The sequence below is a fragment of the Hordeum vulgare genome, chromosome 2H (genome assembly GCF_904849725.1).
Source record: "Hordeum vulgare subsp. vulgare chromosome 2H, MorexV3_pseudomolecules_assembly, whole genome shotgun sequence".
Lineage (NCBI taxonomy): Eukaryota > Viridiplantae > Streptophyta > Magnoliopsida > Poales > Poaceae > Hordeum > Hordeum vulgare.
The window spans coordinates 150,092,746-150,164,444 of NC_058519.1; the positions used below are offsets into that span (position 1 = coordinate 150,092,746).

Sequence of the window (71,699 nt, forward strand, 5' to 3'; positions counted from 1 at the left end):
CCTGTAGTAGTCGGGTTGATACCTCGTAACGCACTCCTGATGATAACTCTATAGTGTAGCTAATCGGTCATGGATTACAGAGGGTGATTCCTCCTTCACCACTCCCGATAATGACTCTGTCATGCAACACCTCAAGTGTGAGCCCTTGGAGGGTGATTCCTCCAAGGTCACCTTGACGGTTACATGGAGTGGGATCCAATGAGGGTTATTCATCAGATTCCCGTTGATGTTATGGACACACGGTTACTTTGACTTTACCCCAGAACCATGTTGAAGTCGGGTCTGCCCAAGGGGTACCCGCCAGAAATGAGAAGTCGGGTTGACCGTGAGAGTATCCATGAGTGAATTGGAGTCGGGTTGACCTGGAGGGTTCCCGCGAGATAATTATGCGACATGGTCGGGCAATCTTAGCCCTTGTTGTAAGTCCAGGAGACGGGACCATAGATCGTGGATCATTGATCGTCTTTGCGCGCTCCCAAGACACTAACGGTTTGGATATGTGATCCGAGTAGGCCTCTCGCATTTTTGCACTGACCACCATGCAGGAATAAGTATGGGCACTCTGCGTCGTACATTTCTTCTGAAAGCTTTTTAGCCCCACAGTTGAGCGGCACGCGCTCGGGTGGTCCGCATAAGCACATGCTTTGTACAAAGAGGTAGCCACGACTAATTCTGCTCGTCCTTGCAACTGAAAGATTGCAAAGGACGATTGGCCCATGACCCATTCGCATTTAGGATGTAGACCGACGTGTTGGTCTTTGTGTTGAGCCTAGGTAGGACTACGATGTGTCGATCAGCCGAGGTCGGGCATGATCTGGAAAGTGTGTCCAGCCAGAGTTAATCTGGGGTGTAGGATAAGTTGGTGCACCCCTGCATTGAAGTATTTATATTCGAAGAGTCGTGTCCATGGTAACAGACGCTCGGAGAGTATCCCAATCTACTACAACTAGAACTGGATACTTGTGACACTAAACAGAAATGATGGCTTCAAGATCGCTTTCTCGCAGGGAGTCGAGGAAGGATCTATGGGCACTGCTACTACATACTTATCACATATGTTATACTAATATGTACTCTTCTAATGCTGCAAGACGCTAGTCTGTGATAGGCTAGGCCTTCCCTTCTATTCTGGCATTTCCGAAGTATAGTCCATAGATAGAGCCCCTTCCCCTTGAAAGTGATGCATATTTAGCATAGATGTGATGTAAGTCTTGCGAGTACTTTGGATGAGTACTCATAGTTGCTTTGCTCCTTTTTTCTCCTTGATATGATTGCTGTGATCAGATGACGGAGTCGAGGAGCTAGCTGATCCCGTCGATGACTACTACTACCCCGATAGAGCCTACAACTACGTGGAGGCCGCCGACGACCAGGAGTAGACAGGAGGCTCCCAGGCAGGAGGCCTGCACCTTTTTGATCTAGGTGTCATTGTTTTGCTCAGCCTTCTTAAGGCAAACTTATTTAATTATGTCTGTAATCAGATATTGCTGCTTCCGTAGACTTATGTAATCGAGCCTTCGCGTTGTTTGTAATATAAAACTTTATGTTTGAATTTGTGTCTAGAGTTGTGTTGTGATATCTTCTCGGGAGTCTCCGATCTTGCCCATGCGCATTTGCGTGTATGATTAGTGCACAATTAAGATGGGGGTGTCACACGACATTTAGATATGTACAACAACGACGTCGGACCAAGATGGTGAGCATGAAAGAAAGGGGAAATACACGCAGAGTGGAAGAAAGGGGGGGTCATGAGGGGGATTTCTATGGGTCAATGGTGCCGAAGTCCTACATAACTAGTGTTTGGACACCCGCAAAGCCCTCTCGAGTTTGAATCCAGTTTGATGGAAAAAGGATGAGTGGACTAGCCCGCAGATGGATACATTATCACGTTGAATGGCAAAACACATCCGGACAGCTCGGTCCATACGGATGGGGGCGGTTTAAGGGCCAACGTTGAAGATGCCCTTATTCTTTTTTTAGGGAGGAGGTGCCCTTATTTGTGGGTGTAGATATACATCGCTTCACACAAGTTGGAGCAACAACTCACTCACATAATGAAAGAAGTCCGTCTTTTCTCTTATTTTTTTCCTTTCTTTGTTTTTGTTTTTTGTTTTATTCTTGTTTTGAAAAATATTGTAAATATAATTATATATTTAAAAACATAAATAATAAAGGTTAATTTATAAAAAGTTTAATATATTATAAAAACAATGTTTACATGTATATGGAAATTATATTATGAAAATGTTCACATGTTTCAAAAAATGTAGTTGAAATTCTAAAAATGTCAATCATATATTCAAACAAAATGTTAAACATATTTCAAATAAATGTTTCAAAGGTTTATAAAAAATATTGGTAGCATACAAAAATATATTGGTGACATTTTAAAAATGTTTCACGTCTAAAACATGTAAGTGGCATTATAAAAAATGTTAATCATGTGTTTGCGAAATGTTACACGTATATCAAATAGATGTTTTTGACGTATATGAAAAATGTATAATGCTTATGAAAGGAGTAAACATCAAACAAATGTTTGAAAGAAATGTTTAAACATTGTATTTGAAATGCAAAATTTGTATTGCGAACCAACCTGTGGTTGGATGATTAGAGTGACACTGGTATCTTTAGCCCACGATGTTTCAAGTCTTGGTACTCACATTACTCCTGGATTTATTTCAGGATTTCCGACAATGCACATTTAGTGGGAGGAGACGTTCCGTCGACGACGAGGCATCTATGATGACTTCGTAAATCTTAAGGTGATATCTGGCTCAGTATCTCGAATGTGCTCATAAGAACATAGTTAATACTTAATAGTATAGCCAACTGCTGGCTATATGATGTTGCCATGTCACGTATAATCACCATTTATAGCCACACATATAATTATGTTAGTTATAAGGTTGGCTATAAGACTACTACTTTGTCCTTCTCCTTGTCTATTTTTTTGTATTTATTGAATTTGCCTAGGAGTACGCATATAGCTAAGCTCTCGCATGAGGCCACTTTCAACGCATTGGTGCTAAGATGAGGTGCTAAGCACATTAAATAGTTTAGCGACTATAGTCTGCAATCATAGTTGCTTAGCTTATTGTAGCTAAACCTACTTATTTAATGCTTTTGCAACTAAAGTTATACATGCATCGGTGCATTTCTTTCATTTAATTGTTTTACCTAGGTTTACGCGTTTAGCATTGTTTCTTTCCGATGTCATCACACTAATCTCTCTCCTATTAATTAGTTTGCCACATCAGATTTTTTGTCTATATGACAGCCTTAGCACATGTACAAGGTGGAGTTTTGAGAGTAGTCTAAGAGCCCACTCTTCTTATATTTTTCATCTCTCTCTTCTTCACATAGACAAAACATCATGTAAGCAGACTATAAACCCACTGTTGTACTTGTTATAAGGGTAGAATTTATATGTATACGTTTATAGGGATGAATGTATACACGTAAATATGAACGTTTGCGACTGTACTATGTAAAAAAAATTATACCTGCATAAAGAAGTTAACCATGTATAAAAAATGTTAACAGTGTACACAAAAATATAGACATAAAATAATCATTTTTACAATGATGATTGTGTATTTTCAAGATGTTTAACATGCATAAAAATATATTTTAAATGTAAATGTAAAATCTACACAGAAAGTCGAGGAAAAAGATACGAACAACACATAGAAAACCAAAAAAGGTCAATCGTAAGGTTCCGAAGAAAAACTGATGAAACCCATAAAGAAAACCACATAAAAAAGAAAGAATCCAATGGAAACCGGTGAAAAAGAAAGATGAATAAAGAAAACCAAAAAAATGAATGAAAACAAAATAAATAAACAAAGAAAACCAATGAAAAGAAAGGAAAATATAAAAAATAGTGAAAACCGAGAATAAACAAACAAAAAAGAAAAAAAGAAAAAAAAACAAAGAAAACAAAAGTTATATGAATAAAGAAAAACCAAAGACAAAAAAAAGATGAAACAAAAAATAAAATAAAATAAAAAGCACGAGCGAGCATACAACAAGACAAGAATGCCCACCTAAACCCGAACGAACGAAGAGAAAAACTAATTAAGGGGTATACTTGCAGAAGCCAGGTAAGGGTCATTTTGATGGGTTGAGAGTGTATCAAGTGATGCATCTAATCGCTGCCACGTGTTGCATGTTGGGTCACGCATGATTTTATTTGTTTTATTTTCTGTATGCATTTTAAGGTTTTAGATGGATTTCTTGTTTTCGCCTGTTTTTTTTAGGTTCTGAAGTTTTTAAATGCATGATTTTTGCTTCTGGTGGTAGCACATATTTGTTTCTTAAAAAGGAACATGTTTGCTTTCACGAAAAGCACAACTATGCATCTCAAAAAAGAAAAAGACATGATTTTTATTACATGGGAAACATAAATTTTTTCTTTATGAAGACACAAATATGCTTTCGCAAGAAGCACAACTATGCTTCTGGGAAATGGTAAAAATACGTATTTTCTCATAAGAAGCATAAATTTTCATCTCGTGTAAGTACAACTATACCTCTCGGAAATGGTAAAAACACGTATTTTCTCATAACTATGTGTTTTTCTTTCTGTTTTTATATTAAAAAAATCATAAAACCTATTAACATGAGATCTAGTTTTGAAAGTCTCGACACAAAAACTATAAGAATGAAAATGGTTCAAGATTTAGACAGATGATAAAAAATTAATACATTTTAAATAAACGAACTCACAGGTTGCTACAAGTGATGCACATGCAACCCTTATCTAATGATTTCAACGAACTAATGATTTGGACGAACAAAACAGAAATCCCTGTTCGGTGCATTCTGCGGACATTTGCACAAAGGAGATCGAGGAGTCATTTCATTTGGGTCGACCTATTTAAGCGTTCAACCTCCTCGATTGTGGCAACCTTCTAGAGGTTCACATCTGTCTTTTTTTCTGGTTTTGAAAAACTTCTAGAAGTTTCCTGCACAGTTTTTTCTTTTTCTTTTTTTGTTTCCTTTTTTTCTTAATCCTTTTTCTCACATTTTGCCGTTTTTTCTGTTTTTTTCTTCTTTTGATTCTATTTCGTTTCTTTCTTTTCTTTTCTGTCCTTTCATTTTAACTTTAATTTTCTTTCTTCCATTTCTTTTCAATTTTTATATAAATCATTGTGTTTTATTGTTTTGCTGTCCAGGATTTTCAAAAGATGTTCAGAATTTCATAAAACGTTGCCATTATAAAGAATTGTTCACAAATTTTAAGAATAGTTAATGTTTCAATAATTGTTCACAAAATTTCCATTTCTCATGTGTTCAAATTTTTTTCACCTTTCAAAAATAGTTCACAATTTCCAAAAATTTTGATCGTTTTTCAAATTTTGATCGGTATGTTTTCCATTAAAACGTGCACAACTTTTAAAAAACTATTTGAAATTTCTAAAAATGTTCCCGCTTTCAAAACTAGTTCATAATTTTTGAAAATGTTCATGTTTCCCGTTTTGCAGGACAAAATTTGGTTGTGATTATAAATTTGTTTATGTTTTAAAAAAATTGTTCGGATGGTTATTCAAAAATTATTTGGAACATCAGAAAATTTCAAGTTTCAGAAAACGTCCCAACTTCAAAAATTGTTCACAAATTTCAAAATTGTTCTTGTTTTATAATTTTCTTCGGTTGGTTCAAAAAATGTTCGCCTTTTCAAATAGTGTACATTAGTTTAAAAAATGTTCCTGTTTTAAAATTTTGTTCATAAATTAAGAAAATGTCACACTTTCTTAATTTTCAGAGTTTCAAAAAATGTTCACAGATGCAAATTTCCGTTTTTTCAAAAAAGATTCACTAATCAAAAAAAAATTGCCGTTTTAGAATTTGGTCGCACATTAAAAAAATGCCTGCATATTTTTGAAACTTTTTCATGTTTGAAAAAAATTGTTCAAAATATAATAAATGTTCCTGTTTTCAAAATTGTTCACAAATTCATACAATCTACCCGTTTTTAAATTTTGTTTACAAATCCAATAACTGGCCATAATTTTTCCAAAACTTATTCGGTTTTTAATAATTTGTTCAGAATTTTAAAAAAGGTATTAGAATTTTCACGAAATATTTGAGAAAAAAAGTAAAATACTCGAAATTGCCGAAATACTTAGTTATAAATACTTCACGCTGCATATTCATCACATGCACATGCACTAAGCAGCTCGACTGGCAAGGTACCTATGTCCACTAGAGGCACATCGCGTGTTCGAATCCGTATTTTTTGTTGTTGTTTAGGTCTCGAACCAAACCCCAAGCAAACTGTAAAAAAAAAACTATCAAAACAAGTTGATCCAATAACAATGTCAGGTGAGTCAGTCATCCGTCATGCTATAAGCAAGATATAGCTGTGACACTTATTTATCGATGAAAGCAAATGAAAAATAGATTCAAAGCTATGCCATGCCCAGTTCCGACCGTCACCTCAAAGAAAGAAAATGAAGCAGTACGAGCAGATGGGACCCTAATGATCCTCGTCTTGTGTTCTCTCCTGCTTCACCCCCAGCCAACAAATTCGTTGTTCTGGCCTTTTGCGAAAGTTGAGCAAGATTTGACCTCACATTCAAAAGATCGACGGTCTGGAGCAGGTCGAGAGGGGCCAACACATCAAGTGCCCATAGGGGAAAACCCCTCTTCCTCTCCCCCGTTTGCTCCAAGACATACAAGCATCGATGCTCGTCATCGAAGCTAGACTCCCTCACTGCACCCCAGCTGCTCGATGCAATGCTAAGGAGAGAAGTGTTACACCGACAAATGGGGCCATGTGCGACATAACCATACAAGGTAATCGTGTGAAAATTTTGTGCCACATCAGCAGGCCCCATCTATCATAATCTTACTTAATAGAGTCATATCAGTTGATAAGTGGTTTTTGCAAAACGATTACACAACACGTGTTGTCTAAACTATATTAAGTTACAAATTCAGGTTTTAATGTTGATATACGTGATTACGTATACGAGTTATTAAAGTAAATACAAAGTTATTTATTTATTTTATATTATTTTAATACGAAGTGTTTTTAAATTATTTCGCTTATATTGCAGGATCTTTGAGGGGCTGTCGAGGCCAACAAGACGACTGAGGTGTACGCAGTGGTGTAATATCCTACTCAGTACTCACCATATTTATCATTATGTTGTTTCAGATGTAGCTAAGTTTGTTCACTTGATGTTTTAGTTGCAAATTTATGGAATAAATTCCTATCGTCTTCCCAGGCAGTTCCACCCGAAGGGAACACTTCTCTACGGCCATAAGGTTCTCATTCAAATGCCATAAAAGGCTACACAGAGAACTACCGGCAGAGTTTTCTCCTATAGGATCCCTAGCATAAGAACTCGTTCCATAAATTCAAAAATAAAATACCAAGTGAAAACACGAAACTACATCATTTCCACAACATAATTTACATATGGTTTTCCCTTTCGGGAACCCCCGAAGGGTTTACACAAGGATAAAGAAATTACCTTCTAACTACCTTCGCGAGCTTACAAATGCTCTAAATATTGTAGCTCTTTATTACACGATGAGGAAGTACTACTACTACTACTACTACTACTTGAGCAAAGAGCTTGCTAGCTGAGTTGCAACTCTGTGCTCTATCTGTGGCTGGCTCTTCTCCGTCTGGTGTCTCTCTTCGCAGCAAGGCTCCTCCTTTTATAGGCAAGAGAGCACCTCTTGGATGGCTTCCGGGAGAAGGCTCCTCTATTATTTCCTCCTTCTTTCTCCTTGTCCATCATGCACCTAGTTTTTAGGCCTTCTAGGCTTTATAGGCTTTGTAGCCATTATAGCCCTTCTTTCTAGGGTATTGAGTGCATGTTGGAGAGGTTTGCACACCGTGTCTTGGCTGCCAATGGAGGTGGCATTGTCTTCTTTTTTGATTTTCTTCTTCGTCATGATTTTGTCTTGGACATTTGAAGTTGAGTTTTACTCAGGTGGCTGCCCATGCCCGGCGATATCCATACGATCCTCATCTAAGAGATGGAAATCATACTTCGTATCACATTCTTTCTTTATATCTTCAAATATTATTTTCATTTCAACCCTTATTTCTTCTAATATCTCTTCCTTTAATTCTTTCTTCATTATTTTTGACAATTCTTCAAATCTTTTGTCCATTTCTTGATCTATATATTCACTATCCAATGGGTCTAGGCCCTTCAGAAGGCATTCTTTATATGTATAATTTTTTGGAGAACCTTCTTCCTTTATATTCTTTCCTGATGATTCTCCCTTGGTTATTTTAAATATTGGCATATTAGATGCATTGTTATCTGCATTCTTTCTCTTCTGGATATAATCTTTAGCCTTGGGGTCAATATAATAGTTTTCCCCTATCATTTTTCTTGCCCAAAACAAGGCCTCATCAATACCTTCATATTTTTTGAATGTTAAGTCTTGTCCCATTCGTTTTGCATCTAGTTTCTCTATCATGATATCTTCCCATGTCAAATATATTCCGGGTTTATTTCCGCCAAATAAAACATATAATATTTCTCCTTTTTGCATTTCAGCCCTTTCTAGTTTTGCCGCCTTCATATTCATTTGGTTAAAATATTCTGCCAAGCTATTTAGAATTGATAGCACATATCTTTTTCATCTCTCTTATTGGTATATTGGAACCAGAAATTGTCCAGTATGCACCTCTGAATTTCATCAAGCTTGATATGGGCCTTTGGCTTGAAATTGAAGGTATTTGGCTGAAATATCTTCAGCCTGTTCTCCTCTCCAAAGAAGAAGCATTCGTCCCTGGTGGGGAATAATCCTTTCTTCATTTCTGCAAATTTGATGCACGAGAAAATATGTCAGGTAAAGTATTATCTTTTCCCTTAATATGCTCAAAAATAACTTTATAACCATTCCCAGCTATGGTGTCTTCAAATAAGACCCATCTTCTGGTTGAACTTTTCTTACTATTATTTTTATTATAATATCGACATATGGCTTCACAATCAGTTCGCACTGTAAATTCTTTGAATCCTAGATATAACCTAAAAGCATTTATTGCATTTACAACTGCAAGGATTTCTCTATCAATATTATTTACCGTTTTTAACTTATAACTTCCTGAAGCATATCTACATATTTTTTCATCTGCTTTCGGCGAATATTTATTAGGTTTTTGTTTTAATATAGCACCCCATCCTACTTTAGATGCATCTGTTTCAATAATAAAATAATTATCTTCTAGAGGCAATTCTAGGGGCTTTAAATTCTTGACTTTTTCTTTGATGGCCTTTACTAATTTTATATCTTTAGAATTAAAATATCTCTGACCATTCTTTCTTAATTTAGCATATAAAGGTCCGGCTAGCTTTGCTAGGTTATCTATGTAATTTCTTGCATAGTTTACAATTCCTAAGAATTGTTGTAGAACTTTTTTATCACTCATATTATCAGGAAACTCTAAAATTTTCTTTGCAATGTGTTCTTGCAAATATATTTTTCCTTCTCCTATTTCATGACCAAGGAAATTTATTCTTTCTTTACAAATTTCCATCTTCTTTTTTGATAATATGAGCCCATTTTGTTCTACCTTGCGAAAGAACACTTCGAGATGGGCTATATGCTCTTTATATGTTTTTGAGAATACTAACAAATCATCTACGTATACTAATATAAAGGCTTGGTTCTCATTAAATATATTTTGCATTTTCCTTTGAAATAGTGCAGGTGCATTCTTTAGACCCAATGGCATTACTAGCCATTCATAATGGCCTTGCGGACAAGTAAAGGCAGTCCATGGAATGGATTCTTCGGCCATTTTCACTTGCCAAAACCCTGCTTTTAAGTCAAATTTAGAGAAAAATTTGCTTCCTTGTATTCTATTGATCCATTCCTGTTTATTAGGTATGTTGTATGCATCATCTACCGTATTATCATTAAGCCTTTTAAAGTTAATTACCATTCTGGATTTACCTCTCACCTCTTCAGCATGATTTCTCACTATAAAAGCAGCAGACCTATGAGGACTTCTACTTTCTCTAATTGCTTTTAATTTTAATAATTCTTCAATATGCATTTTGAACTCTTCAATATCTTTAGGAGTAGCTTCTATTGGCCCTGACTTAATGATATAGTCTGGATTTATAATATTTATTTTGCAAACTATAGAGTTCCTTTCCCAATGTTTCATCGGTATTTCCCCTATAATTTGTATGTTTTCTAATCTTTGCACTATCTTATCTATATCTTTTTTGGATTTTATGTCTCTATACCAATTTGGTGAAAATGATTGTAATGCTATGCATTCTGTACTTGTATTTTCTATATGATATTCTTCTATGGTCTCACTAAGTTCTTCATCTTTACAGAATTCAAGGGCTACCTCTGGACTTGTACTATATTCTCCATCCAAATTAGATATCTCTACATTTTGCAAAGCTTTTCTTTGCTTTCTTACTTCAGATATGTATGGGAGATTATCTTGATAAGGGATAAATGTAACCCCTTCTTCATGTATAATTGTAGTTTGTAAAGACTGTTGTAAAAACCTTAACCCTATTATCATGTCATCATTTATTACTGATAAATCTCTTATTGTAATTTCATCTATTATATATTTCGTGCCATTTATGTATGCTTCAATATTATATGCTAACTGGTTGTGGATTTTCTTTATTCCTGACATATCGGTAGATACTTCAGCTTTATTATTATCTATAGTTTCAACTATTTCTGGACATCTCATGAAATATTTATCATGTATGATGTTCTTTGTGCAACTCGTATCTAGTAGCGCTAACACTTTATAAAAAATGTTTGGCTTTAGAACTATTCTAACTGGGATTCTTATCCCTAACACTTCTTTGAATGGTAATCGAACAATATATTTGTTTCCAAAACTAGTTATTGCATCTTTTAATTGTATTAATTTATCTCCTTTTTTATCCCTTATTGTTATCATTTGTTCTTTCATCTATGTGATTTTTGCAACCTTATTATCTTGCTCTTTATTATCTTCTAATTCATCCTTTAGCTTTTCTAATTCTGCTTCTAGCTTATTTATTCTATTTTCTAAGTTTCTAACCCTGCTGGATAATATTCTTTCTTCTGGCTCCCATTCTATTTCCTGTCTCCATTTTTGATTACTGACTTTTAGACAGGAGGTACATGCTTGCTTTAAGCATAAACTACATGTGAATCTATTATCTTGGCTAGGATAATATATACAGAAAGCACATTTTATGTTATAATCCCCTTTCCTTTAATCCAGTCATGTTCACAATCTACTTGATTCATCATTTCGATCTTTAAACCGGCTAATTCATCAATTAGGTCTATTTCATCATCGCTTGATTCATATTCTGGAGTCTCATTTTCTACTTCATCTGTCTCTATGATTGAATATATTGACTCGCCGTCTTTTATTTCATCATCACATACCAAAATATTCTCATTAACACTATCTACTATTAATACTCTCTCTTGCTCCTCATATTTGCTAGAGTACCTTTTCTGGTCTTTATTAGGGCAAGTTCTACTTAAGTGATCGGGAGAGTTACATATGAAACACCTGCATGTTTTATCATATGATTTCTTAGGATTATATCTTCTTACATTTCTTTTATGCAAGAATGGGGCTCTATTATCGGACCTTCTCAAGAAATATCTTTTCTTTGTTCTAAAATTTCTATTATCTCTCCTTTGTGGTTTATAATATTTGTTTTTCCGATGCCTTTCTTCTCCATACGTAAGCGGTATTTGGACAATGTTATTGCAGAAATTGTAATCTGACTTCTTCATAGACCTTTGGGCTTGTATGCCTGTACATACCTTTCTTAATTGTTTAAAAACAAATGTTATGGCTTGAGATATATTTACCACGTTTCCACCTGTTTCTTTTTTATATTCTTCAAATATTATAGATCCTAGAGGGTCTGGCAACTTATTAAAATATCTTTCTACAACACCTACATTAAACCCTTGCTTCGCAGTGGTAGCATTATATAAATAATGTTGAGAGAATTCTTTTATTCCTTTCCAGCTAGTTAATGTTAGTTTTTCTATTTCTCTCAACCTTTCGTTTTGTAGTGAGGTATATCCTAATTCCGGGTCTTCTGCGATGATCATATTTGAAATAACATTTGCAAAGTTATTAGGGTTACTTCCGACCCTTTTTAATTCTTCATACTGATTAGGATATGTCTCTACCCATTGTTCCCATAGAACTTTTACAGATTCTCCTAAAAATGTTTCAAGATATGTTAACATATCTTCTACCTTAGTTCCTATATTATACTGGTTTTGTATATATTTTTGAACTATTAAACCTTTCCATATGCTGATTATATTCGGCCAATCTATAGGGTCATGAGCTGCTAGGTTTAAAATAGCGCCATCATTCTTATAATTTTGAAATTGCACTGGCTTTTCAAAATCTCTTCTTTTAGCACCCATATATCTATATTGTCCAGGGATATATGTAGGTTGATAATCATCCTTTTCTGGAGGCCATTGTCCAGCTGATCTGGTAGGTCTCTCTCTCTCTCCTTCTCTTTTTACCGAAGACTCGCCATATCCCTTTCTTCTTTTATTACTACTTTCTACTTCCATAGCTTCCATTGCATTGTCTAAATTTTGTAGTCCCACATCATCTAGTGAGTTATAAAAATCACTATCTGCTCCCAATCATTATAATTTTCATCTTCTAACCACATATCTTTTACTAATTCCTCTTCCTCTTCATAACTTTCTAGTAATAACTTATTATTTATATCCCATTGCTCTTCTTCACTAACAACTTCTTCTTCCTGAGCAATATTCTTATCTCTATTAGTGATAGCATCATTATTACTACCAGCATGTTCTCCCCTTTCAATTGATGATGTATTTGGCATAATTGAACCACTAGTTACCAACTATTTCTCATTTTTTAGTTTTTTTAACCTTGCAATTTCTCTAATTATAAACAATTCTCTTTCTCTTATCTTAGGCCAATCTTTTGTCATAGAATTTTTATATTCCCAATCTATATGCTTTAGCTTATTTTCCCAGTGAATTATTTCATCATCTAAATTAGCTTTTTCCATGCATTCGGTCACACCTTTATTCTTATCGTCAATAGATTCTGTATCTGACATAAAGGATTCTGCGTCTTCTATTGATGCCGATTTATAGTTCATAAATCTAATGCTACTACTTCCTTCACAATTTTGATAACTTATATAGTTTTCAGGTTGCTTTAATTCTTTTTTCTCTATTAATTCACCAATCTTCCACTCTTCTCCCGCTCTTTCTTCAGAACCAATTTTAAGTGGATTCATAAATTTAATACCCTTTGATTGCATACTATCAATTACATCGCTCACATTAACTCTATATCTAGAGTTACTTCTGTTAGTAAGCCTTCCTAAAAATTCTATGCTTACTAACAAATTTGTTCCTTTAAAATCTTCATATCCCTTAGTTTGGAAACCAAAACTCATTTTTTCAATAAATTCTTTTACAGGCATCATTAGGTCTGGAGCTATATAGGTTATTAACCTATTTTTATTCATGTCTCCTTCTAAAAATCCTAATGCTGCTTTATCTACTGATTCCCACCTTCGGTCTAATAGAGTTATAAGCACCTTTGCTCCTAATTTCTTTCTTGTCATACCTTTAACTCCTATAATATACATACCTTGATGAATATATTTGTAACCACAATATTTTAGTTCATTTTCAATATTTTTGCTTACTATTCTTAAATCAACTGGGTGTGTTAACACACTTAGTTCTACTTCTCTTGATATTCGGTATAACCCGCTCTTACTCTCAAACATACCCATGTGATATACCTGTTGCGGTTTTATTTTTCTTAGGGTATCCTTTTGATATCTTTCGAGGTCTCTCTGAATATCTATAACTTCTTCAATACTATCAATATCATCGGCTTTACATGATAATCTATGCTTCATTGCGAGTGGTCTTGAGTCTTGCCTTACTAACTGGAGGGTTTTATCTCTTCTAAGGAAGCCTTTAGATATGTCCATTTTTCTGAATTAATATTTCTTGATGATGTTACGATTCCAGATGACGATAGCACAATTTCTTTGTTGTTTTGGACACTTTTTAGCTTGTCTAAAACTTGAATTAATAGCTGAAGAATTGTATTATTTTGTCTTATTATAATTTTAGAGTCTTCTTTTGGTGAGTCGTGATCAGAAAATCCTACAGGAGGTGACAAGTATTTGGCTACTTCGTTTAATGCTTGGCTATATTCAGTCATATAATTATGAGACAATCAAAGTTTTAACTTCTTGCAGCAACTTCTTTATATCGAGTATATCTTGTCTTGCTTCTGTGCGAGGGAGTGAGTCTTTGCCTTTACTTAGGTAACGACCAATTGACAACACTTCTTCTTTAATATAATCGTTATTCTTGCAAAGTACGTTCTGCCTGGCCTTTGCTTCTTCTAGCTTATGTAAGGCGAGATCGATTTTATTGTTCAGACCAGAATATTTATCCGCAAGCTTTTGGTATTCTTTGGATAAACTCTCAAATTTTTGGTCTAAATTATCTTGTCTTTTCCCCCAAGATATGTAAAAGTTATATATCAAATCGACAATTGTATTTAGCTGGCTATGAGTTGTATGCCAGGTATGCTCTTCAGAAGGATTTATTCTGCACCTTATATTAATATTCTCTTTAGTATTTATTACCTTACCTGCGCTAACTTCTAAATTTAAATACTTTAACCTATCAATGTTTAAAACGCTGGACTTGATACCAAATATACGGAATATTTAAAATATTAAAATTAATCTAAACTATATTAAGTTACAAATTCAGGTTTTAATGTTGATATACGTGATTATGTATACGAGTTATTAAAGTAAATACAAAGTTATTTATTTATTTTATATTATTTTAATACGAAGTGTTTTTAAATTATTTCGCTTATATTGCAGGATCTTTGAGGGGCTGTCGAGGCCAACAAGACGACTGAGGTGTACGCAGTGGTGTAATATCCTACTCAGTACTCACCATATTTATCATTATGTTGTTTCAGATGTAGCTAAGTTTGTTCACTTGATGTTTTAGTTGCAAATTTATGGAATAAATTCCTATCGTCTTCCCAGGCAGTTCCACCCGAAGGGAACACTTCTCTACGGCCATAAGGTTCTCATTCAAATGCCATAAAAGGCTACACAGAGAACTACCGGCAGAGTTTTCTCCTATAGGATCCCTAGCATAAGAACTCGTTCCATAAATTCAAAAATAAAATACCAAGTGAAAACACGAAACTACATCATTTCCACAACATAATTTACATATGGTTTTCCCTTTCGGGAACCCCCGAAGGGTTTACACAAGGATAAAGAAATTACCTTCTAACTACCTTCGCGAGCTTACAAATGCTCTAAATATTGTAGCTCTTTATTACACGATGAGGAAGTACTACTACTACTACTACTACTACTTGAGCAAAGAGCTTGCTAGCTGAGTTGCAACTCTGTGCTCTATCTGTGGCTGGCTCTTCTCCGTCTGGTGTCTCTCTTCGCAGCAAGGCTCCTCCTTTTATAGGCAAGAGAGCACCTCTTGGATGGCTTTCGGGAGAAGGCTCCTCTATTATTTCCTCCTTCTTTCTCCTTGTCCATCATGCACCTAGTTTTTAGGCCTTCTAGGCTTTATAGGCTTTGTAGTCATTATAGCCCTTCTTTCTAGGGTATTGAGTGCATGTTGGAGAGGTTTGCACACCGTGTCTTGGCTGCCAATGAAGGTGGCATTGTCTTCTTTTTTGATTTTCTTCTTCGTCATGATTTTGTCTTGGACTTTAATCTTCAGGAATATTACAATCTTTGAATATGCATGTGCCCGTACACTGCCTGCTGATATGTGTATGCGGGCATACTTGGCTCGAAACATGCACATGTGTGTGCATTGGCTATTGATATGCGTACGCATACATGCTGCAATTTTTATTTTTTTATTTTTTTATTTTTTGCTGCAATTTACACCTCGGCGCCCGTATTGCAGCAAGTGTAGCAGACTTTAGCCCTTGAGTGGTTCTGACGGCTAAACGCATAATTAAGCATCTGATGCATGGCTGATAACGATAGCAATTACCCGGAAAAAAACAATCGTAATAAATAACATGAAAAAAAAAGAACGCTTAAGCACGTGGGTACGCATATGTGAGAATCCTTGCGAGTGGCAACTTGGACGGCCACCAAGAAAATTAACATGTTGGAATAAGTCAAATTCGTTCAGACATCTCTTGTGTGAACTTTGCCGCCCTCTGGTCACGGTCAAGGCCATGTTGCCAAAAATTCACAAGTCGCAAAGCTCGGCTCTATACCTAATCATTCGAGACTTTTGTTGGACTTGGACACACCTAATGAGTGGGACATTGATGGACAAGTTTGCTGCTAATTGTTTAGAATGAACTGTCTCTTTCATTGATGATCTGTGAAGATTAAATACACACAGAACCGTTGCCACGAACGGATGCGTTCGCTCGTGGGGGTCGTGGGAAAAACCGCCGCGTCGGTTGGCTAGGAACCGCACGAAGCGTTTCTGTACAAGGGAGGATTATTCCCTAATTAACATAATTAGTTTAAATCCTAACACTCCCCCTAATCCTCGCTTGTCCTTGAGACCGATCATCTTTGAAATATTCTCCTCCAAAACCCTGTGGGAAAAATTAAGAAGAAAACATACAATATGCGATGAAAAACTCCTTCTAAAACCCAGTGGGAAAAATAAAGAGAAAATGATATATATCGTCCATGCTTGCATTGATATTGCCTCACTAAAAACCTTTCATGAGAAACCATGTGAAAAACTCAGAAAGGAAAATAGTGCAATACAAAAGATCTCATGATCTTAACAGGTTATATCCTAGGAGATTTCTCCCCCTGAATTTTGCAAGTCTCGAAGTCGTCTCATACCAATTCCATTTACATACTTATGGAATAAAGAACTTGGTAAAGACTTAGTAAATAGATCAGCGAGATTATCGCATGACTTCGTTTGCAAAATACTTATCTCCCCCTTCTCTTGCAGATCATGGGGATAAAATAATTTAGGAGAAATATGCTTTGTAATATTGCTCTTAATATAACCCGTTTGCATTTGTGCAATGCAAGCACCATTATCTTCGTAGATAACAGTGGGTGATTTTACCGAACCAATCCCACTTGAACTTTGGACAAAGTTCATCATTCTACGAAGCCATACACATTCACGTGATGCTTCGAACAAAGCAATTATCTTAGAATGATTAGTGGACGTTGCCACTAAGGTTTGCTTTGTTGACTTCCAAGAGAAGGTCGTACCTCCATGTAAGAAGACAAAACCAGTCTACGATATGGCATCATGGGGATCTGACAAGTATCCAGCATCGCAATACCCCACCATGGTTCTCTCTTGATTTTTCTGATAGAATAAACCAAGATCTTTGGTGCCTTGAAGATATCTGAAAATATTCTTCACACCAATCCAATGCCTTTTTGTTGGTGATGCGATGTATCTAGCCAGTAAATTAACTTCAAATGATATATCAGGTCTAGTGCAGTTTGCTAGATACATTAGTGCACCAATGGCACTGAGATAGGGAAACTCTGGTCCCAATATCTCTTCATCATCACCCTTAGGTCTAAATGGGTCCTTGTCTCTGTCAAGCGACCCGACGACCATAGGTGTTTTTGATGGGTATGCTTTATCCATATTGAACTTTTCCAGTATCTTTTGGATGTAAGCAGACTGATGAATAAGTATTCCTGAAGAAAAATGTTCAAGTTGCAAACCAAGACAAAATTTGGTTTTACCCAAATCTTTCATCTCAAAATCCGTCTTGAGATGATTACTTGCCTCATGTATTTCACGTGTAGTTCCAATGATGTTCAAGTCATCAACATACACAGGAATTATACAAAATCCATCAGTGGATTTCTTGATGAACACACATGGGCAATCATTGTTGTTTGAGTAACCCTTCTCGAAAAGGAACTCACTTAGTCGGTTATACCACATTCTACCTGACTGTTTCAAGTCGTATAACGACTTCAGTAGCTTTACGCAATACATGTTGCGGTTAGCTTTTGGATCCGGAATCTTCAATCCCTCAGTAACTTTCATATAGATATCCGTCTTAAGTGACCCATATAAATATGCAGTCACAACATCCATCAATTGGATATACAAATTCATTTGCACTGCCAGTGATATCAAGTATCGGTACGTGATTCCACTCATCACAGGAGAATATGTTTCATCATAATCGATGCCGGGTCTCTGTGTAAACCCTTGTGCTACAAGCCTCGCTTTATATCTCACCACTTCATTGTTTTCGTTCCTTTTACGAACAAAAACCCATTTTGCCCCCACGGGGAAAACATTAGGAGGAGTAGGTATTACTGCAGTAAATACCCCTCTCTTAGCAAGCGAGCGCAATTCGTTCTCTATTGCAACCTTCCAATTGGACCAGTCTGAGCGTTTCATACACTCTGCCATGGACTTAGGTTCACGATCCAATGCCAGGTCATCTGCAATCTTTGAGGCGAAAAATATGTCGACAATTGTAGTCTTTCTGTTGAATGATTCTCTTGATTCAACATAGTTGATGGAAATCTCATCAATACCTTCTGACTCATTGTGATTTTCCACAACAATCGAGTCAAGGTGTACCGATGTCCCAGTACCAATATTTTGTGTGCACAGTTGTGCTGGGTTCTGGATGCGTAACATCCTTTAGGTGTCTTTCGACACTAGATTGAATATCAACACGCGGTTGACCTGCATTTACTATTTGAGGGATCCTCACTTCCCACGGACGCTTCTGAGAAGCCTTGTCCTTTTTGTCCAGTTTTCTCCCCCTCTTGGGCGGTTGAGTGGTCTTATGAGATATCTCAACTCTCTCTGGAACATTCATAGCGGGAACATGGGATTTAGTTACACCTTTATAGTCAGTAAATGCATCTGGCAGATTATTTGCAATATTTTGCAAATTAATAATCTTCTGAACTTCCAGTTCAGATTCATTCGTACGTGGATCTAAGGACTGAACGCCTTTGACATTCCAATCTATTTTCCGGCATTCTCTGTGGTTCTTTTCTCCCCCTAATGCCGGAAAATTGTCCTCATCGAAGATGCAATCAGCGTATCGGGCTGTAAATAAATCCCCTGTTAGAGGCTCCAGGTACTTTATGATCGACGGAGAATTGTACCCCACATAGATCCCCATTTTTCTACGTGGACCCATCGATGTACGCTGAGGTGGTGATATCGGTACGTACATAGCGCAACCGAATCTTCGAAGATGGGAAATACTTGGTTGATTTCCACGTACTAACTGCAACGGGGAGGCCGTATGATATGCAGTTGGTCGAATTTGTATGAACTCTGCGGCATGCAATACCGCATGTCCCCAACAAGAAGTTGGAAGATTACAATTCTGTAGGAGTGGTCTTGCTATCAACTTGACCCTCTTGATAAGTGATTCGCAAGACCATTTTGTGTGTGTACATATGGTACAGAATGCTCCACAGTTATGCCCAAGGCTAGGCAGTAATCATTGAATGCTCGTGAACTAAATTCAGCAGCATTATCCATTCTGATGGATTTTATCCCGTGTTCAGGATGATTTGCCCTCAGTTTAATGATTTGAGCAATCAGCTTTGCAAAAGCATGGTTCCTTGTTGATAATAGACACACATTAGACCATCTTGTTGATGCATCAATGAGCATCATAAAATATCTAAATGGTCCCGATAACGGTTGAATTGGACCACATATATCTCCTTGAATGCGTTCAAGAAAATTAAGTGGTTCATTCTTGATCTTCATATATGAAGGTCTTGTGATTAATTTCCCAGTTGCACATGCGGTGCATACGAAATCCGAGGATTTAGGGAAATTAGCAACCGTTATGTTGTGTCCAATTGAACCGTCAATAATTTTTCTCATCATCCCCACACCAGGATGACCCAGGCGATCATGCCATATCTTGAACTTGTCAAGATTCTGAAAAATTATTTTGTATGCCAAATATTGCTCTGGCTTGATGTATGTGTAATACAGTCCAGAAGATAGAGCAGGCAGTCTCTCAAGGGTTTCCTTGTCGGATCCCTTCTGCTGAGTTATGAGTAGGCTTTCAACTGTATTGTCTTCATGAGTTTCAATGTGGTAGCCATTCATACGGATATCCTTAAAACTCAACAGGGTACGAGTTGAATCCGGATACAATAAAGCCTCCTGGATTTCAAGTTTTGTACCATTCGGGAGGGTAAATGTGGCTTGACCAGAACCAACAATTACCGTGTCATGACCACCAATTGTCATAACACTTCCCTTACTCTTTTTGAGACTTTGGAAGTATTTAACCTCCCGTAGAATTGTGTTAGAGGCACCACTGTCCACTAAACAAATTTCCTCCTTCATTGGATTGTTTCTCGAAGTTTTCTTCTTCTTTCCTCCCTTCTTTCTTCTTTTCCGACGACTCTCGCCGGAGTTGTTTTGCCTTTTTTCTGCTCTCGGTAGAGTTACGGGCTGATAACGTGTTTAGAATGAACTGTCTCTTTCATTGATGATCTGTGAAGATTAAATACACACGGAACCGTCGCCACGAACGGATGCGTCCGCTCGTGGGGGTCGTGGGAAAAACCGCCGCGTCGGTTGGCTAGGAACCGCACGAAGCGTTTCTGTACCAGGGAGGATTATTCCCTAATTAACATAATTAGTTTAAATCCTAACACTAATTAGCTGGTTTGCAGGCTGGACGCTGTAACTCGTCGCCAAGTCTCCTTAACAGACTTGATCATTGCGACCTGAAGATGGCAGTCGGGGACCAACGCCATCCGCTAGCAACCGCGTGCAGCGTCGCCTCGTGCGTTCACCTCGCATGGCACCGCACATAGTAAAATAGTATCCCGTTATCGCAGCAGCTTCGTCTTCTTTCTAGTCCGCACGCACGAGGCCACCAACCCCACCTTCGTGCTCACCCGGCCAATTCCAGCGGTCAACACCACCATTCGAATCACGGTCCACTCCAATTCCCAGTTCCTCACCCACCGTGGTTGCGCTACCTATTTAAATCCTTCCCTCTCCTCCATTTCCATCCAAGAAGAGCATCCCTCACTTCTCCTGCTCCAACGAGCTCTTCTCTCTTACGGCTGCTCCACACATTCATCAGCCAATAGCCACATCAAAAATCCAGCTAACACAGTAAACATCACCAGTCTCTAGTCTCTAGTCTGTACTCCAGCTCCCCTCTCTCACAACTGCTCCAAGGAGACTTCAAGACAAAGTGTCGATCGAACCAATGGCAACCAATGGCAACGACGGTTTGTGCTTGGCGAAGCCGCGGAGTGCTGACCCGCTCAACTGGGGGAAGGCGGCGGAGGAGCTGTCAGGGAGCCATCTGGATGCCGTCAAGCAGATGGTGGAGGAGTACCGCAAGCCGGTGGTGGTCATGGAGGGCGCAAGCTTGACCATAGCCCAGGTCGCAGCTGTGGCCGCGGCTGGCGAGACAAGGGTGGAGCTCGACGAGTCCGCTCGCGGCCGCGTCAAGGAGAGCAGCGACTGGGTTATGACCAGCATGGCAAACGGCACCGACAGCTACGGTGTCACCACCGGTTTCGGCGCCACCTCCCATCGGAGGACCAAGGAGGGCGGCGCTCTGCAGAGGGAGCTCATCCGGTTCCTTAACGCCGGTGCGTTCGGCACTGGCAGCGACGGCCATGTGCTGCCCGCGGCCACCACGCGTGCGGCGATGCTTGTCCGCGTTAACACCCTTCTTCAAGGCTACTCTGGCATCCGCTTTGAGATCCTCGAGACCATCGCCACGCTGCTCAATGCCAACGTGACACCGTGTCTGCCGCTCCGGGGCACCATCACGGCTTCCGGTGATCTCGTCCCGCTCTCCTACATCGCGGGACTTGTCACCGGCCGCCCAAATGCCGTGGCTGTTGCTCCCGATGGCACAAAAGTTAATGCTGCCGAGGCATTTAAGATTGCCGGTATCCAACACGGCTTCTTTGAGTTACAGCCCAAGGAAGGCCTTGCTATGGTTAATGGCACGGCGGTGGGCTCCGGGCTCGCGTCCATTGTTCTCTTTGAAGCCAACATCCTTGGTGTCCTTGCTGAAGTTTTGTCAGCCGTGTTCTGCGAGGTGATGAATGGCAAGCCAGAGTACACCGACCACCTGACACACAAGTTGAAGCACCATCCTGGACAGATCGAGGCTGCGGCCATCATGGAGCACATCCTGGAGGGCAGCTCCTACATGATGCTCGCGAAGAAACTTGGTGAGCTCGACCCATTGATGAAGCCAAAGCAAGACAGATATGCTCTTCGCACATCGCCGCAATGGCTTGGGCCACAAATTGAGGTCATCCGTGCAGCGACGAAGTCGATCGAGCGCGAGATCAACTCTGTCAATGACAACCCACTCATTGACGTGTCTCGTGGGAAGGCAATCCATGGTGGCAACTTTCAGGGCACGCCCATCGGTGTGTCCATGGACAACACGAGGCTTGCCATTGCTGCAATTGGCAAGCTCATGTTTGCCCAATTCTCGGAGCTAGTGAACGACTTCTACAACAATGGCTTGCCCTCCAACCTCTCTGGTGGTCGCAACCCAAGCCTGGACTATGGCTTCAAGGGTGCCGAGATCGCCATGGCATCATACTGCTCGGAGCTTCAATTCTTGGGCAACCCTGTGACCAACCACGTCCAGAGTGCGGAGCAACACAACCAAGACGTTAACTCCCTTGGATTAATCTCGGCCCGGAAGACCGCTGAGGCCATCGACATTCTGAAGCTCATGTCCTCTACGTTTTTGGTTGCGCTCTGCCAAGCCATCGACCTGCGCCACCTCGAGGAGAATGTCAAGAACGCAGTCAAAAGTTGTGTCACAAGAGTGGCTAGGAAGACCCTAATCACAAATGACATGGGTGGCCTCCACAACGCTCGTTTTTGTGAGAAGGACCTGCTCCAGACAATCGACCGCGAGGCAGTGTTTGCGTATGCAGACGACCCTTGCAGCGCCAACTACCCTCTCATGAAGAAGATGCGTGCGGTGCTGGTGGAGCACGCCCTGGCCAATGGTGAGGCTGAGCGCAACGTGGAAACCTCGGTGTTTGGCAAGGTTGCCAAATTCGAGCAGGAGCTCTGTGCTACACTACCTCAGGAGGTTGAGGCTGCTAGAGGTGCAGTGGAGAATGGCACCGCCGCAGAACCAAACCGTATCGTAGACTGCCGGTCATACCCTCTGTACCGGTTTGTGCGCGAGGAGCTGGGCACGGTGTACTTGACCGGAGAGAAGACTCGGTCACCCGGCGAGGAGGTGGACAAAGTGTTCGTTGCCATGAACCAGGGTAAGCACATCGATGCGCTGCTGGAGTGCCTCAAGGAGTGGAACGGCGAGCCCCTCCCTATCAGCTAATCAATGAGATGAAGAGAAGATGCCGTGCTTCACTAATTCTGAAAACTGATAATACTGTTCTTTTATTTTATTTTATTTTTCCTCTTCTAAAGAGCTGATGCATTAACGTTCTTCCGGAGCTAGAGCTTCTGCTTATGTAAGTGAAAGGGTATAAATTTTCATGACAAATGTTCAAGTTGTTGAAATGAATCCAAAGAAGCCAGAGCTGTATCAACAAGTACATTGATGTACCACATTGCATTGCAAGTCATCGAACAATTAGATTATCATACATGTTCAGGCACAAGCAATATTGCCAGAAGTAGTAGAAAGAACCAGAACGAAACAACAATAGACACAAGAAACTTACCAGATCAATGTTTTCTTATCCTTATAAGGCAACTGATCAATCCATTGGTACCAGCAGTATGTGCCAACAGAGTAAACAATCTAGTACACGCCTAGCTGCTTCAATCATTGCATAACCTAGCAAAAAATCTGTTAAATTTCTGGAAGACAAAAATCTGTTAAATTTCTGCATGGGAGATCTATGGGTAGATTATGTCATATTGGTTGCCCGTGAACAGCAAGGTCATACTAACATGGAGAACTCCAAAACTAAAGTAGATATGTTGAGGAGGTCCTTCATTCAGCTGCTCAACACGAGGGCCATCATCTGAACTTCGGCCGCCACCATCTGAACAGGGTAGCGTGCTGAAAGCACCACTGTGACATCTCCAGATAGCTGCTAGTAATCTGAGGAAAATTAAAACTGACCAAAAAATATGTCAGAAACATGAATTAGGATGAACTGTGGGAAAGATAAGTTGACGACTGAAGGATAAGTCGAAAAGTGTTTTCTCACTATTTTCTAGATGTGTTTTCTGTTCTATAATAAGTGCTGAAGAACTTGAGAAGTTTCTGATTACAGTAACTGACAAAAGTGGCACATCAAGCCAGTGAGGTGGAAGCATTCGGCCACAACACTTCACCGGAATTGCAAAAAAACAAACATATCAAAAACCTTTTAGTTGATGCTACGGGGATCAATCTGCCTTGTGTCTTCCAGTTCATTACTTTCTTTATCAACTTCTTAAATGCCTGAAGGAATCCGTGGTGATAAATCATATTCGGTAATCATTCCATACATCTCCGTAAGGATTCCTTTTCAGAGGTCTCGGCAGTAGTACTAGGCTTCACCTGACCTGGCATGTTGGCTCGCCAGCGGTGAAGCTCCACGAAGGTAGCCAGCGAGAGCGCGTCAAGCTGCGGAAGCTGCCAACCAACTTGGCTGGCAGGTAGGAGAAACCTCCATGAGCATGTCATCTGAGCAATGGATTTGTGCCCCCTTTCGGCTGAACAATGTTTGCCATGTGTAGTTGTGGTACGAGTCCCCCACGTGCTGTTCCAACTTATAAGAGGCCAAGACACGGTGTGCGACGACCTGAGACAGAAACGGACTCTAAGCCTACGCCAAGTTGGACAGCTCCTCGAGGTGACGGTGGTCGTCGCCAAGCAGCCTGAGCTGCTGATCGAGCCCTCTGACGACGGTTTTGATGCCCGGATCAAGGAAGCGGTCACCAGCAACAAACTCGCAGGCGACGCCATCGACCTCGACCATGCTGCACCCGGGCACTTTGGTCAACTTCTTCTCCTCCATCACCGACCTGATCCTTACCACGTCCTCCCACTTGCTGGAGCAGGCGTACATGTTGGACAGCTGCACCTGCACACCGCTGTGGTCGAGCCCAAGCTCCGCCAGCCACTCCACAACCTGCTTTCCGAGCTCCACACCGTCACCACCGTGCACCCGGCATGCGTTCAGCAGCGCACCTAACACATACGAGTCGGGCCGCATCGGCATTGCCCGCGCTACAGCCGCGGCCTCCGCTAGCATCCCAGCACGGCCGAGCACGTCGACCAGGCTCCCATAGTGCTCCACGCCGGGCTCAATGCCGTGGACGGCAGACATACTCTGGAAGATCTCCCTAGCGACGCTGACAAGCCTGCCACCAGCACGGGCACAAGCGCTGAGGACACAGATGAAGGTGACCTCGTTGGGGCGCACACCCTGGTCCCGCATCTGGCCGAACAGCTCGATGGCCTCCTGGCAGTGGCCGTGGTCCGAGAGCCCCGAGATCATCGCCGTGTAAGCAAACACGTCGCGCTCGGGCTCCGGCATGGCCGCGAACACCTGTCCTGCAGAGTCCAGGCTCCCGCACTTGGCATACATGTCCACCAACGCGGTAGCCACCACCCCGTCCATCCTACTGGCGGCAGCGGCGACAAGTGCGTGCACCCATCTGCCCTGCTCCAGCGCCCCGAGCGCACCACATGCGGCCAGTGCACCGACGATGGCCGCCCTGTTGGGTCGGACGCGGGCCCTGAGCATCCTGTCGAACACCTCGAGTGCGTCCGCGAAAGCGCCCGCGCCGACGTGGGCGCTGAGCATGGCGCTCCAGGCGATCGGCGTCTTCTGTGGCATTCCGTCGAACAGGGCGCGGGCGTCGTCCATGTGCCCAGCCTTGGCGTAGGCTGTGAGAAGCGAGGTCCAGGAGCAGATATCGTCCGTGCGGGCGAGGACGGCGCCGTCGAAGACGCGGCGCGCGGCATCGAGGAAGCCGCGGGAGGCGTAGGCGTGGATGAAGCCGTTGGAGACGTAGGCGTGCGCGTCCCAGCCGAGCGCCACGGCGAGCGCGTGCAACGCGCACACGAGCTGCGTGTGGGCCGAGGAGGGCGACGACGGCGACGGAATGGGGATGGCTGTGGCGGTAGCGGCGGTGAGGAGGAAAGAGAAGGTGTAGTTGTTGGGGAGGAATGCGGGGAGGATGCGGCGGAGGCGGGGGAAGAGGGCGAGGGTGCGAAGAGGGGCGTCCGGGAGGAGGCCGCGGAGGAGGATATTTGGGAGGTAGCGGTCGCCGAGGAGGGAGGAAGTGAGGAGGTGGCCGTGGAGCTGCCGGAGCTGCGCCGCCGTGAGCGACGGGTGGGACAGCAGCCGCAGCGCCATGGCGGCGACCGAAGGGTACGTGGGCCTGGGCCCCTAATAGGAGGATGTATTGCAGCAGATTGACGACCGGCCCACGAACCCAGCCCAACCGAAGCGTAGAGTGGAAGGTAAACCAAGGACAACAGCAGCGACTTCTTCTCCATAGTGGGTGGGGAGGGGAGCGTCCGGCGAGCGAGAGGTAGACGAAGGAGAAGCAATGGCTCGCGCGGGGCAAGGAGGTGGGATGGGGAGCGCGGTGAACGTGGGGATCGCGGTGCAGGCCGACTGGGAGAACCGCGAGTTCATCTCCAACATCTCCCTCAACGTCCGCCGCCTCTTCGACTTCCTCCTCCGATTCGGTGCGCCCCTAGATCCCCATTTTCCTCCCTGCATTTCCTTCCTCTTTCCCCGGCCGTCTGCTCTCTTGCTTGCTTTAGTACGATTGGATTGGATTGGATTGGATCTTATCCCCTACTGCGTCCGTCCGCCTCTAGTATGATTTATTCCATGCATCGGTGAATTAGAACTCTTGCTACCTACCTGCTCGCGCCCAGGACAAGATCTCCCTCATGGATGATATGCCTGCTGCATCCGCTTCCATGACGGCGTATTTGCCATAGCCGACTCCCATTACCGACTTCCTCACGCATGTTGCCGATGAGGTTGGTTCAGTCAGCCGTGAATTGCTCGTTACTGCAACGGCGCTTTGCCCCTCTTACTAATAATAATAATCATCAGAAATGCTAGTTACTGTGACTTCACTTTTTTTTTTGTTGAAAGATCCAGCAATTGCTGGCCTTGCATGATCATTAGCCGAAAGCAACGGGAGTACAAAAGTGGTATGGATCCTAGGATCAAAGAGAAAAAATGAAGTCGAAAAAAAACTGCTAGAGGGGTCGACCACAACCCGGTCCGCCCCTCCCTATGCATGCCCTTATCTCTCACGATGGATCCCCGAACGGGCTCTCAATGCACTTAGCTCCTGCTAGCCAACATAGCTCAATGGAGTCCTTGATCCGTTGCATGATCGTGGCGGTCAACGGGGTTTTATTCCGGAACATGCACTTGTTCCTCTCTTGCCAAATCTCCTAGCAAGTGAGGAGCAACAATGTCTTTGCCCCTTTCCTCCTGTTGGCATGAGTGTGCTCGTAGATGTGGTGAACGATCGATAGCTCCGGTGCTTGGTGCCACTCCTTGGATGAGAACGATGAGCAGCCCCTCCACAGGCTGATCGCTGTCCACACCTCGTGTGATCGTGGGCATTCCCAGAAGAGGTGATGGGCAGACTTGAGGCTCTGTAGGCATAGCTGGCAGAAGTATTCATTCGGCCACCCTCTTCGCTGCAGCCGATCGTTGCACTATAGCCTATTCTGAAAGAGCAGCAATGCAAACATCTTTATCTTGCATGGCACCCAGACCTTCGAGATATCTTGGTCGAAGGTGGAAGCCCATCGTCCCATGAACTGCATCAGGTAGGCGGACTTGGTGGAGGGAGCTCTCCCAGTTCCACCTGATCATGTCAGGCGCGCCGTCCTCTAAAACTATCTCTGCTTCTCTAATGGCCATATGCATCTGAAGAAATTGATGCAGCAAGCCCTCGGCGCTGCCATGGGCGATGTCTCTGATCCATGTATTCTCCGTCAGAGCCTGTTACACCGTCTGGTTCTTCCTCCTAGAATGCTTGAAGACGGAGGGGAAACGCTGGGCTAGTGTGGCCTTGCCACACCAAGAAGAGTGCCAGAAGGGCGCCGTCGCCCCATCGCCCACTGTGACGGTGGTCGCTGCGGCGAAGAGAGCTCATTCTCCAACTCCGCAATGGACTTCCGAGCCCACCCATGGCCGGTCAGGGTGCTGCCAGGTGATCCACAACCATTGTAAGCGCAGGGCCGTGCTGAAACACTGCAGGCCATGGACGCCAAGACCACATGCAGTTGGCAAGCACATGGACTGCCAGTTGACCTTGCAACTACCACCCGAGGTTTCTTCGTCGTGCCGCCAGAGGAAACGTCGCCTACACTTGTCTACTTCCTTGAACAGTTTCTTTGGGGCCTGTAGCACTTTCAGAGCAAAGGTGGGCATGGCACTAAGGACACATCACACCATCACCCTGCGACCCGAGAACGGCATGAGCATGCCTTCCATCCTGCTAAGCGAGCCTTGATCGTATCTATGATGAACTAAGGGTGTACCAACTGGAGGCGACCAGGGGTGACGGGGAAACCCAAATATTTTGCCAGGAAAGAAGCAACCGCCCCAGCAAAGCTGGCCAGTACCTCCTAGATGTCAACCTCCTCACAATTGATCGAGGCAACCGAAGATTTTGCCGGGTTTATGCATAGTCCCGTCACGCTGCCGAAGTCTAGTAGGATTGTTATCAGGTTGTCTACCTCCTGTCTAGTGGGGTTGACGAATATCATGGCGTCATCGGCGTAAATACTGACTTGGAGCTTGAGCTCCCGTCCTGGGATTGGACCCAAAATCTGTTGTTCTACTGCCGCCTTGATGAGATGATGCAACGGGTCTATCGCTAGGATGAAAACGAAAGGAGACAGAGGGTCACCTTGGCGTAGGCCCCGTCAATGGGCAATGGGCGCGCTGGCCACACCGTTGAGCATGAATCTGGATGAGGAGGTAGACAACAGTAGGGTGATCCAATCTCGCCATCACGCACTAAAGCCGGGCCGTTGTAGGAGCTCCAGGAGATATTCCCAGGAGACGGTATCGAAGGCCTTCAGTATGTCTAGTTTCTTAAGGAGCGTCGGGTTTTTTCGTGGGTGGAGGCCTCGGACAGCATTTTGAACGAACAAGTAGCTGTCGTGAATGCACTTGTTCTTGAGGAAGGCCGTTTGAGCCGGGGAGATGATGGTGTGTATGACTGCCGCTAGTCTAATGGAGAGGACCTTGGAGATAAGCTTCGCTAATGAGTGTATTAGGCTGATAGGTCTGAAGTCGTTGATCGTTGTGGCTCCATCCTTCTTGGGTAGCAAAACCACCATGATAGTGTTAAGTGAAGCAATGCCCCCTCCCACCAGGTGGTAGAATTGGTGGAACACCTCCATGATGTTGTGTTTGATGATTGGCCAGCAACATCTAAAGAAGGTCCCGTTGGAACCGTCGGGGCCGGGTGACTTCTCTTGCGGCAATGAAGCAATCGCGTTCCACACCTCCTCTTCGACGAAAGGGTTGTCCAGCCCACCGTGTTGCAGCTACGGCAGGTTAATGGCTGCCCAATCGATCGTGGTTTTCCTGGCGGAGTGTTGACCTACGGATGCACTAAAATGATCATGGATCAACGTGGCCTTGTCCTTGTGTGTCGTGGCTATCGTGGCTGGACCTTGAATGGAGTGATGAAATTCTTCTACCTCCGGGAGTTTGCTTTCGCTTGGAAGAAGGCCGTTTGTGCGTCGCTGGCCCGGAGCCAGGTGACCCTAGAGGCCTGACGTTTCCTAGCACGCTCGATCGCCGCAAGTCCCAGGATGCGTAGTTTGAGCAGCTTACGCAGTTGGAACTCCTCGAAGGCAAGTGGACGGCTCTCCTGAGCTACGTCGAAGCGTAGCACTAGCTCGGTTGCCTAATGAAGTTGCAGTTTAATCTCACTAAAGAAGCCCTTGGCCCAAATTTTTAGGTCCGTTGCTACCCTTTGAAATTTGATGTTGATTCTACGAAATGCACACTGGGCCGCCATCGGTCGTTGCCATGCCCTCTGCACCGTGATGTGGAAGCGCAGGAAGCGCGGCCAGAAGGATTCAAACCTGAATCTGGCTGGGCGACGAGGGGCTGCCGCCTCGGCCAGCAGCAGGGGACAGTGATCGGAACAGGAGGTCGACGTCGACGTCGACGTCGCGTGGAGGATGAGGGAGTGAAACATCGCGTCCCAGGAACTGTTGCAGAAGAGTTTATCTATGCTACCTAAGGTTGGGTTCTCTCGCTCATTGCTCCAAGTGAAGCGACGATTCTTGCACTCGATCCCTCAGAGGCCTGCTGCATCTATTGCCGGCTTAAACTTGCGCATAATTCCACGGATGATGTTGGAGTTCTTCTTTTCCCTGGCCTCGTAAATTAGGTTGAAATCACCGTTTATAAGCCATGGCTGCCAAGCCGGCGGTGCCACCCTAGCTAATTCAGCCAAGAACTCCTCCTTGTTGTCATCCGTTGGACCGTAGACTGTAGTGAACCAAAAGCTAGTTGTGGATGAGACTACTGTCACGTTGGCTGTTAAGGAGTAAACTCCCACAACGTGTGTGTGTGCAGATTGACGCGGTTCCTGTCCCAGAAGATCGCCGCCCCTCCCCTCGTTCCTACAACAGGAAGACCATATAGTCTGCTAGTCGGCTGCCGCCTACTTCGCACGCCAGGGTACGATCCCAGGATTCAATCTTAGTTTCCTGGAGGCATAGGATCGACAACATGTGAAGTTCTGCCGTTTCTCTAACCACAACGCGCCTTGCTAGTGTGTTCAAGCCTCTAATATTCCAGCTCAAGATCGGTGTTGGTGTACTACTCCTGGCTGAACCAATGCATACTCCGAAGACTACTAATTTGGTTGAAAATGGACAGGTACACCTCCATCTTCCCGAGGGGTTGCCGGCGGCCACCAATAGGCCCCAAACAGCTACGCCTTTGAAACTGCTACATATATAATACATGCTAAATCCTAACTCGAACCAGCCGAGAGTTGGTCGCCTTCGGAGCCTACTACACGACAGGAGAACTAACATGGGGAAGGTGCAGCCCCGGGGGCCTCCATCGGGGCCATTCATGCCAGCGGCGATCTTGAGTGCTGACACATCCAGGCGGGTGAGCATGGCGATGGCAGCTAAGTCTTCATCGGAGAGGGGCTCGTCGAAATGACGGGTGAGCGCCTTCGCTGCCTTGGTCGTCATCTTCTCCTTTGGCCCGAGGATGCCAGAGCGTGTGCACAAGGCGCAAGGTGGCCCTCTGGCTCACCAGCACCGTCGATGGATTGCTCACCTGCCAAGCGCTTTGTCTGGTCGGGGTCATCATCTTCCTTGACCTGAGGGGAGTCTGAGCGCGTGCCTTGCCTTGTCCTAGCAGCGACATAGGAACCCCGGTGAAGAGCTGCCTCGGGGCCCTGCTGCAGCTGCCCTCCTCAAGTTGCAAATGATAGACCTGGTTCGTGACCGCACCCAGCTGCAGGGAGGGGGTCACTGCAGCCTCCGGAGTGTGGCGATTCAGTGATAGGGCCGGCCCCATGTCCAGCGGGTCGTCGCTCCCCGTGCTCTCCCCGGTGGCAAAGTCCTGGGGCTTGTCCAACTTGGTAGCCATCACAGTGTCGATCGCCGAAGGTCATGACGCGGTGGAGGTGGCAGGGCCTTGTTCGCGCCCTCGAAGAACTCCGCCATTGGGTCCGTCCCATCGGATACCGCCCTGGCAGCGGAGAGGGGCCTTGGAGGACCTAGGAGTGGGTTTCCTTGCGTGGTCTTGCGCATTGCTGGCGCCCGCTCCGGTCCCTTGGTGCGCGTGTCTTCCAGCCCCACCCGAGTCTTGCCGTTGTCAGCTGAGGAGCAGCGCCCGCGTGGTGCCCCCTGGCGGTGACATGAGGCATGGGTGCGGCTCCGCTGCCAGTTGGAGGAGGAGCTCGTAGTCGCCGCCTCCTTGTCGCGCCCACGCCCTGAGCAACGTGTCCTTCCAAGAGCTGTTGTCACCCTCGTGGCCACGCCTGAGCCTCGTAGAGGGCATGCCACGACAGCTCGTAGAGGCCACACGCGTCGGGGCGCGCGCGCTGATCCGAGCTCTGCCCCAGCATCGGTCTGCCATCCTCATTCCCATGCAGCCAGCCTCCCGCGGGTGGGCGCCGCGGGAACGGGCGGTCGTCGTCATCGGCGAAGGGCAACCCACTCTGCCAGTGGCGGATCCAGGATCTGTAAACACACTGACTTACTTCTCCATCTAGCATCATCGTGTCACCTTTTATTTTTTAGTAGAGCGTGAATTGTGAACGTTTAGACTCAAAGTCCTATAAAGAATAACAGGTGCTTATGTAATTGGGCCTTTACTACCGATTTCTTAATTTACAGCCACTTTATAACTGGCCCATCTCTAAGTATAACAAAACGTTTTCTTCTCTTTCTCATCATCCTCCTCGAGTCAGATCTCACATGCTATGGCCGAAACAGATCTTGCGTTTAGTTCCCATGGCGTTGCACCGGTCAAGTAGTAGGACGTACCCTGGGTATGAAATTTTTAGCCGGGGCGGCTGCCCCTACACGACCCCACGCTGCCGCCGCCCCTGCACTCTGCCTAGAGTGGGAGGAGCGCGGGGACAGGGGCGTCCAGTCCTCGATGCAGTCCAGGTGCAGAAGGACATCCCATCTCTTGAAGCGCTGCGGCGGCGCCACTGCCGGCTCGGAGGAGAGAAGCCGAAGATCTCCTCGACGCGGCCCGCTCCCCTGGCGTGCTTCCAAAGCATGTGCCGCATTGGGATGTGGCCAAGGTCAAGCACCCAAGCCCACACCATGAAGGTCTTTGTGTCGGCGTGCTCGAATCTGTCTAGTCGGTCGATGATCACCTTGTCCCCGAGCGCATCGGTGATGCCCTCCATCGTCCAGAGCATCATGGGCAGCTTCTTGATGATGAGGCGCATGTGTGTCCTCCCGCTAAGGCTCCAACGGGAAGGTGACGCTGTCCACCTCCAGCGTGCTGCGGCGCACGAGAAGCTCCTTGTGCGCCGGCAGGTTGAAGTGGATGAAGAAATCCTCGGGGTCGTGGTTGGTGATGCGAAGGTGGTGCGCATGATCTAGAACTCCCTCTCGACGGCCTTGCCGATGGAGTAGGGGTTGGTCGCGTGGTTCTTGCTGGCCGCAGTCACCACTATGGCGTGCTGCTGCAGGAGGAAGAGTTGCTGCTCCATCGCCGATGTGGAGGCGATGACCTTATGGCTGTGGAGCGGCCGGCGCCCGTGGTCGATGCAGGGGGCGTCCGCCGCGGCCATGGCCTCCTGGCTGGGGAACACGAGCTGGTCTGTCACCGGACGACGCGCGCCCAACCTCTCCTTCACGTCCCTCCCCCACGACGATTTCTTGGGTTTTTTGGGTACTCCCTACCAAAATGCCCTGACTGCTTGCAGATGATGCAGTGCAGCGGGTCTCTACAGTCCTTTCGGCGGTGGCGAGGGCTAAGGCACCGAAAACAGAGACCTCTGAACTAGCTTAAAAAGGCCTCGCGACCATGGACGGAGGTGCTTCTGCCGTTGGATCCCCGTGCTGGACATCGGATCTTTACTTGGCCGCCGCTTCTTGCGGGATTGGTAGGTAGTCCATCCGTCCTCATCAATAGCGTCGGGGGACTGATTTGGTGATAGAGGAGGGGCAACTACGATGGATCGAAGGCAGGGCTGCTCGAAAGGGGGGGGGTACCTAGATCCGCCTGTCCGTGTGGAGAGCCATCCTCAAGAACCTCGACCCAAGGCAGGATCCGCGGCGTCGCCACACCAGAGCGATCCATGGAGGGGAGCGCGGGGCTGGGTGCCTCGGATGGATCGGCGGACAGGTTGAGGCCTGGCGACGCAGGGCATTGAATGCCGACCGGTGGAGAGGCGGGATCTTGGGGGTCTCAGCAGGGCGGCATGGGCCGGCGCGGGTGCCCGGGTGGGCGGCGCATGGGTAGTGGTGGTCGCCGCGGCCGGAGTGGCCAGCGGCACGAGAGGAAGAGGTGAGCTAGCTCAGCCGCCACACCATATTGTTGCTTTTGACTTTTCTCCCTGGTGGTGGAGAGGGGCCTTGGGGGAGCCAGGAACTGTGACTTTGCTGCTGGCCATGTAGCAACTCTCTTACCTAAAAAGGAAAAATACAATGGAACCATTGCTAGAAATAAGGAATACCATCAGCAAAGTTGTGCTGTAGTATGTGCTCCATCTTTTATCTCTTCTTGGCACACGCATCGATAATGTATTTCTAGGGACGGGTTTGCAGCAAACCTATGAGATGCCGGATGGTTGCGCTTCCAGTCTCAAGAAAAAAGAATGTGTTATTTAATTTTGATGTTGGCCAAGTAGCAACTCTCTTGCCCCTCAAAACAAGACAATGAAACCATCGCTGAAAATAGCCAATAACATCAACACAGAGGTGTAACTAGTTTCACCCCTTAGCCCTGGGTAATCGATTTCAACTAGTTCTGCACAGTTCAACTAGAATGTGACTGGTTTTGCGCGGTATGCTATTACCGGTCTGGAATTTTGATTAGGCTCTCGAACTTATGGGAAGAATTGAGTCAGTAGATTGGAAACCGTTTCTGTTTGTTTCTTTCTTATTCATCCTCGGCATTCTTTTCTGACGATCAAAACAGGAGTTATGCCAATTTTATTATGATAGAAAAGGGAAATAGAGAGTGACCCGGTTTATAAGGGAAACTGGGCCGAAAACCCCAATGCCTGACTGAGCGAAAACCAATGAACAAAAGGAAAACTCAAAAAACAGAAGGAAAAAAAAACACTAGAGCTTGGGGATGTGGACTACAAGAATGCAAAAGCAAAAGGAAGGCTGGAGCAGATAATTCAGGACCTTGCTAATCTGATGCGCTCATTTTGCAGAGGCCACGACGAAGAGCAAGCTGGCGTCGCTGAACGAGAAACTAGACGGCCTGGAGCGGAAGCTGGAGGTGCTGGAAGTCCAAGTGAGCAGCGCCACCACCAACCCCTCCGTTTTCAACAACTAGCTAAGCCTAATTAGCTAGAAGAAGTGTTAGCACGCGGAATTGCAGCTGCAGAGCTTACTCACGTTTCGAGGAGCATTCTGGCTTTGTGTTGTGTGTTTCCTGTGTATGTGCAGTCAATCAGTCTATGTGTGTATGTATGTATGTATGAACATGCCATGTACTCCAATTAATCGATTGAGATGTTAATTACTTATCTTTATGTATGTTTATTGCGCACAATTACTAAAAAAAGAAAGTCGCCTCATTACCGAGGCTTGCTGGTGAACGTGTAACATTCTAATTTTCCAAAATTGGATGTTAACATGTCATTCATATACATCACATAATTTATGATCAACGTGTGTTTGTAAGGTGGCTTCGGATGAGTTTAGGGTGACTAGGAAAGTAAAAGCAAAGGTAAAGATATCTGATGATGGAACGATAATGCCCAGAATGCCTACATCTAAATATGAGTGCGGACAACATAGATAAGTACAATGTGGTAAAGAACACTGTAAAGCAAGCTGTGAGTGGATCAAGGGATCGGACTGTGAAAACCTCTACCAGCGTTTAAATAGGAAGTAAGGCGAAGGGGACATCTATAAGATTACCAAGATTGGAGAGAGGGAGATGATGGAAGTAAGGCGAAAGGGGCATCTACCGTGGCGAATGCATAAAATAGAGATGATGACCAAGATCGGAAAGAGGGAGATGATGGATGTCAACCTAGTTAAATGCATAAAAAAAGAGCAGACCAGCTTCTGATGAAGGACGAGGACCCTCAGTACCGTGGCGAATGCGGTTGGAAGTCCCAGATAGGAGGTTGCATAAGGGGGTTACTCAGGTTCGGACCCTTGTAGTGATGTAAGAACATCTCCAACAGACATGCGCTAGCGCCGGGCGTTAAAAATTTTATTCAGCACCGAAATAGTGTTTTCAGCGTGCTGGAGAATGTTTGCTCCAACAGGCGCTGCAAAATATGGCGCTCAATCCGACGGCCCCACATGCAGCGGCCAGCGCGCGTAATCCGACGCCTCAATAACGAAGCCCAAAAGCCAGCGTGCTCAAAATTTGCAGCATGGGCGCTCACGTTTTTTATGCGCGCTCTATTTCAGAGCTTTTGTTGGAGCTCTTTTTTCTGTCTTCGGCGTTTAAAAAGGATATCTTTTAGGGGGCGGAAGAGTTTTTGGGTGTGTGTTGGAGATGCTATAATATCCTACATCCTACTTCAAATTTGCATCATGTTGCATCACCTCGTGCGATGGGGTTATAGATGTGTATGGCTATCGACAATATAATTTATGTTGTGGATGCGTATGGCTACACCTACCCGCGCCTTATATGGGTGGCAAGGGCTAGGATTTACACAGGATCTAACCGAACTCATGTTGCCGCCATCTTGGCATGCACGCCAAGATGGTCCTTTTATCTCTATCGGGGCCTCCGGGAACCTCCCTGGTCCTTCACTGGGTCATCTGGATCCTGAGGCAGGCCTGTTGTCGGGCTTCCACCGAGAGGAATTTCTCTTGCACAATCAACAATAAAATGAGCATTTCTCTTGCGCTTGAAGCGAGAATTGTCTCAAAAAGAATTTGAGCTTGAGGAAGGTTGGGAGCAACTCTTGGAGTCTTCTTCAAGAAATGATTCTTCTTCTTGAAATGCTTGAAATGCTTGAAATGTTTCATTATCAAGGTGAGGTATTTTCCAAAGCTGTCGGGATCATCAAATTCTTCATCAACATTTTCCTCGTCTTTTTCCGTGGAAGAATTCGAAGAATCTTTGTGAGCATGACTTTTGTGATAGTTGGAACCATACAAATACCTTTTTCATCTTCTTGTAACTCATGAGGAGGGTTGAGACTTTTGTAGTGGGACGTTCCTTGTTCATCAGAACTAGAGTGTTAATAGAATTGTCCATAGAATGTAGCAACTTGTTTACTACTTCATGATCAGTACCAAGTCCTTGAAGCTCACCTAAGAGGACACATAGATGATCATAAGTATCGTGGACCCATTCATTTCCGGTTCTATTGAAAAGATTGAGGCAGTTTTGGAGAGTCTCAATGTGATAGTCTTTCCGTGTGGATACACCCTTGTTCACTTTCTCAAGTTTATCCCAGATTCTGTTTGAATTTTCCAACCTTTGGTGTCAAAGGAATTGCGGCTTTAAGAGATGATTACTGACACGTCTATGTTGCATCATGATTTCTTATTAGTATTTATATGATTCTTGGTCATTATCCCACTTTATGGTACAATTCTTATGTCTTTTCTCTCTGAATTTGCAAGGTACACCACAAAGAGGGAAATTGCCGAAAACTGGAATTTTGGACCTGAAAACCAAGAAAAAGGCTGAAAATTCACTCGACTCCGAATGACCGGAAACTTCACGAGGAATGTTTGTGGAATATATATGAATTTATGGAGCAAAAATATACCAAAGGGGGGCCACCTGTTGGTGCCAAGCCAATAGGACGCGCCGTGATGGCTTGGGGCCATCTCCGAGGCACTTCAGCCTCCCTCTTCTGCTATAAGTTGGGTTTTGACCTAGAAAAAAATAGGAAGATACGTTCGTGAGGAAGCACCGCCGTCCCGAGGTGGAAACCTGGGCAGAGGCCCTTTTGCTCTTCGGTAGAGCGATTCTCTCGGGGAAACTTCCCTTCGGGAGGGGGAAATCGAAGCCATCATCATCACCAACGCTTCCTCCTTCGTGGGAGGATCAATATTAATCAACATCTTCACCAGAACCATCGCATCTCAAACCCTAGTTCATCTCTTGTATTCAATCTTTGTCTCAAAACCTCAGATTGGTACGTGTGGGTTACTAGTAGTGTTGATTATGTCTTGTAGTTGATGCTAGTTGGTTTACTTGGTGGAAGGTAATATGTTCAGATCCTTATTCATAATTATTACGCTTATGATCTTGAACATGGTGATGATTTTTGAGTAGTTACTTTTGTTCTTGAGGACATGGGAAAAGTCTTGTTACAAGTAATCATGTGAAGTTGGTATTCGTTCGATATTTTGATGATATGTATGTTGTTGCTTCCTTTAGTGGTGTCATGTGAACTTCGACTACATGCCACTTCACCATACTTGGGACTAAGGCAACACATTATGGAGTAATAAGTAGATGATTGGTTGCTAGAGTGACATAAGCTTAAACCCTAGTTTATGCGTTAATTCATAAGGGGCTGATTTGGCTCCACAGGTTTCATGCTATGGTTAGATTTCTCTTAATTCTTCTTTTGTAGTTGCGGATGCTTGCGAGAGGAGGGAATCATAAGTGGGTTGCTTGTTCAAGTAAGAACAACACCTTAGCACCAGTCCACCCACATATCAAATTATCAAAGTGACGAACGCGAATCAACTGAACATGATGAACATAACTCGACAGAAAGTCCCATGTGTCATCAGGAGCACTTTGCTTCATATAAGAGAACCTTCAGGCTTGTCCTTTGCTGCAAAAAGGATTGGGCTATCTTGATGCACACTTGCTACTTGTCACTTGTTCCGAATTATCTTTCTACAAAACTATCTACCACTGTTACTCACAACACTTGCAAAGAATGCCTTGCTGGAAAGTGCTTATTATTTCGTTATCCTCCGCGTTCGGTTCAACACTCTTACTTATCGAAAGATACTCTCCGATGCTCTCTTGAGAACTTGTTCTCATCGCTTTTGCGATTTTCCCTTCCTCCTTCAACCCCTATGGATGACTACTGCAAATGTCGTTCACATTTTCTTTATAGCTACTCTTGTTATTACAAGGTACATCAAATTATCTTACCGTGGATTCGGTTGTCCTCAGTTGTCATGGGTTTCATAAGTTCTTCAAATTACTATTCGATCTTCTGAAATCCTCAATAGCCTATTGTTCATGACCCTTCTCACCTGCTTGTGTTATGGTTAAATCCATATGCCTAGTAACGTCCATTAAAATCCTTTGCAATTGTCCTTTGAGCTTGTTGATTCTACCTATGTGTGATTGCACACAATCATTAGTTGATCCTTATAAATTATCTTTCTAGCTCAAATGTTTTTCCAAACATGAGCTAGTTCTCACCAAATCAACCTTGATTTATTGTCCATCTAAGTCCATTCACCTTACTTGTATTTGATCGGAGCATCTGAATAGGATACACCAACCTGGGAATCATAAATTCCTTTGGTATTTAAGTATCGATATTTTTCGGATGTTCTATAATCCGATGACTTGCATTCTATCCCCCTCTGTTTGAGTACCGATACTCACATGAGGTCCTTTATGGACCGTCAGACCCATTGTTGGGTTATTATCCGACGACATCCGTCACATTCAAAAAATTCTTGTGATATTCCTCCCCTGATACATGATGCCATTGGTAAATTGTGTCTTCTCCCTCTGATAAGTTGTATCCTATGATTTTGTCAGCCATGCTCTTCAAGCATGTGTTAATTACTCTTGAAGTTTGTGGTATATATTCCTAAGATGCCTCGATGGGTTGAACCTATGCCTTCCTAAATCAATGTGATCCCAAGGGTTTTCACGATTCTTACTCTTCTGATGTTTTGCCAGATAATCTTTCCAAGTTACAACTTCATCAAAGGCGAGGAGTAAATGGCAGGTGATGCATTTATGAAGTGGGAGTCGACCTTGAACTTTGTGTTCATGCCCATGGAAACGACGTTAATCCTATCATAGTAGCTTCTCTTATCAATAATCATCCAATCTATGTTTTAATCTCGTACCTATGATTTGGTACTTTGCAACCGTGGTTCCGACCATGTAGTTCTACTTTGGTTTCATTCTTAGACAAGTTAAAGTGCTTGTCTTCTTCAGATCAATACATCGGTCCAAGCTCTAATGTTGATCTACCTCCGAGTATTATCCCTCGTATCCCGAGAATATCGCAGAGCTACATAACTTCTTCTGAGCTCCTCATCAACTATGATATTTCGTTGATTCCAGTTTCCTCGTGTTCTGAGTTGTTGGACACTCAAGGACATCGATAACTAAATCGAGTATGCATTACGATTCCACAACGCATAGTAATCTTCTTTGCTTATGAGTTTGTACTCGATCATGGCATTCCAAGCTGTAGGCTAGATCATCATCGTCATGCTAGAGCTTGACCATGATATATCTGCGTTTATCCTCAGAACACATTTCCAACGGTGCATTAAGCTTACGTAGAGATTTCAACATCATGTTGGTTGTCTTGAAAGGCCATTTCGATTCTGAGCTAGCAATCTTACCTGTGTTTCTGACAACCTTTCGCTTCACCATTCTTTTGCTAGACGTTGTCGCTGAATGATTACATCTTCATGTAACTTATCAACAAATGTGTCGTGATCATCATCAGCATTCTGAGCTCTTCGAGGATGTCAATCGAATTCTTGATGAGGAATACCATCCTTGCCCCTCGATGATTTATGTTATCATCGACAACCCTATTGCCTTCCCTCCAATCTAAACTTGTTCGTGTTTCGTGTTGCCCCTGTAATTCCTTGCTATCCATCTTATGTTATCTTCTACCTGGGAGTATTACCATCTTTTATGTCGAGAATGTTGTGAGAATTGTTGCACCTCTTAAGAATTCTTGATATAGTGGTACTTCTCGCCATCACCATTCATTTCTTGGTCCCCGTGTTGTCTCTAATCGGAATACCGACAAGTGAACTCTGATGTGTGGTTCCAATACTTCTAGCAATCCTATCACTTTGAAGTTAATGACTGATAGTTCCATTCTGGGTGTGTTGGTTGTTGACTCACCATTGCAGCATTAGTCCTGCTACTCAGACCGTATCTACGAGTGCACGGTTCAATCAATGTTTAATTGTTGATGTTTCCTCGAGCATACGTCATTATATCATTTGATTTGACAAATGCTATCTCCTTGATCTTATAATTCTGGAAATTCATCCCTATCGAAATCTTGAGGGATTGTTGCTGAGCCCATCGGCCACACCCTCAACTTATTCATGGTTCACGACGAAGCTTTTGAAGGCATTATCCTTGTGCCTGGCTCATGAAGAATGTGTTTGATAGAAGATGTGTTTTCCCAAGGTTCACGTGCATTCTTGTTGCTGTGAATATGAGAAAGTTTTGTTTTGGTTCCTCAAGGATCATCCCAAATCATTCACGCATGTGCGAAGTGTTATATGTTTTGAAGAATTTCTATCTTCACTTCATATAACTTCTCTTAGCACTCCAAGCCACTGACTGATTTGATCGAGGAAAATAAGTTCCTTCATAAGAGCTAATCCAGACTTACACAAGGATTTTTATATCCTCGATGATGGTTCCGAAATCAGAACTCGGATGCATTTCGTTGTAAGAATTCCATGTGGGCACGAATGTCTTGACATTGTGTTCGTGAGTCTTACAACCCGACTTACGGTTCAAGAATTGCTCCTGTAGTTCATATACTGAGAATCTTGCATCATCATCTTTTCTTCTCACACATCTTGAGTCTGAGGTGCCCTGACACCAATCAGATCTGAATCTTGGGCAGATATGATGGTTGGAACTTTTCCCAATAATCATAACTTTGGTCTTTATGTAAACCGGTACGGTGCTGTCTTGTCTAGCACACCGGGCCGAAGGACCTATTGTTATAATAACTTGTTCAACAAGATTCTCCATTATTTTGTGAGAAAATTGTAAGACTTGTGTTATAAGTTGTTCCTCATGTATCCCTTGTGTAGCCAAAGTCCGACCTTTATTTGACGACCATGTCGATGCTACCTCAAAGCACGGATGCGGTACTTCGAATTTCAACATGAACATTGGAAGCGCAATGCTAAATTGTTCTTGATCAATTATCTAAACCGTATGGTATGGATAAACATCATGATTCTCCTTGCTCCTTTATCAAAATGGTTATGTACTTGATGACCTATCATGTATACCATACTCTATTTTCCTCGGGAATGGTATACTCTAATACTTGTGTGTGTGAACACATTTTCCTTTCTATTGGTTTGTTTAAACCTTCTTATAAGCTAATTTATCTGAGCATCGACAATTCCTTGCTTAGGTAAAAACCTTGGTGAACAACTCTGTCAGTAAGACCCTGTTACTATTGTGGATAACATTACGGTAGCCATTGGTGGACGAGAACCTTGCCTATTGGTTCGCCTCGTTTCAGCGGGCAGGAACATGGTTCTATTCGTCCCCTACCCTTGGTACCGATCTTGTTGCCAACATAACAGACATGTTATCCTCCAACATGTCTTGCTATCAATACCGTATAGAATGTCACCGCTTTGCCTACTCTTAACCCACATGGTGGACCCATAACCCAAATTCCACAGGATATAAACCTGACTCTCCTGTACATCTTTGACTTCAGAGTATCCTTTGAACTTGGCTTCGTATGAAATTCCCGAGCCACCGTCCAATGGGACGATCTATTCAGTATCATAAGCAATATTTATATTCGTTGCTCTAAACCCCCTCCCATCTCTATTTAGGCATTAAACGATTGCCTAGCCGTTTGAAACCTTGGTACCCTCGCATGTTACTCTCAACGAATTTCGCGACTTACAACTTGAGTAATAGTTGATGTCCTTTTCCTTGAGTTCGTCGGCACATGCCCAACTTTGTGTAGCTACGTTCTTCCAAAGTTTTCCCTATTATCGCATTCGTAGGATGATGAAGACCCCGAAGGAAGGATGACAAATTCATCAGGATGACCTAAGTAAGATAATTAAAGACTTCAACGAAACGCATAAAATTCTTTGGAAAGGACAAAAAAGACCGAGAAGACCCGTTAGAAATTCGTAACCAAACGTTTCCCCCTTACCTCTACCTCTTAATTCTCGAGACGAGAATTTCTTTTACTGGTGGAGAGTTGTGACATCCCCGGGCTATGCTACACTAACCCCTGTAATCAAGCTACAGTAATCACACGCTAATGGTGCCATGTCATCAAGATTAACTAAGCCAAATTGCCCCTTGATAAAAAAACCAAAACTAAATTCAAATTTAAAATAAAGTAAAATAAATTATTTCTTCCAACTATAAAATAAAAATCATGAATAGGTTGTAAATAATCCCTTGGTAAATATAAATTGTAACCAACTTTTTGTAAGTAATTAAAGGCTTTGAAACCATTAAAACAGAGGCCAAACAATAATTTGAATGCCCTATTTAAATCCTATAAATTTCCAAACCACTTTAAATAAATGTCAAACTTTTTGTGACAGTTTCTAAAAATGTAATATAGATAATGGACCGAGTGCCATTTTTTTACAAAAGATTGTTGTTACAAGAATAATTAGAACTGAAACAGATAAAAGAAAAAGCAAAATGAAAAGAAAAAGAAATAATAAAACCCCCTTCCCCCCGGGCCACGGCCCATGTGCCCCATCCAGCGAGCCGAGCCTGGCCTCCCCGCCGTCGGCCCAACCAGTGGTATAACCCCCCCCCCCCCCCCCCCCCCGAGCGCCCCCGGCAACCCTAGCCCCCCACTCTGTCACCCCATTTCCCCCTCCACCCATGTCACTCCATCCTCCCCCTCCTCTTGATCTGGATCGGGGAGCCGCCCCGACCCCGACACCTCACCGGCGCCGGCCGGTGCCGCCCCGACGACGCTCCCTCACCGGTCCTCCCCAGCCCCCACCCCCGCGACGGCGCTCTCTCCTGCACCCTCCCCTCCTTCAACCCAAGCCCCACGCTGCTCCGGCGTTGCTCCCTCGCCGTCCTGACCCTGCCCCACCGCTCGCCGTCCCCGACGCCCTACCACACCGGTGCTACCTCGCCGCCCCCCTGTGAGCGCCACCCCGCTTCCCCTTTCCCCTCCCGTGCGCACCCTTACCAGCCCGGCCGCACCGGCCCTCACTCGGCGCCGCGTCGCTTCGGTGTCCCCTCCCGATTTGGCGAGCTCTCGCCGTGGAGCTCCGCCCACCGCGACGCCGAGCCGCCTGCTGCCACTAGCCGCATCGCCAGTCCAATGTTACCTTCACTACTCTGCAGCTATTGCACGTCCTACGCCCGCATGCCGTCGCGCCCCCCACCTCTGCCACGCGCCACGCGCGCGCGTGCCTGCGTGAGCCACGCCTTGGCCGCGCGCCTGCTGATGCTACTCCACGGCCAACCTCGCTGCATGCTCCTGCGCCTCACATGTCGCCGGCGCCAACCCCGCTGGCCTCTCCCCATTGGTCACAACCGCGTCGCCCCCAACCCCAATTTGGTCAGGCGAATTAACCCCCCCTTTGTTAGCAATTTCCCACTAGATGACATGTGGGGCCTCCCCCTAAAACGTGTCTAAAAAAGGAAAATAAATAAATTAAATGTGTAAATAAAAATATAACAAATTAATAAATTTATTTAACCAAGTTAATTAATTAGGTAATTAATTAATAAGCTAATTAAGTAGCCTAATTAACCTCTAATTAACCTATCAAATTAATTAGAGCAATTAATTGGATTAATTAAACCTAATCTAATTAATTAATTCTGTTAATTTAATAGAGGGTAGGACATGTGGATCCCATACACCTAATCAAACCTGTTTATTAATTAGTTAAGCCTAGATTTGAAGTGTGACTATGACAGGTGGAGCCCATTGGTCAAATTGACCACTCAACCCCACTATTGATTACTGATGACAGCATGCCATCATGCTGTTGTCACATTTAAAATATTAAAACAAAGTTAAATCTGTTTATTTATAAAATAATTATTAAAACATTAAAAATTAATATAATAATTCGGATGAAAATAATTTATACATGAAAGTTGATCACAAAAACGAGACGAACCCGGATACGCTATCCGTTCGTCTATCACGTGTACCTAGCATAGCGAACATGGAACTTTTCCATCCATTTCGCCTGATAAGTAATAGACAGAGACCCGGAAAATATCGTCGGATATTATTCCGATCCGTCGATGACGTATAGTACCACGTTAGCTCATGCCTAGCTCTGCCTTTAGCCATGCCATTCTTTGTGATGCATTTGATTGCTCTGTTATTTATCGTGTTTCCCCTACGTTACTTCCTTTCTGGTAGACCCCGAGACCGATGATGATCCGGTGATTGACTACTTCCCGGTCGAGGATCCGTTTTGTCTGCAGAGTACCCAGGCAAGCAAACCCTCTTGATCATTCCTATATCGCATATTTCTTTCTCCCTCGTGCTTGCATTAGAATTTTGCTACTGTTGTAGTTAGCTCCTATAGCTGATGCATAGCCTGTTTTTTATGAAGTGCTACTTTCCAATACCGCACTTTAAACTGCTTAGTATAGGTGGCACAATCATCCCCTTTGACCCCTTAGACCAGTTGCCCTCGCTTTATCGTCAAGTCTCGATCAACTAATCGACGAGCCAAGACCCGACACAACACTTACACCCTCCCTTAGTTGTACGACGCTGTAAGGCTACTATCGAGTACCGAGGATGACACCTCGATACGTACTCCTGATGTTAGCTCTGTAGTGTAATTAACCGGCGGTGGTTCTGAGAGGGTGATTCCTCGTTCACCACCTCTGATAACGACTCTGTCGTACAACCCATCAACCTGGCCCAGCCTGGGTGATTCCTTCCTGCCCACCTTGACAGTTACATCATTCGGAATCCGTAGAGGGTGATACCTCCGATCCCTCTAATGTTACAACCACACAGTTACTTGACCGTGCTACTGGGAACATTGATGAATGATGTTTGGCGGGTGGATACCCGCGTGGATGTGTCGATGAATAATTAAAATGCTAAGGATTTGGGTATTTGATCTGGGTTGGTTGGAGACCTTTTTGCACTAACCGTCTACATGTGAGGAGTTATGGGTTCTCGACATCGTGGTATCAGCCGAAGCTCTTCAGACCTCAGCAATGGAGCGGCGCGCGCCCGAGTGGCATGGATAATCATCGTTCGTGTATAAGAAGTGACAAGATTGACATCGCCCGCCCTTGCATTGTGCAGGAGCGCAAAGGGTGATGGGCCCATGACCCCTGCGCGCTTAGGATTTAGACCAGCAGGCTGGCCTCTCTGTTGAGCTTAGGTGGGGTTGCGACGTGTTGATGTGCCGAGGCCAGGCATGACCCAGGAAAGTGTGTCCGACCAGAGTTTATCAATTGTGGCGGGAAACTTGGTGCACCCCTGCAGGGAAGAAAATTAACTATTCGAATAGCCGTGTCCATAGTTACAGGACGATTTGGAGTTGCACCCTGATCTTATACAACTACAACTGTTACTTAACTGGAATGTTTGCTAAAGGATTGCTTCCTCACAGGGAGTCGAGGGAGGATCTCCGGGCGTGACTATAATTAATATTACTGCAACAGTATGACTATATATCTGTGTTACTTGCTCTACTCTCGTCTATTGCTGCAAGACCCCTGAAGATGCTAGTCTTTGATAGGACTAGTCCCTCTCTCTCTATTCTCGTATTGCTGCAGTGAGTCCACATATGACCCCTTCCTTTGATACCGATGCATAACTTAGCATAGTTCTAATGTCAGTCTTGCGAGTACTTTGAATGAGTACTCACCGTTTCTTTGCTCCCCCTTTTCCCCTTGGTACGTTACTCCGACCAGATGATGGAGCCCAGGAGATGGCATATCCCGCCGACAACGACTGCTCCCCCGACGGTGTCTGCTACTACGGGGAGGCCGCTGATGACCAGGAGTAGCTTAGGAGGTTCCCAGGCAGGAGGCCACGCCTCGTTCGATCGTTATCTCTTTTGTGCTAGCCTTCTCTAAGGCATCGTCATATTTCATGTGTGGACTCAGATATTTGTTGCTTACGCTAACTCGTGTGTTTATCGAGCTTCTGTATTCTAGCCCTCGAGGCCCCTGGCTTGTAATATGAAGCTTGTATGTTTTTATTTGTGTCTAGAGTTGTGTTGTGATATCTTCCCGTGAGTCCTTGAGCTTGGTCATACGCATTTGCGTGTATGATTAGCGTACGATCAAATCAAGGGTGTCACAGGTGGAGAGGGTTGGGCTTCAGTGGGATGAGACCTCTTTTGTTTCTTGGCTTCGACTTCATCTTGCTTGGTTATCTTGCTTGATGTAGCAGTTGAAGGTTGTGGGTTCCGAGGGCCTGAGAAACCAGTGGGAAACTAAATGCCTCTTGATGCAGGTTGAGGAGAAATTTGTTGATCCAAAGACTTTGAAGCTTTCTTGGAGTGTTCAATAATTTTTGGATCAAGGGTAGGCTGGCCAAGTGCTTTCCTCTTTAGCATTGCATTGTGTGATTGGACCATCTGTTCAATCTTTTTCTCGAGACACATTAAGGCGCCTTTGACAGCATCACATCTCTTTTCAAACTCATCCTTGAGATCTTTCATCATGATTTGATAGACATGTATCTGATTGGCGTAAAACTTGTAGATGTTTTCCTTGAGAAGTGTCTTTTCATGGTGAATCTTTTCACGCTGTTGTACTGCCTTTTGAGCAACAGTTAACTCTTCATTTACTAGCCCTTGGAAGGTGACACTCATGCCAATTGGGAGCTCGAGAGAGTCGACAGTGAGAGTGAGATCAGCAAACCACTCATCTATGAACTCGCATATGATGTTTGCATCAAAGAGAGGTAAGTCTTCGAGACACTTGGCCTCTTCCTATTTCTGTTGGATAAGCTTCGCCAGAGATTCATCGTCGAACTCATCATCAGAGAGCTTAATCATGTTGGCGGCATCCACCAACGAAAGGGATGCCTTTGGCCACGAGCAGCAGTCGCTTTTCTCTTCATACGCTTATGCATGCGAGATTCATCCTCAGCTTCTTCTCAATCAGATGACCATGAAGCCTGAGATGCTGCCGCAGATTTGGAAGCCTTTGAAACCTTAGGCTTTGAAGCCTTTGAGGGCCTTGAAGCCTTTGACATATGCTTAGGCTTTGGGTTTGTGGCGGGGGAAGATTTTCTTCAGCACCGTTAGCAACATCTTTTTCATTATCATCATCACCATCATCCCGAGGGGTGAAGCCTAGCATGCTTGTTGGATCTGCATTTTATGGTATGGGTGGCCGGAACATGCACGGGAAAATCCATGACCAATTGCTTCAGCCTTTGTCTTCATAATAAGATTCTTGTAGACAATGTCTGTCCATGGGGCCTTCTCAGAGTGCTTCTTAGCATATGCATCAGTCAAAAAACGATAATAGAACCACTCCACAGCCCAATATCTTCGAATCCATTAGGTTAGATTCTTGTGTTGAGTGTATGATTCTTCTGGATTAGATTTGTAGCGTTCATACAGATCTGGAGGTAAATCCTTTGCTGTGTTCAGACGTCTTCGTTTACCCCCCCTTCTTTGGAGTGCCATCTCTTGCCATTGTCTTCGACAAAAGCTTCACAGGAGAGAGAAAACAGGAGTAGGCTTCAGAAGAGTCCAGGTGAATCTACAAGTAGTCTGCAAATGAATTCAGACTATGAGATCCTAGCGATTCTGCTTCACACATGTACCTGTGAGAGAATTGGAGACGCGAGGGAATAGAGGAGGTCATATGCATTCCCAAAAGTTTTTTTGAAGATAAATCATGGTTTGAAGACATTAACCTCGTTCACCGAAGACATTCACTTTTGTAAAGGTTATGGTGGTTTTAGATTTGTACAAGTCCGAGTATTCATACAAGTGAGAAATCAAACCAATATATGGACCAACAAAAAGTGAAGGCATTGGGAGTTCAAGATTTGAGTGTTGTTGTTAGAAAAAAACAGCTTTCAAAGATTTTTGGTAACTTTTCAAATCGAGAAGCAGTAAATAATAGAGCTTTAATTACCGCGGTGAAGAACTCGAAGAATAGTTTGACGAGGCGAGGAGGCCGAACTGCTCGATCTGCCACACCCTAACTCGGTGGTGACAAACAGCTACGACGGCGGCGAGGGGAGATGTATGTGGCCGACATGAGTACGTCGTCGGAGAGGTTGCGACAGCCAAGCGCGTCGTCTCCAGCGGCAATGAAATCTTGTGGCAGCGCTAGGGTTGGGGAGCTCAAGAGGTGGCGATGGGAAGGAAGGTAATAAATACAACATGCCTCATGTATTTATAATGAGAGGGACATCTGAATTTTGTGGACTGGACTGCCCCTGACGCTTCGGGAGTAGTGGGACATGTGACATGTAGCGAACTCCCCTACATTCTATCTGTTGCGCCAGATGCGGGAATTTGTTTTGATAAGTGCGGTAAAATGGTTTTTGAAGGTTTTAAATGTTCGGTTGAGTTTGTCTTCGACTTACAAGGACGCAATGAAGACAATCAACACGTGTCAAGTAGAATGCACGTGACTGGAATTGAACAGTGTTAGATGAGATAAGAATAGATGGGGTATCGGGTCCGATCACATTTTGCCTAGATAAAGTTTGAAGATATAGCAATAGACAAAATGATGTAGAGGACAAAATTTCCTAAAGTCAAATAGGACATGTCTCATTTGCAAATGTTCAAGTTCGAAGTCATGTGACAAAGTTGAAGATAAACTCAAATATCTGAAGACATTGATAAACATGCATGATAAAGGGAAATGTCTTTAGATGGGGTTGGTGGCGTTGCCCACCATATAAGAATATTAGACCCATACACGGCGCACAATTATCGTGGCACTCTGAAGTCATATGCTTCGTTAATGTATTCACACTTAGAGTGTAAGTCTTCATGAGTTGAAGACATACATTACTTTGTGTGTTGTGCATCAAATTCATCAATATGCATAAGCGTTAGGATGTATGCCCATTCAAAGGACATTTGAGGATTCTAAGATATTTAGTTCACACCGCAACTTGCAAAATCTGTTTTCATCCAAAGGCTTCGTGAAGATATGAGCCAATTGATCTTCAGCGTTTGCATGCTTGATGTTGATGTCGCCCTTCATCACGTGATCTCAAAGAAAATGATGTTTTATCTGAATACGCTTCGTCTTTGTGTGCTGTACTGGGATGTAGGAGATCTTGATTGCACTCTCGTTGTCACGGTAGAGTGGAACAGGCTTCACGTTGATGTCGTAGTCCTTCAATGTTTGCGTAATCCATAGAAGCTATTTGCAGCATGCACCAACATCAATGTATCCGACTTCAACAATGGAAAGTGACACACACACTTCATCTTCTTTGAAGACCAACATACGAGTGATCATCCTAGAAACTGAGAGGTGCCTGATGTAGACTTGCGATCAACTCTCTCGCTAGCAAAGTTAGAGTCTGAGTAGCCGATGAGGTCCAAGTTTGAGCTAGTTGGATACCATAATCCTAGAGTTGGGGTGTGAACCAGATATCTAAGTATTCACTTCACAGCTAAGTGATGCGATTCCTTTGGTGCCGCTTGAAATCGGGCGCACATTCAAACGCTAAGAATTATATTTGACCTAGATGCACATAGCTAAAATAAAGAGCAAATCATGGAGCGATATACCTTCTGATCGAAATCTTTACCATTTTTGTCAGTGCATAGGTGACTGTTTGTTGGCATTGCGTCTTGTAACCTTTGGCTTCGTTCATGCCAAATTTCTTGAGACAATCCTTAAGGTACTTCTCCTGAGAGATGAATATGCCATTGGGTTGTTGTCGAATCTAAAGAACTTTAGTTCTCCCATCATAGACATCTGATATTGTTCTTGCATCATGAAGCCAAACTCATCACTATATCGATTGTTAGTACAGCCAAAGATGATGTCATCCACATAGATTTGACATACAAACAGTTCATCATCATAAGATTTTGTAAATAGAGTGGGATCGAGTGAACCAGGTTTGAAGCCTTTCTTCTTGAGGAATTCCTTGAGAGTGTCATACCAAGATCTTGGTGCTTGCTTGAGGCCATACAATGCCTTGTTAAGCTGGTAGACTTTTTCAGGATGCTTGGGATCTTCAAACCCTGGTGGTTGAGCGACATATACTTCTTTCTCAATCTTACCATTGAGGAATGCACTTTTGACATCCATTTGATATAAGCATATATCGTGATGGTTAACATAAGCAAGCAAAATACGTATAGCTTCAAGCCTAGCAACACGTGGAAGTGTCTCATCGAAATCGATACCCACAACCCGTGTGTAGCCTTGAGCCACAGGTCGACCTTTATTTCTGATGACTTGTCCTGATTCATCTTGCTTGTTGTGAAATATCCACTTTGTGCCAATGATGTTGTGCTTCCTCAGATCAGGACGCTTGATGAGTTCCTAGACATTGTTGAGCTCGAACTGATGAAGCTCTTCTTGAAGGCTTCATCTAGCTTGGTGGGTTCGGAGATAGACACAAAAACAAATTGCCCACGAAAGTTAGCAAGTTGGTGAGCTCTTGAGCGAGTGAGTGGACCTGGTGTGTTTATGCTGGCAAGCATCTTTTCAATTTGAACTTCATTCTCCGCACGTGGATGAGCATGTCGAAGACTTTGATTTGGCTGCTGAGCATTGTCTTGTCAGCAACATTGTCTTCGACATTAGTATTATCTTCGCGATGAGTAGGCAATGTAACAATGACTTCCTCTACTTCAGGTTCTTGAGGCACAATTTCTCCAGTGCCCATTGTCGGGGCGCAGATGCTCAAGATCACCTATGGTACCAAGGGCCCCTCTTGGTTCGACAAGGGGGTCATGTTGAATGAAGAGCGGAGAACATGAGATGGCGCAACGGTCGGGGCACATGCATTTTACCCAGGTTCGGGCCGCTGCGTACAACCCTACTTTTGCTTTTTGGTGGATTGATGGTGGGAACATGAATAACACAATGCACCTAGCCCCGGCAAGCTACCTGGGAAGAGTGATCGCGTGAATACAAGTGATCGAAGGTTCGAAATGCCAACCTTGAGCTAGGTTTCCTTGGGCCTCCTTTTATAGCACAAGGGGTCAGCACAATGGCAAAACATACGTTATCTGTTGATTAGATAGGCAACACTACAAACATACTTAACTGTGGCACTTAGGACAAAATGCCATAAATGCTAGCCTAGGTGGCGTGCAGGGATGCATTCCTGACAGGCTTCTACCACCGCTTTAGCAAACTACTGCTTCATGTCCTGACACGCCTCTGGATGGGTGTCAAGTGGGCGTGATCCATCTTCTAGCGAACCGCCACATACTTAGCGAGAGCCACTTAGCCACTTGAGGGCTCGGCACTGCATTGGCAAACGACTAGCATTGCGATGCGGTGGAGCAGCGGCCGATCGGCTCGCGCCTGCTGGGGGATGGCTTGCCAGGCCTTCTAGGAGGGTGCTCACTTTGGTCCTCGGCAGGTGCCGGGGATGTGACTGGCACGACACAGTCTAGGCTTGGGGTGCTGCACTGAGCTTGCTGGAATCTTATCTTGGTAGCTGCTGGGCCAGCGTGGCCTTTTGTGGCTGTTGTTGCTGGGCGCTGGGTGGCTGCTTGTCCGTGCACAAATCAGGGGAAAAGAATACCCCTGTTTGTTTACTCCGACAGAAGCCCCCGGGCCTGAACCAGACGTTTCGCTAGGCACGTTGGGTTAGGCCCCAAACAAGCACGGACACGCGGCGAAGGGGTTCTACTTTTTCACCCACGTCCACTCTGTGGGTCATGGGGTCGTGGACGAGGGCCGTCGGAAAAAAGGGAAGTCCAGTGATAAACGACAGTTTTTTGAAAGAATTGCAAAGAGCCAACCTCCGTGCAGGCCCCTTTAAAAAGGACAAAGCAGAGGGGGCGCTGATCATTCACACCCCTTCCTCCGCCCTTCATCTTCCTCCTCAAGCCAGAGAACTGCTCCGCATCCATTCTTGGTTTTTTCGAGTGCCGCTAGCTCATCCGCCGACGTCGAAAGGTTTGAGGATGGGGCAGAAGAAGGCTGCATCAAGGGGAAGTAGGCGGCAACATCCGTGGATCCGGCGGCCGTGGAAAGGAAGAAGAGAGCAGAAGAGTTCGAGAGGCGGCGGCGGGGAGATATGGTTTTCTCTCCGTCGAGCCTGGACGACAACACCCTGATCCACAAGTATTGTTGGGGATATAACCCCGTGATATAAGCCGCCCTGGAGGGGCCGGGTTAGGAGGTTGATGATTTAACAAATACAAACTTAATGGGCCTGAAGACTAAGATAAGCCTGGAGGTGGGTTACCAGGCAGGCCAAACAGCAGGCCCAGAGCCAGAAGAAAGTGTGCGACCCGAAGGCGTAAGCCGTCCAGAGAGGGTTTGCTGATTAAGGCAAGGCGACTTAGAGCCAAGATCGGTTACAAAGTGTAACCCGGATTGGACTTTTGTAAGCCAAGTGCCTCGACCTGTGTATAAAGGCGAGCCCCTGCGGTGACTTAGGGGGAGAGAAAAAGGGATCGAGAGCAAGGTCATGCGGATCTGCTCCCTTGTAATCAATACCTAATCAATACAACACAAAGCTTGATGTTGGCTTTTACCTCCTTCGTGAGGGGCCGAACCTGGGTAAACTTGTTTCTCGATCCCGATCAACCCCTTCGAGTCACCACATAACCACGATGGCCTCACACCTTAGTCCTTTTGCGAGGACATCTGCTGTGACAAAACCATGACAGTTGGCGCCCACCTTGGGGCAATCGTGCAGTGGAGTTGAGTTCTCGAAGGGAGCCCTTCCAGGGTTCGGGAGCTATGCAGTTGGGCAGATGACCAAGAATCACTGCGACAAGCTTTACATTGATGATGCTAGCTGGGGCCGAGAGTCCGACTCAATCGAGTACGGGTACGGGACCCCTTTGGCAGGATCGGCGCATCATGGCCTGAGCCAGACATCTTCATCAACATCATTGAGACGGCTTAGCTCGCCCAACCCAGCCGACGTCAAGCTGGCCAAGATCACGTCTTCGGCAAGATCCGCGAGGAAACCCAAGTTAACCCTAACGGCGAGTCAACCATGGGAGGCACCGAATCAAGCTATCCACTCGACGATGGGTGGCTTGGGGGGTTCCTCGGTAGCAGAATTCATCGAGGAATTATGTGAACCACCCCGTCAGATCACCATCCACATAGCAGGGACAACGACAACTCATGACCTCGCGGCAGAAGTCGCCAATGGCACTGGCGGGTCAGGCAAGACGCTAGCTCAGGCCATGATGGATTTAATGGATGGGATGGCAAAATTCATGGCAACGCCGGTAATTACAGAGAACCAGGGGGAGCACAATGTGGAACTGATGAAACTTCGCGAAGAGATGGCCAAAATCCAGCAAGAGATTGACATCGAGACCACTCAGATGGTGGAATTACAAGCTCATATTCATAATGAGTCGGCGCATGAAGGCCGAGGCTTGGCAGTTAGGGCTTCATAGAAATGCCCCTGAGGTGATGCACCAGAAGAGACATCCGAGCCGGTGGCCATTAAACCTTGAGACGAATCATTTGTTTACCAATCCACCCACGCTGGGTTGATAGATGGAGTCCGATGGGAACTTAGGAAAACAAGGCAGCAATGGAAAGTGTAAACAGGCTGATGGCGGGTGAGAAATTGTTGCTAACACCAATGCCGATTTCGAAAATCAGTGCTAAAACAACGGAAAACCTAAACAAGCCAATCGACGCAATAGGAAAAAGCCGCGCAACTATGAGGAAACACTCAAGGGGCCTTGTCCCAAGCATGGTACCCAGGATAACCCGACCAATCATTCATGGGAGAATTGCGATATCATGCAGAGGTTCCGTGAACAAGTCGCCCAAGAGTGCAAGCCGCCATAATGCGCTGTTCAAAGCATGGGTGACCTACCTTATGGGTGAAAAAATTTAAAAGTCTCCCAGGAGGACGAGTCGCCATGATACACGGTGCAGACATAGGCACCCTATTATGATAAGTGGAATCAAGCCGGCTTTCCTATGCTGAGCTTGCCCATGCTCATAGGTCACTTGGGGACTTCCAACTCACTGAGTTTAGCTTTCATACCCTCTTGACCAGCTTGACGTCATTTTGAGTTAAACATGCCTGATTGCAACTTGCTACACCGCCAGGTGACCTGCCGTACGCTTGACAGACACTCTTTTTAAAAAGACCCTGAACGTGTCAAAGTTAAAACGGTGGTTTATGTCACGAGAGAGCCGACTTGCAATGAGCTAGGATAAACTCACCCGTTTGTTGTAACTCCTCCGCTATGTGGCCCATTCGTACTCTTAACAGTCTCTCTTTTTAAAAAGACCCTGAACTAATTAAGGTTAAAACGACGGATTTATGTCACGTGAGAGCTAGCTTACGGGCTTTTAGGTTATTATGCCTAGCTTTTTGACACCAAAAACCTTGAGTTTTATCAAATTAGAGTTGTGCCTCCAAAGCCGCCTTATTATGAGTTGTCATACCTGCTTTATCAGCCGGTCTTGAAACCGGGTTAAAAGTACAAACTTTTGCAGGATCAAATAGATCTTCATCATGGTTTATTATAACGAGTATTAAATGATTGGGATTTTTTAAGTCAGCTCAGAAGATTTGAATATTCTTGAAGAGCCGCCCTATCATATGTAAATGTCGAGTCATCTAATTGACTGGCTCTTGGATTGTTCCAACTTGTGCTCTGTAGTAAACTGCAACACTTATGGATTTCTCAAAAACATATTTGTTGGGTTGCAATGCAACCACGAGCAGGGATTTCATTTAAAAAACAGGCATTATTCCAGAATACTCATACCAGGTTATATTACAACCACGGTCAAGGATTCATTCAAATCAGATTAATATGACAGAACCTCTGAAGTGCATTATGATGAGTTATATAGTCCCAAGTCGTTGCAGGCAAACTACCCGACACTTGGGGGCTACACATTGCTGCCCAAATTTACATAATCAGAACTACAAAGTCCCTGCTTATTATTTGCATAAAGAGTCGGCTTTTGAGAACTACACATTGAGACACCAGGTTGTTGCCAGAACAAAAGCTCGACACTTGCCAAGTCTCACTGAGCCGACTTATTATGGGTTATCACACCCGTTTTGTTCAAAGATTGAGTATTGAGGGGACACTATTATTTTACCACCAGTTCATAAAGGATATCCGGGTTATGAAACTACAAAGTCCTATCATGGCCTATTCAAATATTCTACAAATGGAGGGAAAACTTCAAGAAGCCGACTCACATTTTTACCCGCCAATGTTGATTCAAGTCATAAAATGACACTGTGAGGATACATACATTCCTAGTCGACTTAAGGATAGGATTAAAAGTTTAAGCGTGCACGAAGACACGACACAGGAAAGTAGTTGCTCACTTAGCTAGTACAAGGCTACAATGAGCTTAAAATCCTAGATCAAGTTTTTCAAAAGGTTATTTACATAACTCGGTTGTTTTTCAATATCCGGGTTAAACCTATCGACGCTTAAGACGCCTCCGGGTCATCTTGTGTTGAGGGTGCTGGGTCTTGGATCTGAAGTTTGTCCACATCCCAGTTGCAATTGGTTAAAGCGTGAAATATTGCTTCTTCATGCAAGACAGGGGATGGGTCAACATCAGGGACAAAAAGATGCTTACGGCGTTGAGGAGTTAGATCCCGCAGTTCAAAATTAGGCGGTTAAACTCGTGAGTTGATGTCATCATAAGCCGCCTGATATACTTTTGAGTCTAATTCTGAGGCCAATTTGGTAGCGAGCACTCGACTCACTTTTATACAATGAGCAAGGTCAGTCCTCGTGAGTGATGACCCATCATATTTAAGTTCTGGGAACCCGCCGACCATCTGGTTTGGGTCAAGATCTATTGAATAAGCCAATGCCCGGCTTAAAGACGCTATGGCACCTGCTCGGGCGGCAGATCTCTTCAATTCATCAAGTTGCTTGGGAATTGTTGAGAGGCGGATAAACACCTGCTTGGGAATTATTCAAAACTTTACCGGCTCTTTATCCCCCATTACAACCTTGATAGTGTAGAGACTTCCAGCATACAGTTGCTTAGTCAGAGTGTATACAACTTTTAATTTTATCAAGCTGTCGTCCGGAAAATTGCGTGTCCGAGGACCTGTAAGCAGTTTAAATGCATAAGTCGCGAGTCACCTGAGAAAATCGTAAGATCATAAGCAAGTACTCACCAAAGATGGCCTGAGTCATCTGAGCAATGTGCCATTTTAAGCCAGACAACTCTTCAGTAACGGGTTTTAATTGACCCTCGGCGTCTTCTCCCCGTTTAGTTAAGGAAGTTTTCTTAGATTCCAAACCCACCTTGGCCTTCTCAAATTCCTCCAACGAGAATTGCAACTTCAACTCAGCTTCGGCCCGGGCGTCTTTCTACACCGCCAGATTTTCCTTCAAACCGGTCAAATTTGACTCGGCCATTTTCAAAGCATCCTGCACAATCATTCATTAAAATGGATATTAGTCATCTATAAGCAGGCGGCAAGGAGGATCATGACACTTGGGGGCTATGTCAAGGAAATATTTTCTTCAAGTCCCAAGCAGATTGCAAGCAATATACCTTGCACTTGGGGGCTAATGTATATCAGTTTTTTCCTAAACGTATAAAGAAGACCCGGCTGTTTCAAGAAGATAAGCTGGCCCTTGTGTGCTACAAAGGGATCTCCTCAACCGATATATATAAAAAGACCCGAGTCATCTTCAACAAGGTAAGCCGACCCTTGGGGGTTAGAAAGGGATATACATAGCATAAACAATCAAAGCTGAGCATACCTCATATTTTTTGCGCATCATGCTGACGAGGCTGGCTTCCATATCCCGACTCATGAAGAGGCGTTTAAGTAACCAACATGCAATTCTTCAGCACTGATCCCCTCATAATTGGGAAGATCAAGTTTAGTTTTCTCCTTCTCGGGCAAAGGCGTCTCACCCTTGGCAGTATGTTTGGTCAGTGTTTGACAAGGCACCGGAATGGTATAACCCGTACCAGTAACAATAACCTCTTCCTCATGAGATGGAACTTTTGTTATTTTCCGAGGACTGGGCGGGTTAGCTTTAGCCATGATAGTTTCAGGACTCTGCGGCTCAATACGTTGGGGCGGCTCATCTTGGGCATTCTGGTGAGCTTCAGAGCACTCAACATGAAGTTTAGGGGTCACCAAGGATGGATTTTCTTGTTCACACGCAGCGGGATGGACGTTTGACTCGCCAACTTTCCACTTCTTGGTCTTAGCCTTGGCCTTGTGAATAAGACAACTTAGTGAAGTGGATGCAAAATTAAGGATCAATAAACAAATAGTTAATATAAGGAAGAAAGTATACCCTGGATTGATAATAAGGGGTGACACCTTTGAGGCAGTTGAGTCGCCCGAGGAGGGTGGTGAATCCTGATATTTAAAGTCAGAAGAATTAAGAGGTTGTTGGATAAGACTAGCTTCTGGGAAAGAAGGGGTTGGACTATTAGGCACGTCGTTCGGTCGTTTTCGGGCGGCTGGCTTTTGAGGTAAGCCAGCCACAAGATCACCAGAGCCGCTCCGAGTTTGGCGTCTTAATTCATATTGGGCTTATTTCAAAATAAAATTGGGGTCCAAATGAGCATCCAGGTGAGAACAACTTATTTTCCTAATGACCGCCTCATTTTCCTTGGAAATAAGGGTTTTGAGTCGGAAGAAACAGGAAGTACCTCAATGCCTTCAGCCTTGCTTATTTCATCATTAACCTGAGAATAAGAGGTGTTAGCATGTTTAATAAAAGGTTGGCCAAGGTGTTAGGTTTTACCTCCACATGATCGCCAATAGATTGTGACTCGCCCTTAGACAATGGCTCTTCTGCAGCCGCCCTACCCTTTTTTTTTCTGAAGATTGGCTTTGGATTTTTGAGTCGGAACTTTCCGATTCTTCTTTTTCCAAAATGTAGAACCAACCTACAAAAGTGTTGGTAAAGGTAGAAAGTTCTTAAAAAACTGAAATTTGTTATAAAGCCAAAAAGAAATATCAAGGATTCTTACTCAAGGAGCCGGATTAAGAATGGAGAAGGGTCTCAGACCAACTTTATTGCAAGTATCTTGATTTTCACCCAACAACTACTTCATAATCCGGTTCACATCATGAGTCTCCAAAGACATGTTGCTATATCGCTGGGTGTTGTTTAAGTTGCCATCATAAGCGCACATTAACGCATGACGACAAGTCAATGGCAAGATCCTCCAAGATACCCAACACCGGATTAGGTCAACTCTGGTTAATCCATGAGCTGTCAAGGCCCTAAGCTTTGCCCACACAAGGGTGAGTTGATCATGTTCCTTCTGGGAAGTAGGACCAGGAAGTTCAAAGCATGGAGGAAGGCGCTCGGCTGTGTAACCGGCAAGGGGTTCTCATCTGCAAGGGTTGTGTTCTGGCAATAAAACCAAGTTTTGGTCCATCCTTTGGGGTGGCTTGGTAGGGAAGCTGCAGGAAAGCCACCATCTCTTCGTCTTTGGATTGTGACTCCATCGAGCTCTAAGCTAGGGCCATCAGCACATTCCGTTTGGCGGTTGAGATAAAAGAATTCCCTAAAAAGAGGGATAGTGGACTCCATTTGCATATAGGCCTCGCAAAACACTTGAATTAGCACATGTTTGATATGGAATTGGGAGCTAGATCTTGAGGATGAAGGTGGTAAAAGTGCAAGGCATCCCGGAAGAATTTTGACCCGGGAGGAGAAAAGCCCCGTTGGAGGTGATCTACGAACACTACTACTTCTCCTCCGGCGGGTTGTGTCTGTTTCTCTCCAAGGGCGGCTTGCCAACCAATCTCCTCTTTTGATGCCAAGAGCCCTTGATCCACGTAATCCTTAAGTACGGTTTCTGAGACTTGCGAAGGCTCCTAGTTGCAGGTGGTGATCTTTACCATGATGAATTACTTGAAAATGAAAGGAAGTTGCGAAAGCGCATATGGCGGGTTATGCAAGTAACAACAGTTTGTTGAAGGGAAATATTATGATCAGAGGACTTGGTTATCTACAATGAGCGAGTCGCCGTGAGATAAGTCGCTACTGAAAATTGAAAGTGTACAGATATGGCGGGTTTCCACCAAGATGATGAACAACCAAAAACTTAAAGCCACCTTACAAACAGTCGGAACCTCTGGTTTTTGCTAAGTGTGGGGCAAACAGGTTTCAAACAAAGCAACTACAATTACAGATCTACGGAGTGATTCGAAAAGAAAATATTTACTAACCCTAACATCAGGGTATGGAAACAGTGATGACTTATCGTATGGATTTCAAGGTGAATCTGAAGCATATTCCGTGCGAATCAGATATATGGTTACCACCGCGGTTTATCTATGGGAAAGAATCACTGGAACTAGGCATGAGGTGACAATGGCGATGAATGCAAAAGAACTCCGACGAACTCCTGAGAATGGGGGAACGATGCAAATTACTGTGCGTCGAGGGTTTCATCTGGTTGCGGTGGAGGTCCGAAGAAGATTGCTGACGACGTCAACAACATCGCCCGAAAGATCCTGCGGCGACTAAGGTCGCTGATGTTCTCGGGAGGTGAAGCAACAACGAAGCTCCAGGCGCGGGTGAAGATGACGCGAGGAAGAAGAAGCGAATAGGCACAGTGAAAAGTGATGGGTCCCTTCGGGAGTATTTAAAGGATCAAATATTGAAGTGAAAACGGCACGTGCGGGAAACAAATAGGTGCAGCAAACTTTGGAGCCAACGACGCCTCAATTTTTGGACCAATTAGTTAAGGCAAAGATCCATTGGGATATCATGAAGATTAGTTGGGTTGCGAGAGGTGATGCCAGTCCTTCTATATGGCAGGTCGTGAAGATATACTCTCAACTAAATGGTTAAAGGGAAAGTCAGACTCGCCAACCAGAAGAATGGAAGTTTGATATGAACGGGTTCAAATCAATCTGGGGCCTAATGTTGGGGATATAACCCCCGATATAACCAACCCGGGAGGGGCTAGGTTAGGAGGTTTGCGATTTAACAAATACAAACTTAATGGGCCTGAATACTAAGATAACCCTGGAGGTGGATTACTAGGCAGGCTAGGCAGCAGACCCAGAGCCAGAAGAAAGTGTGTGACTGAGAGGTGTAAGCCGTACGGAGATGGTTTGCTCATTAAGGCGAGGCGACTTAAAGCCAAGATCGGTTACGAAGTGTAACCCGCATTGGACTTTTGTAAGCCCATGGCCTCGACCTGTGTATAAAGGTGAGCCCCTGCGGCGACTTAGGGGGAGGGGAAAAGGGATCGAGAACGAGATCATGCAGATCTTCTCCCTTGTAATCAATACCAAATCAATACAATACAAAGCATGACGTAGGCTTTTACCTCCTTCTTGAGGGACCGAACCTGGGTAAACTTGTCTCTCGTTCCCGATCAAACACTTCAAGTCACCACATGACCGCGATGGCCTCACACCTAAGTCCTTTTGCAAGGACATCTGCCGTGACAAAGCCATGACAGGTATGTGTACATGTGGGGGCGGACGACAAAGGGGCATGGAGCACCCCAAGTTTTGCCAAACAACCCCAAGGAGAGGAAGCCTTTAGATTCGTACCACTTCTTATGTGCGTACTTTTACTACGGACTCGTTCCTCCTTTCTCTAATTTCTTTTGCACATTATGGCAGCATATGTGTTCCATTTTCTGGACTTTACCCCCAATATCGTGTCTTGCATGGCGATATTAGCCCACCTGTGTGAGAACTTCGTCGGAGTTGCCCCCAATGTCGACTTGTTCAGGAACTTCTTCCTTCCTGGATTAAGGATAAGTCCCACCGCTCGGGGAACATAAGCTAGATTCCTGGGGACAAGAAGGAGTACCTTTTTGGGCAGCTGCGTAGGAAGTGGGAGGAATGGAGGGGCGAGTGGTGATGGATCAAGGATGAAGAAGCCCCCGAGTTTTACCGGGCGCGGACTGAGTGCGTCACGCGCGACAGCGACTGGGGGAAATCTGGCTCCTTCGACAACAAACTCCAACTGGCCTTGAACAGGATCATCCACCTCAAGGCTACATGGCTGACCGTTCAACAAGTGAGGGCACACTTGCTTCGCCGCTGCATCTCTCCTTTGGAGAAGAGAGACTAGTTCGCCTTGGAGTTCAATGGACCCGCTGATTGCATGCGTCTGTATCCTGGCCACGCCAACAACTTCACAGCTTACGGCCACGGCTTGCTGTGAGACCAATTGTTCGGCCATTTTGGGACACATCGCTTGTCGGAGAAACTCACCCCACTTCATCGCAATTCCGCCAGGAACCAGATTCTTAAATGGATGCCGGACTGCGAAGCTTTTGGCGTTATGTCCGGCTGGGAGCTGGGTGATACGTCCATTTTGCATCATGCATTTATATAGATATTTATTGCATTATGGGATGTTAATACACATTATGGTACACTACTTATGTCTTTTCTCTCTTATTTTACAAGGTTTACATGAAGAGGGAGAATGCTGGCAGCTGGAATTCTCGACCAGAAAAGGAGCAAATCTGAGAGGCCTATTCTGCACAACTCCAAAAGTCCTCAAAACTTACGGAGAATTATTTTGGAATATATAAAAAATACTATGCAAAAGAGACACCTGAGGGGACCCACCAGGCAGCCACACGCCAGGGGGGCACGACCTACACCCCTGGCCGCGCCCTGCAGGCTTGTGGGCCACCTGGCAGGCCCCCAGTGCCCATCTTCTGCTATATCAAGGGTTTGGACCTGGAAAAAAAATCAGAACAGAGCTTTCGGGACGAACCGCCGCCGTCTCGAGGCGGAACTTGGGCTGAACCAATCTAGAGCTCCGACGGAGCTATTCCACCGAGGAAACATTCCTCTCAGAGGGGGTAATCGAAGCCATCGTCATCACCAACGATCCTCTCATCGAGGGGGGGGGGGTCAATCTCCATCAACATCTTCACCAGCATCATCTCCTCTCCAAACCCTAGTTCATCTCTTGTATCCGATCTTTGTCTCAAACGTCAGATTGGTACCTGGGGGTTGCTAGTAGTGTTGATTACTCCTTGTAGTTGATGCTAGTTGGTCTATTTGGTAGAAGATTATATGTTCAGATCCTTAATGATTATTAATACTCCTCTGATTATGAACTTGAAAATTCTTTATGAGTAGTTACATTTGTTCCATGCTATTATATTATCTGTTTTGGATTTTTATATGCTGTTTTATATTATTTTTGGGACTAACCTATTAATCTAGACCCTAGTACTCGTTTCTATTTTTCCTTGTTTTTGGGATTTGCACATAAGGAACATTAAACGGAGTCCAAACGGAATAAAATCTTCGGAATGATTTTTTCTAGAACGAAAGAGACCTGCCAGACATGGAGAAGGGGGCAGGGCACTTGCCGGGAGGCCACAAGCATGCAGGGCGCGACCATGGGGGTAGGCGGCACCCCTGACTTGTGGGTCCCCTCCAGGTATCCTAACCCTAATCTTCGTCCTATAAATTCCCAAATATTCCCCCAATATCAAACGAACACCAAAAAATACGTTTTTGCCGCCGGAAGCCTCTGTTTCCGAGAGATCCAATATGGGAGCCTTTTCTGGTAATCTGCTGGAGGGGATTCGATCATGGAGGGCCTCTACATCAACTCCATTGCCTCTCTGATCATGCGTGGGTAGTTTACCACAGACCTCTATGGGTCCATAGCTAGTATCTGGATGGCTTATTCTCTCTCTTTGTTCTTCAATACCATGTTCTTCATGATCTTCATGAAGATCTATCCGATGTAATACTCTTTTGCGGTGTGTTTGTCAAGATCCGATGAATTGTGAGTTTATGTTCAGATTATCTATGAATATTATTTGTGTCTTTCCTGAATTCTTATATGCATGATTTCATATCTTTGCAAGTGTCTTCCAATTATTGGTTTGGTTTGGGCAACTAGATTGGTAATTCTTGCAATGGGAAAAGTGCTTAGTTTTGGGTTCAATCTTGCGGTGTCCTCACCTAGTGACAAAGTAGGGGTAGCGAGGCACGCATTGTATTGTTGCCATCAAGGATAAAAGTATGGGGTTTTAATCATATTGCTTGAGTTTATTCCTCTAGATCATGTCACCTTACTTAATGCGTCACTCTGTTCTTAATGAAATTAATACTCTAGATGTAGGCAGGAGTCGGTCGATGTGTGGAGTAATAGTAGTAGATGCAGAATCGTTTCGGTATACTTGACACAGACGTGATGCCTATATGCATAATCATTGCCTTAGATATCTTCATGATTATTCGCTTTTCTATCAATTGCTTGACAGTAATTTGTTCACCCACCGTATTACTTTCCTACATGAAAGAAGCCTCAAGTGAAACCTATGGCCCCCGGGTCTATTTTCCACATAATATTTTCAAATCTATAAACCAAAAAACCCAAAAATATATTGCTGCATTTATTTACTTTTGTTTTATTTATCTCTATCATATCTTGTCCTTGCAAATAACCGTGAAGGGATTGACGATCCCTTTATTGCGTTGGGTGCAAGAGTTTGATTGTTTGTGCAGGTGCTAACATTGGGGCCTAACTTGTTCCTCCTACTGGATTGATACCCTGGTTCTCAACAAACCGAGGGAAATACTTATCTACTTTGCTCCATTACCCTTTCCTCTTCAAGGGAAAACCAACACAAGCTCAAGAAGTAGCAAGAAGGATTTCTAGCGCCATTGCCGGGGAGGATACATAGCAAGATCAAGCTTACCAAGTACCCATCACAAACTCATCTCTTGCATTTACTTTATTTGCCATTTGCCTCTCGTTTTCCTCTCCCCCACTTCTAAAACGATTTTCAGAAAATACCAAAAAGATTCGTCGTTTTATTCGCCATTTTCTCGCCAGATCTCTTTCTGCCTGCTTGAGTTACCATGTGCCTTCTATTTGCTTGCATCTTTGCTTGCTAAAAATCTATTGATATGTCACACCCTGTTTTCCACCCCAAGTTTTCTGTATTGCAAAAATCAGAGCTTGTTCAAACTTTTCCAAATAATGTTGTGAGTGCAATGTCAACCCTTGTTTGAGTGTATGCTTGCTTGTTTGATGACTCAACCCATGAAAAACTTATTATTTTGCTCTCATCAAAAACCCTTTTTCCTTTACATCAGGATCACCTTCATCATGTTGGGATACACTACTAGCTCATGAAGCCAAGTGGCACTCTCAACTAAAGTTGGTGATATGATCCTAATATCATTTTCATTCATTAAAAACACTATTTAGTGATTTAAAATATTATTTTTCTATTTTATATCTATGTCTATTTCTAAGGCCAGTAATGATATTTCCACAAGGAAATTACTTTCCTGCCTTAGGAAATTCTGAGTAAATTCATGGAAGCTCAGAAGGACATATATTTTCCATACATAAGATTTTCAACCCTATTTTATATTAATATTATTTGAGTAAAACCCTGAAAACCATTTCTGTCTGTTATAGCTTTTTGAGATGTTTCCAAAGGAAAGTATCTCAGTAAATTCCCATAAAATTACCGGAGCCCTCCCAAACCATATTAGGTGCTCACCTAAAATCTCACCTTGATCCAAGGTGGGTAAGTGCACTTAGAGAGCCCAAAACCCTCTCTGTCCAGAGTGGAGTTGGAACAACTCTACATTGCAAAGTTTCTCCAATAGAGCTGAAACTTTGTAGAGGTGTTTAACACCCCAAATGAGGACTCCACACCAAAAATGGGATTTGTGAGACTCTGTTTGACCACACTTCCTTTGTAAGGGACAGTACTGGTCACTTTGAGACATTTTCAAGTTTGCAAAGCCAAACTTGTTCAATGGAGCTCATATTTGGTGGAACCCCATGTTTTTACCCCAAGAACAAACCTGTTAAGTTTCATTTACAGTGGTGGAGTGGAAGCACCCGAAGTCACTGTCGAACACCTACTGACAGGAAGGTAAAAACCTTCCTAGCCACTGTTTTACCCAATGTCAAGGCCCCAAACTTGGTGGGTTAGAGCACCAGAACACCCTGAGCACCCAGTCAACCAGCCCCTCCCCAATTCCAAGCACGAGTGACAAGAACTCCAATTTGAGCTGCAGGACAGTACTGGCAACACTAGTGTTCCTTGCTCCCTTGACCAGCTCGAGCTCCCACTAAACCACAACGTCTAGGCACACTCCCAGCGACACTCAGGACATGAAGGACACGTCCCAAGTGCCCCAGAGCGAGCCAGCATGCCGTGGCATGCCAAAACTGCGCTCTGGCGCACTGCAGAGAGCCACCCGCAAGGGGCCGACGCTCCGGCCGGTCCCAGCTTCCCCAGTAGTGTCCAAGCACTCCCCTGACAGCCCCTCAGTGCAAAGCTACCCCAGGGACCCTCTCCCCCTCGCGCAAGAGCTCAGGCGACGCGTGCCCGTGCGCCCCCGACGCGGCCGAGCATGCACGGTCGCTGCAGCTCGTCCCCACTCACTTTCCCTCTGCGGCCGTTGCATCAGGAGGCCCTAAACCACGTCCCGAACCCGTGGTTTCGCGGCCAGCACCTCACTGTTCTTGCACGCGTGCCACGGTGAGTCACCGGCGTGCCCGAGTCGGGTCACCGTCGTTGGCCTATAAATAGACCCCCCCCGGCACTCCAGCACCCTCCAAGCAGCTTCAACACAACCAGTAGACACTCCCTAGCCGCCCAATCGAGGTCGCAGAGCCCCGGTGCTCGAGATCGACCGAGGCCCCTCCGCCTCGGAGCTCCGGTCGATCTCCGGCAACACGTCGGCTCCTGCGCTGCCCGACCTCTCATTACACTCCCCTCGCACCAGGAACATTTCCCCTAACTCTCCCGAGCAAATCCATACCTCTAGCCCCTAGTTCAACTTGAACCCGAAACCCTTCCGCCACGAGCACCTCGTTGCCGGCGACCCAGACCACCTCTGGTGACGTACCGACCACGAGCAGGTAGGCGGAGGCACGAGGAACCGTTCCCGTTCCTAGCTAGGCCTGAGGACAACGGCAGCCTCGCCGGCGGCCATCTCCACCTCTCTGGCCAGAGGTAGGAGAAGGACCCGACAGGTGGAGCCCACCTGGCGGTGTCCTGGGGCAGCCAGCGCGCGCAGCCGCTGACGCTGACCCCAGGGGCCCGCAGGTCAGGTTTGAACCTGGCCCACGCGCGCCTGGTGGCCAGGCCTGCTGGCTGGGCCGGCTGGATCTGTTTCCCTGGCCTTTTTCTTTTGTTTTAATCCAGCAAACTAAATGATTTTTATAAAAAGATTTAGCTAGTAGAAAAATATAATTCTTCCACCAGTATTTTTCTAAAAATGAGTAGTATTTGATTCTGTAATAGTTGACATTTATCAATAACAGAAACTATTTTGGTATAATAAAACGATATTAAAAAGCACTTGTTTGCTTCTGTTTGCTTTTAAATAAATATGCTTAGCTAATAAAACAGTAGGGAACATTTTTCAAAATAATAACCTGGATTTATTCAAGCCTTGCAACATTTTTAAAAGCACTTTGTGAACTGTTTTAGTAAAAGCTAGTATTTATTTATTCCTTTCTCGACGGTAGAATTACCGAGTGATGGAGGATCCGGAGCGGAAGACCTCGAAGACCCCGGATACCTAGCTGACCAAGGCAAGCATGCCCTTTGCCATGACCTAAGTAAATAAAATGATGCATGCTAGAATAGCAAGTATTTTCCATTGCATGTAATCACGATGTCGGTTCATCATTGATGTGATGGTACTGAAGGCTTCTTCGAAGCCCTTGCATTATAGAAGTGATTTCACATGGCTCCTCGGAGCACAAACATGATGAGCTTGATCCTACCATCTACGAGGATCATGCTACTGTCATGTTGGCTAGTAGAGTAGAATCACTGCATTGAGCTTGACCCCGTGAGGGTCATGATACTATCATGTTGACAAGTAATGTTAAGGCACATCAAGTTGACAAGTAATAATAGAGCATTTTATCATGAGCATGATGATGAGTTAAATAAAGAGTTTATGAAAACCCCGTCGGGTGCCACTAATGCCCGAAGGTGATGATGAGTTGGTGATCACTTTTGGTGAAGTGATGCACTGGTGATTTTGGTGTGAGTATGGTTTCGGAAATGGATTAGATTTATGATGTTTCGACCGTCCCAACCTTACCCAGTACGACCACGATACCCCTTTATGGGACGGGGCTTTGTTGATTACTCTGGTCAGTGCTAGCAAAGAGCCACATTACTAGTGGCGGGAGTGATCGGTGTCACTCTCGTGATGGGGTCGTGCCAGGTAGGACGACTATGCCATTATTATGAGTTCCAGGCACACCGTTGGTCCCTGCATGGTTGATACAGTCCAGAGTCGGTGCTCGTAAGACGTACAACATGTGGGCTGGGTACCAATCGAGTGGATCTCTTTGTCTAGTATCGTCAGGGGAAAGATGATGATCGGATACTTACCTCGGGTATATGTGATATACCGCGAGTCGTGGATGACACGGAAGTATTCCGTTTCTCGTGGGTCCAGCGTACTACCTCTGCAGAGTGTAAACTATTCGAATAGCCGTGTCCATGGTCAAGGACAGTTGGGTGGTGCTGCTTAAACTACGTCCTGAGTTTCCGCATAAACCAAGTGTGTGTGTGTGGTGTTAAAAAGGTGTCGTTATAATCATGATAATCACAATAATATGATCAAGTTCGGTGACTTGACATGTAGGGTAAACCCGGATGGTTTAGCCCTCATTAATACCTTGAGATTATGACAAGTCCGATGACTTGGCATATAGGGTGAACCCGGTGTGTTCAACCCTTAGCAGAGATGATGATATCTGTAACCTGTTCTTCAAAAGTAATTCTTTAACCTGATGCATATACATGATCATACCACCTCATCGCATTCCACTAAAGATGCATGTTACTGCCCTGCATTAGCATTTATGTCATGGGCTGTTTGCGAGTACATTCAAAGTACTCATTGGCTTGCCACTGGTTATGTTATTGACCAGACATGGAAGGACCGGAGTTTGGCGATGAGTACGCCGTCGGAGACGGACCTGCAATCTAGGACGCTTCCGAGTCAGAATGCCTGTCGGTGTAGGCTTGATGGCATGGGCACCGCTTAGCCCTTACGAGTTTCCGCTACTCGATGTATCCCTTTATTTGGCTTTAGGACCTGCTCTTGAACCAGGGCCGGGCCTACAGTGGTGCCAGATGTGCAGCCCGCACAGGGCCCAAAATTTGAAGGGGCCCAAGTTATATATATAAGCCTAGTATTAAAAGGGAAAAACTAAGCATTACTTAGTGGGCCGCGGACACTGGAGTGGGCTGGCCTCGAGGCAACCAGGCCGTCGACCCAGAATGCTGAATTGTGATCGTGATCGGGATCTTTTCGATCCCCATAACTGCTCGTCACGACGTCGCCTTTGTCTTGCAAACAAAACCTGCTCATCGCCTCGTCCTACTTGGTCGCTTCGTCCCTACAGGATCGAGATCGTGGTTCTCTCGCATGGAAAAAGCAGTCGCCGCCGCCGGCCCACAGGAAACTCTCGCATGGGCTCCACGAAAGAGGGCATGAGATGTCTCATCGTTCGCCCTGTTGCCATATCTCGCCCTCGTCCCTCGGTCGTGCGATCTGGTCATTTCCTAATTGCCTTCATGGTCTTCCAAATTTCAGATTTGTCCATCGCAGATTAATCAGTGAATGACTCGTCTCCAGGTGCTTATCAAGTCCCTTTTTACGGTTCCTATTTCTAATTCCTATCTTTTTAATGATGTATTTCTACCTTCGTCCCAAAATTCTTGCATAATATTTATCAAAATATGTATCTAGCACTAAAATATGACTAGATACATTCATATTTAGACAAATCTAAGACAAATTTTTGATACGAATGGAGTATATTACAATTTTTTTGTGATATATATATATATTATAGTTGCTCGTTGAATTTAGATATACACACATCTGGATATATTCTAGATCTTTTCTTTTTTCTACGAGAGAGGGCCCATTTTTTAGTTTTGCACAGGGCCCCGGATTTTGCCGGCCCGGCCCTGTCTTGAACCCGACCTTCTGGTCATTTGATGTAATAATTTGGTACTTGGATGTAAGACTCTATCATTTAGTATCTGTGTTCAGTGAACATTGATCCTTGGGGTCACTGGGCACGGCGAACTCGACTTGCTAGTCGGGGTCCCCATAGAACTGGTATCAGAGCCAGGTTGACTATAAGAAGCCTTAGATAGCATGGACGTTAACCAAGAACGTTAGGACGCAAGCCTTGCACAAGACTCTTACACATACAACCTCCCGACTTCTCTCCTATGCATTGTAGATGGCTGCTGTACCTGAGACGCTTTTGGAGACCGGCTTTCCACTACTTCTGGTGGATTGTCTCGAGAAGTGCCACGTACGACGCACGCCCATCTTCCTCTACCACAAGCATTGGGTCAACGCCGACACCAAGGAATATCACGTGGACGTGATAGTGAAGGCTAATGACTCCCCGTCTAGTTGGTTCTTTGAAGGACCATAGATGGGAGAGCTGATGTTGGCAGTGTAGACGGCTGCACGAGAGGCGCTCGTGCAACTCCGCAGCATCCTCCCTGAGATGGCTAACGAGCCTGTCACTCATCATCTACCTTTCATTAAGGAAGGAGTGGATGGGAGTTGGACACTCACCCCCGCCACGGAGGATGGGATGCCACTGAGCTTTCAGACCTACTTCAGTCTCTCGTCAGACACCCTGACACACTTCCTGGTTAAGGAATCAGTCAAGCTTCGCCAAGAGCTGCACCTAGTCAAAGGCCTGCTCCACACAGAGAAGATGCAAAACCGCAAAGTAAAGAAGGCAAGCGCACCTGAAGGGAGGGCAGCTGTTGCCACTAGGGGTGGTATGTTACCCATCCAGGCAGTCCCTCTTCAGAGTCGTCGCCTGACAGCGGAAGAGTACACTGAGATCTTTGCCGCCTCGCCCAAGAGACGCTGAGACGTGCGGATTCTTTCTTCCACTCCTATAAAGGAAGAGGATGTTGATGAAGATGAGGATCCTGTTGAGTCCGCCTTTGAGACCGAGCAGTCCGCCGCGTAGATTTTTTGCGTAGGCAATCGGAGTACCCGAGTATAGGGTATCCTTGTATCCGTTTTTAAATTGCGTATGTGTGCTTGATGTAAGTCACCTATTGCCTTGGGCAGTCTGTAAGTGACTACGTCACCTAGTTGTCATGAATGCAATTTCCAGTTTGTCAAAAACTTTGGTTTTAAAAACTTGGCACATGCACGTATTGGACCCCCTCCTACTAGGAGCAAATCCTTGTACTCCCGAGCAAGGTGGCATTTTGACCTGTCTGTTTCTATGACAGGATGGTGAACGCAACCCGCAACAGCACCTTCGGCAACCCCGGCGCCGGCTCTTCAGGGACGCCGCAGGGAACCGAAGGAGAAGCTCACGCTGGAGGTCACCACGAGCAGCCTAAGACCTTCCGCCACCACCTCCTCCTGAGAACTTGACGATGGCTCAGTTCCTTCAAGCTCTTCGACAGGAGCGTCAAGCCAGCAATGCCGCTATCCAGCAGCTGACCCAAGTCCTGGTGGACAACCCGCCGCAGAATGAATATGGCGGTGGTCGCTCTTCTCTTTCTGAGTTCATGCGGACTACGCCCCCCATATTCACGGAGTCGACTGAACCCCTGGACGCCGATGACTGGATTCGCACCATTGAAGACCTCCTTGCGCTGGTCAAGTGCACCGATGATCATGAGAAGGTCCTTTATGCTTCTCACTGTCTCGGAGGCACCGTCAGGGCATGGTGGGATGGATTCCAGATCATGCGGGCAGGGCAAGTCGTCACGTGGGAGATGTTCAAGGAAGGATTTCGCGCGGCTCACATTCCGCCTGGACTGATGACCATTAAGAAGCGTGAATTCCGAGCCTTAAGGCAGGGCAGTGGGACTGTTAAGGAGTACCTGCAGAAGTTTAATCTCTTGTCAAGGTACGCACCGGAAGATGTTAACACTGAGGCCGCTAAGGTGGAACGCTTCATGGAAGGGTTA

The 71,699-nt window shown here is 44.8% G+C and overlaps 4 protein-coding genes, 1 long non-coding RNA gene and 1 pseudogene across 5 annotated transcripts in view; 4 read left to right on the forward strand and 2 right to left on the reverse strand.

The window, feature by feature from the left end:
- The first annotated feature begins 20,835 nt into the window (after positions 1-20,835).
- On the forward strand, positions 20,836-23,675 carry LOC123425614 (phenylalanine ammonia-lyase-like). Its single transcript, XM_045109309.1, has one exon. It carries the CDS (start codon positions 21,269-21,271, stop codon positions 23,390-23,392), a length of 2,124 nt encoding a protein of 707 aa, XP_044965244.1. The 5' UTR covers positions 20,836-21,268; the 3' UTR covers positions 23,393-23,675.
- Positions 23,676-24,238: 563 nt separating this feature from the next.
- Positions 24,239-26,521, reverse strand: LOC123425934 (pentatricopeptide repeat-containing protein At5g66520-like). Its single transcript, XM_045109700.1, has 2 exons — positions 26,468-26,521; positions 24,239-26,411 (listed from the first exon to the last, which is right to left on the reverse strand). Exons 1-2 carry the CDS (start codon positions 26,519-26,521, stop codon positions 24,840-24,842), a joined length of 1,626 nt encoding a protein of 541 aa, XP_044965635.1. The 3' UTR covers positions 24,239-24,839.
- On the forward strand, positions 26,490-35,223 carry LOC123425616 (protein BRICK1). The gene is made up of 2 exons (XM_045109310.1): positions 26,490-26,716; positions 34,906-35,223. Exons 1-2 carry the CDS (start codon positions 26,575-26,577, stop codon positions 35,028-35,030), a joined length of 267 nt encoding a protein of 88 aa, XP_044965245.1. The 5' UTR covers positions 26,490-26,574; the 3' UTR covers positions 35,031-35,223.
- LOC123425615 lies at positions 30,878-34,898 on the reverse strand (annotated as a pseudogene).
- Positions 35,224-43,304: 8,081 nt separating the features above from the next.
- LOC123425935 (extensin-like) lies at positions 43,305-46,679 on the forward strand. Its single transcript, XM_045109701.1, has 3 exons — positions 43,305-43,409; positions 43,459-43,765; positions 46,533-46,679. Exons 1-3 carry the CDS (start codon positions 43,305-43,307, stop codon positions 46,625-46,627), a joined length of 507 nt encoding a protein of 168 aa, XP_044965636.1. The 3' UTR covers positions 46,628-46,679.
- Positions 46,680-64,382: 17,703 nt separating this feature from the next.
- Positions 64,383-71,699, forward strand: part of LOC123429826 — a 17,518-nt gene continuing 10,201 nt past the window's right edge. Inside the window, exon 1 of the long non-coding RNA XR_006622755.1 lies at positions 64,383-64,424. This is a non-coding gene — a long non-coding RNA (uncharacterized LOC123429826). The remainder of the gene's footprint in view (positions 64,425-71,699) is intronic.

Bases quoted from the DNA above. Each gene is read 5' to 3' on its own strand.
- LOC123425614 (XM_045109309.1), top strand. From the start codon at position 21,269: ATGGCAACCAATGGCAACGACGGTTTGTGCTTGGCGAAGCCGCGGAGT.
- LOC123425934 (XM_045109700.1), bottom strand. From the start codon at position 26,521: ATGGAGAAGAAGTCGCTGCTGTTGTCCTTGGTTTACCTTCCACTCTAC. The intron at 26,412-26,467 runs GTTGGGCTGGGT...TCCTCCTATTAG, and splicing joins ACCTTCCACTCTACGCTTCG to GGGCCCAGGCCCACGTACCC.
- LOC123425616 (XM_045109310.1), top strand. From the start codon at position 26,575: ATGGCTCGCGCGGGGCAAGGAGGTGGGATGGGGAGCGCGGTGAACGTG. The intron at 26,717-34,905 runs GTGCGCCCCTAG...CTCATTTTGCAG, and splicing joins CGACTTCCTCCTCCGATTCG to AGGCCACGACGAAGAGCAAG.
- LOC123425935 (XM_045109701.1), top strand. From the start codon at position 43,305: ATGAAAAGAAAAAGAAATAATAAAACCCCCTTCCCCCCGGGCCACGGC. The intron at 43,410-43,458 runs GTATAACCCCCC...CGGCAACCCTAG, and splicing joins CGCCGTCGGCCCAACCAGTG to CCCCCCACTCTGTCACCCCA. The intron at 43,766-46,532 runs GTGAGCGCCACC...TACTCCGACCAG, and splicing joins TGCTACCTCGCCGCCCCCCT to ATGATGGAGCCCAGGAGATG.